General features: G+C 45.9%; 2 protein-coding genes across 2 annotated transcripts in view; one reads left to right on the forward strand and one right to left on the reverse strand.

Moving 5' to 3' along the window:
- LOC139395872 (multiple C2 and transmembrane domain-containing protein 2-like) overlaps positions 1-1,390 on the forward strand; it is a 10,461-nt gene extending 9,071 nt beyond the window's left edge. Inside the window, exon 5 of the mRNA XM_071143184.1 lies at positions 1-1,390. This exon is cut by the window's left edge and continues 428 nt beyond it. The gene's annotated coding sequence lies outside the window, so the exon portion shown is untranslated.
- A 38,353-nt stretch (positions 1,391-39,743) lies between these two features.
- LOC139395871 (COUP transcription factor 2-like) lies at positions 39,744-44,534 on the reverse strand. The gene is made up of 3 exons (XM_071143182.1): positions 43,522-44,534; positions 42,215-42,742; positions 39,744-40,488 (listed from the first exon to the last, which is right to left on the reverse strand). Exons 1-3 carry the CDS (start codon positions 43,985-43,987, stop codon positions 40,214-40,216), a joined length of 1,269 nt encoding a protein of 422 aa, XP_070999283.1. The 5' UTR covers positions 43,988-44,534; the 3' UTR covers positions 39,744-40,213.
- Positions 44,535-72,089: the final 27,555 nt, after the last annotated feature.

Raw genomic sequence — 72,089 nt, forward strand, 5'->3', positions numbered from 1 at the left:
AACAGTTTGTAGAAGAAAATCAGTCAATTTAAATTAATTCTTTCAGCCCTAATCAATGGATTTCTCATGACTGGGCCGGGATGCAGGTGGGTGGATTATCTTGGCAAAGGAGAAATGCTCACTAACAGAGGAATGTAAAGATTTTTGTACGTACGGAACAATTCTGGGATTTTTTATTTCAACTCATGAAATATGGGACCAACACTTTACATGTTGCGTTTGTATGTGTTCAGTGTCTATTAGCAGTCAGACATGGATATTGTATCACCAGCAGGCTAAAGATCACCAGCGTGGTTTCCACCTACTCTACATCAACATGGCTTCAACACTGACTTTCGTTCAACACTTTTTATAATATTGTTCACTTATTTTTGTTTTATTGAAAGATACTATTTAATCAAAAACAGTTTTATCCTGATTTGTTCTTCTCCACTTTTCTGACTTTTTAAAATGTAGTTCTGTTTTAAGTATCTACAATTGTAGTTTTGTATTTTTAGGAGAGATGTCTGAATGAATCAAAATCTGCTCTAACTCGTCAATAGAATCTAATGTCTGAATGAATCAAAATCTGCTTTAACTCGTCAATAGAATCTAATGTCTGAATGAATCCAAATCTGCTTTAACTCGTCAATAGAATCTAATGTCTGAATGAATCAAAATCTACTTTAACTCGTCAATAGAATCTAATGTCTGAATGAATCAAAATCTACTTTAACTCGTCAATAGAATCTAATGTCTGAATGAATCCAAATCTGCTTTAACTCGTCAATAGAATCTAATGTCTGAATGAATCAATATCTACTTTAACTCCTCAATAGAATCTAATGTCTGAATGAATCAATATCTGCTTTAACTCGTCAATAGAATCTAATGTCTGAATGAATCAAAATCTACTTTAACTCGTCAATAGAAATCTGTCATTCTGATTCTACCGTTATTTTTTATTGTAAATCCAGATCAGGTTGAAATGTGTTTTTACAGATTTCTATATCAGCAGTATCATGTAAACATTCAAGACCCTCAACATTTCTCATATCCTCATTCCCATCATATTCAGTATCATGTAAACATTCAAGACCCTCAACATTTCTCATATCCTCATTCCCATCATATTCAGTATAGAGGGTGGAAAGCTTTAACACTATATGTATTATTTGATGTATTACATGTTATATATATACAATGTCTACCTTTCACACTGAATGTGTAATATTGTGTGTCTTGACTGTTGGATTGAGATGTTTCCACCCTCTACATTCCTGATGGTCCTGAACATGCTCCTGTTGCTGGTGAAAGCTGTGGGACCAATATGTCCATTTTTAAACACCTGATATCATGTATTGGTGTTGTTTCTGAAGAGTTTATCTCACCATACAATAAACACAGCATGATTTACCTCAATGGATACTTTTACAGTTTGTCTGACTATGTTTGTTTGTCTGTCTGTCTGTCTGTCTGTCTGTCTGTCTGTCTGTCTGTCTGTCTGTCTGTCTGTCTGTCTGTCTATCTATCTACATGCCTGCCTGTCACCCAGCTATCTGCTACCTAGCTACCACACAACCCAAGCTACCAGGCTATCTGCTACCTAGCTACCACACAACCCAACCACCAAGCTACCAGGCTATCTGCTACCTAGCTACCACACAACCCAACCACCAAGCTACCAGGCTATCTGATACCTAGCTACCACACAACCCAACCACCAAGCTACCAGGCTATCTGCTACCTAGCTACCACACAGCCCAGCTACCAAGCATTCACTCATGTTCTACCTAGCTACCACACAGCCCAACTACCAAACTACCAGGCTATCTGCTACTTAGCTACCACACAACCCAACCACCAAGCTACCAAGCATTCACTCATGTCCTATCTAGCTACCACACAACCCAGCTACCAAGCTACCAGGCATTCAGTCATATTCTAGCATTTTTTAAAGATAAATATTACAGTACCCCACCACCCTACAATACAACAGTACCCACCACCCTACAACACAACAGTACCCACCACCCTACAATACAACAGTACCCCACCACCCTACAACACAACAGTACCCACCACCCTACAATACAACAGTACCCACCACCCTACAACACAACAGTACCCCACCACCCTACAACACAACAGTACCCCACCACCCTACAACACAACAGTACCCCACCACCCTACAATACAACAGTACCCCACCACCCTACAATACAACAGTACCCCACCACCCTACAACACAACAGTACCCTACAATACAACAGTACCCCACCACCCTACAACACAACAGTACCCACCACCCTACAACACAACAATACCCACCACCCTACAACACAACAGTACCCCACCACCCTAAAACACAACAGTACCCACCACCCTACAATACAACAGTACCCACCACCCTACAACACAACAGTACCCCACCACCCTAAAACACAACAGTACCCCACCACCCTACAAAACAACAGTACCCACCACCCTACAACACAACAGTACCCCCCACCCTACAATACAACAGTACCCCACCACCCTACAACACAACAGTACCCCACCACCCTACAATACAACAGTACCCACCACCCTACAACACAACAGTACCCACCACCCTACAACACAACAATACCCCACCACCCTACAACACAACAGTACCCACCACCCTACAACACAACAGTACCCCACCACCCTACAACACAATAGTACCCCACCACCCTACAACACAACAGTACCCTACAATACAACAGTACCCCACCACCCCACCCCACCACCCTACAATACAACAGTACCCCACCACCCTACAATACAACAGTACCCCACCACCCTACAACACAACAGTACCCTACAATACAACAGTACCCCACCACCCCACCACCCTACAACACAACAGTACCCCACCACCCTACAATACAACAGTACCCCACCACCCTACAACACAACAGTACCCCACCACCCTACAACACAACAGTACCCCACCACCCTACAACACAACAGTACCCACCACCCTAAAACACAACAGTACCCCACCACCCTACAACACAACAGTACCCACCACCCTACAACACAACAGTACCCCACCACCCTACAACACAACAGTACCCCACCACCCTACAACACAACAGTACCCACCACCCTACAACACAACAGTACCCCACCACCCTACAACACAACAGTACCCCACCACCCTACAATACAACAGTACTCCACCACTCTACAACACAACAGTACTCTACAACACAACAGTACCCCACCACCCTACAACACAACAGTACCCACCACTCTACAACACAACAGTACCCACCACCCTACAACACAACAGTACCCCACCACCCTAAAACACAACAGTACCCACCACCCTACAACACAACAGTACCCACCACCCTACAACACAACAGTACCCCACCACCCTACAACACAACAGTACCCCACCACCCTACAACACAACAGTACCCCACCACCCTACAATACAACAGTACTCCACCACCCTACAATACAACAGTACTCCACCACCCTACAACACAACAGTACCCACCTCCCTACAACACAACAGTACCCCACCACCCTAAAACACAACAGTACCCACCACCCTACAACACAACAGTACCCCACCACCCTAAAACACAACAGTACCCACCACCCTAAAACACAACAGTACCCCACCACCCTACAACACAACAGTACCCCACCACCCTAAAACACAACAGTACCCACCACCCTACAACACAACAGTACCCCACCACCCTACAACACAACAGTACCCCACCACCCTACAACACAACAGTACCCCACCACCCTAAAACACAACAGTACCCCACCACCCTACAACACAACAGTACTCTACAACACAACAGTACCCCACCACCCTACAACACAACAGTACCCACCACCCTACAACACAACAGTACCCCACCACCCTAAAACACAACAGTACCCACCACCCTACAACACAACAGTACCCCACCACCCTACAACACAACAGTACCCCACCACCCTACAACACAACAGTACTCTACAACACAACAGTACCCCACCACCCTACAACACAACAGTACCCCACCACCCTACAACACAACAGTACCCACCACCCTACAACACAACAGTACCCCACCACCCTACAATACAACAGTACCCCCCCACCCTACAACACAACAGTACCCCACCACCCTACAACACAACAGTACCCCACCACCCTACAACACAACAGTACCCCACCACCCTACAACACAACAGTACCCCACCACCCTACAACACAACAGTACCCACCACCCTACAACACAACAGTACTCTACAACCCAACAGTACCCCACCACCCTACAACACAACAGTACCCACCACCCTACAACACAACAGTACCCACCACCCTACAACACAACAGTACCCCACCACCCTACAATACAACAGTACCCCACCACCCTACAACACAACAGTACCCACCACTCTACAACACAACAGTACCCCACCACCCTACAATACAACAGTACCCCACCACCCTACAATACAACAGTACCCCACCACCCTAAAACACAACAGTACCCCACCACCCTACAACACAACAGTACCCACCACCCTACAATACAACATTACCCACCACCCTACAACACAACAGTACCCCACCACCCTACAACACAACAGTACCCACCATCCTACAACACAACAGTACCCCACCACCCTACAACACAATAGTACCCCACCACCCTACAACACAACAGTACCCTACAATACAACAGTACCCCACCACCCTACAATACAACAGTACCCCCCCCACCCTACAACACAACAGTACCCACCACCCTACAACACAACAGTACCCACCACCCTACAACACAACAGTACCCCACCACCCTACAATACAACAGTACCCCACCACCCTAAAACACAACAGTACCCACCACCCTACAATACAACAGTACCCCACCACCCTAAAACACAAAAGTACCCCACCACCCTACAATACAACAGTAACCCACCACCCTACAACACAACAGTACCCCACCACCCTACAACACAACAGTACCCCACCACCCTAAAACACAACAGTACCCCACCACCCTCCAACACAACAGTACCCACCACCCTACAACACAACAGTACCCCACCACCCTAAAACACAACAGTACCCCAGCACCCTACAACACAACAGTACTCTACAACACAACAGTACCCCACCACCCTACAACACAACAGTACACACCACCCTACAACACAACAGTACCCCACCACCCTAAAACACAACAGTACCCCACCACCCTACAACACAACAGTACCCCACCACCCTACAACACAACAGTACTCTACAACACAACAGTACCCCACCACCCTACAACACAACAGTACCCACCACCCTACAACACAACAGTACCCACCACCCTACAACACAACAGTACCCACCACCCTACAACACAACAGTACCCCACCACCCTACAATACAACAGTACCCCACCACCCTACAACACAACAGTACCCATCACCCAACAACACAACAGTACCCCACCACCCTACAACACAACAGTACCCCACCGCCCTAAAACACAACAGTACCCCACCACCCTACAACACAACAGTACCCCACCATCCTACAACACAACAGTACCCCACCACCCTACAACACAATAGTACCCCACCACCCTACAACACAACAGTACCCTACAATACAACAGTACCCCACCACCCTACAATACAACAGTACCCCCCCACCCTACAACACAACAGTACCCACCACCCTACAACACAACAGTACCCCACCACCCTACAATACAACAGTACCCCACCACCCTACAACACAACAGTACCCCACCACCCTAAAACACAACAGTACCCCACCACCCTACAACACAACAGTACCCCACCACCCTACAACACAACAGTACCCCACCACCCTAAAACACAACAGTACCCCACCACCCTAAAACACAACAGTACCCCACCACCCTACAACACAACAGTACCCCACCACCCTACAACACAACAGTACTCTACAACACAACAGTACCCCATCACCCTACAACACAACAGTACCCACCACCCTACAACACAACAGTACCCACCACCCTACAACACAACAGTACCCCACCACCCTACAATACAACAGTACCCCACCACCCTACAACACAACAGTACCCACCACCCTACAATACAACATTACCCACCACCCTACAACACAACAGTACCCCACCACCCTACAACACAACAGTACCCTACAATACAACAGTACCCCACCACCCTACAATACAACAGTACCCCCCCACCCTACAACACAACAGTACCCACCACCCTACAACACAACAGTACCCACCACCCTACAACACAACAGTACCCCACCACCCTACAATACAACAGTACCCCACCACCCTAAAACACAACAGTACCCACCACCCTACAATACAACAGTACCCCACCACCCTAAAACACAAAAGTACCCCACCACCCTACAATACAACAGTAACCCACCACCCTACAACACAACAGTACCCCACCACCCTACAACACAACAGTACCCCACCACCCTCCAACACAACAGTACCCCACCACCCTAAAACACAACAGTACCCCAGCACCCTACAACACAACAGTGCTCTACAACACAACAGTACCCCACCACCCTACAACACAACAGTACACACCACCCTACAACACAACAGTACCCCACCACCCTAAAACACAACAGTACCCCACCACCCTACAACACAACAGTACCCCACCACCCTACAACACAACAGTACCACCCTCTACAACACAACAGTACCCCACCACCCTACAACACAACAGTACCCACCACCCTACAACACAACAGTACCCACCACCCTACAACACAACAGTACCCACCACCCTACAACACAACAGTACCCCACCACCCTACAATACAACAGTACCCCACCACCCTACAATACAACAGTACCCCACCACCCTACAACACAACAGTACCCACCACCCTACAACACAACAGTACCCACCACCCTACAACACAACAGTACCCCACCACCCTACAACACAACAGTACCCACCATCCTACAACACAACAGTACCCCACCACCCTACAACACAATAGTACCCCACCACCCTACAACCCAACAGTACCCTACAACACAATAGTACCCCACCACCCTACAACACAACAGTACCCTACAATACAACAGTACCCCCCACCCTACAACACAACAGTACCCACCACCCTACAACACAACAGTACCCCACCACCCTACAACACAACAGTACCCCACCACCCTACAATACAACAGTACCCCACCACCCTAAAACACAACAGTACCCACCACCCTACAATACAACAGTACCCCGCCACCCTAAAACACAACAGTACCCCACCACCCTACAATACAACAGTACCCCACCACCCTACAACACAACAGTACCCCACCACCCTACAACACAACAGTACCCCACCACCCTAAAACACAACAGTACCCCCCCACCCTACAACACAACAGTACCCACCACCCTACAACACAACAGTACCCCACCACCCTACAATACAACAGTACCCCACCACCCTACAATACAACAGTACCCCACCACCCTAAAACACAACAGTACCCCACCACCCTACAACACAACAGTACCCCACCACCCTACAACACAACAGTACCCCACCACCCTAAAACACAACAGTACCCCACCACCCTACAACACAACAGTACCCCACCACCCTACAACACAACAGTACTCTACAACACAACAGTACCCCATCACCCTACAACACAACAGTACCCACCACCCTACAACACAACAGTACCCACCACCCTACAACACAACAGTACCCCACCACCCTACAATACAACAGTACCCCACCACCCTACAACACAACAGTACCCACCACCCTACAATACAACATTACCCACCACCCTACAACACAACAGTACCCCACCACCCTACAACACAACAGTACCCACCATCCTACAACACAACAGTACCCCACCACCCTACAACACAATAGTACCCCACCACCCTACAACACAACAGTACCCTACAATACAACAGTACCCCCCCACCCTACAACACAACAGTACCCACCACCCTACAACACAACAGTACCCCACCACCCTACAACACAACAGTACCCCACCACCCTACAATACAACAGTACCCCACCACCCTAAAACACAACAGTACCCACCACCCTACAATACAACAGTACCCCACCACCCTAAAACACAACAGTACCCCACCACCCTACAATACAACAGTACCCCACCACCCTACAACACAACAGTACCCCACCACCCTACAACACAACAGTACCCCACCACCCTAAAACACAACAGTACCCCACCACCCTACAACACAACAGTACCCCACCACCCTACAACACAACAGTACCCCACCACCCTAAAACACAACAGTACCCCACCACCCTACGACACAACAGTACTCTACAACACAACAGTACCCCACCACCCTACAACACAACAGTACCCACCACCCTACAACACAACAGTACCCCACCACCCTACAATACAACAGTACCCCACCACCCTACAACACAACAGTACCCACCACCCTACAACACAACAGTACCCACCACCCTACAACACAACAGTACCCCACCACCCTACAACACAACAGTACCCACCATCCTACAACACAACAGTACCCCACCACCCTACAACACAATAGTACCCCACCACCCTACAACCCAACAGTACCCTACAACACAATAGTACCCCACCACCCTACAACACAACAGTACCCTACAATACAACAGTACCCCCCCACCCTACAACACAACAGTACCCACCACCCTACAACACAACAGTACCCCACCACCCTACAACACAACAGTACCCCACCACCCTACAATACAACAGTACCCCACCACCCTAAAACACAACAGTACCCACCACCCTACAATACAACAGTACCCCACCACCCTAAAACACAACAGTACCCCACCACCCTACAATACAACAGTACCCCACCACCCTACAACACAACAGTACCCCACCACCCTACAACACAACAGTACCCCACCACCCTAAAACACAACAGTACCCCACCACCCTACAACACAACAGTACCCCACCACCCTACAACACAACAGTACCCCACCACCCTAAAACACAACAGTACCCCACCACCCTACGACACAACAGTACTCTACAACACAACAGTACCCCACCACCCTACAACACAACAGTACCCACCACCCTACAACACAACAGTACCCCACCACCCTACAATACAACAGTACCCCACCACCCTACAACACAACAGTACCCATCACCCTACAACACAACAGTACCCCACCACCCTAAAACACAACAGTACCCCACCACCCTACAACACAACAGTACCCACCACCCTACAACACAACAGTACCCACCACCCTACAACACAACAGTACCCCACCACCCTACAACACAACAGTACCCACCATCCTACAACACAACAGTACCCCACCACCCTACAACACAATAGTACCCCACCACCCTACAACCCAACAGTACCCTACAATACAAAAGTACCCCACCACCCTACAATACAACAGTACCCCCCCACCCAACAACACAACAGTACCCACCACCCCACAACACAACAGTACCCCCCCACCCTACAACACAACAGTACCCCACCACCCTACAATACAACAGTACCCCACCACCCTAAAACACAACAGTACCCACCACCCTACAATACAACAGTACCCCACCACCCTAAAACACAACAGTACCCACCACCCTACAATACAACAGTACCCCACCACCCTAAAACACAACAGTACCCCACCACCCTACAATACAACAGTACCCACCACCCTACAACACAACAGTACCCCACCACCCTACAACACAACAGTACCCCACCACCCTACAATACAACAGTACCCCACCACCCTAAAACACAACAGTACCCACCACCCTACAAAACAACAGTACCCCACCACCCTAAAACACAACAGTACCCCACCACCCTACAATACAACAGTACCCCACCACCCTACAACACAACAGTACCCCACCACCCTACAACACAACAGTACCCCACCACCCTACAACACCACAGTACCCCACCACCCTACAACACAACAGTACCCCACCACCCTAAAACACAACAGTACCCCACCACCCTATAACACAAAAGTACAACACAACAGTACCCCACCACCCTAAAACACAACAGTACTCTACAACACAACAGTACCCACCACCCTACAACACAACAATACCCCACCACCCTACAACACAACAGTACTCTACAAAACAACATTACCCACCACCCTACAACACAACAGTACCCTACAACACAACAGTACCCACCACCCTACAACACAACAGTACCCCACCACCCTACAATACAACAGTACCCCACCACCCTACAACACAACAGTACCCATCACCCAACAACACAACAGTACCCCACCACCCTACAACACAACAGTACCCCACCGCCCTAAAACACAACAGTACCCCACCACCCTACAACACAACAGTACCCCACCATCCTACAACACAACAGTACCCCACCACCCTACAACACAATAGTACCCCACCACCCTACAACACAACAGTACCCTACAATACAACAGTACCCCACCACCCTACAATACAACAGTACCCCCCCACCCTACAACACAACAGTACCCACCACCCTACAACACAACAGTACCCCACCACCCTACAATACAACAGTACCCCACCAGCCTACAATACAACAGTACCCCACCACCCTAAAACACAACAGTACCCCACCACCCTACAACACAACAGTACCCCACCACCCTACAACACAACAGTACCCCACCACCCTAAAACACAACAGTACCCCACCACCCTACAACACAACAGTACCCCACCACCCTACAACACAACAGTACTCTACAACACAACAGTACCCCATCACCCTACAACACAACAGTACCCACCACCCTACAACACAACAGTACCCACCACCCTACAACACAACAGTACCCCACCACCCTACAATACAACAGTACCCCACCACCCTACAACACAACAGTACCCACCACCCTACAATACAACATTACCCACCACCCTACAACACAACAGTACCCCACCACCCTACAACACAACAGTACCCACCATCCTACAACACAACAGTACCCCACCACCCTACAACACAATAGTACCCCACCACCCTACAACACAACAGTACCCTACAATACAACAGTACCCCCCCACCCTACAACACAACAGTACCCACCACCCTACAACACAACAGTACCCCACCACCCTACAACACAACAGTACCCCACCACCCTACAATACAACAGTACCCCACCACCCTAAAACACAACAGTACCCACCACCCTACAATACAACAGTACCCCACCACCCTAAAACACAACAGTACCCCACCACCCTACAATACAACAGTACCCCACCACCCTACAACACAACAGTACCCCACCACCCTACAACACAACAGTACCCCACCACCCTAAAACACAACAGTACCCCACCACCCTACAACACAACAGTACCCCACCACCCTACAACACAACAGTACCCCACCACCCTAAAACACAACAGTACCCCACCACCCTACGACACAACAGTACTCTACAACACAACAGTACCCCACCACCCTACAACACAACAGTACCCACCATCCTACAACACAACAGTACCCCACCACCCTACAACACAAAAGTACCCCACCACCCTACAACCCAACAGTACCCTACAATACAAAAGTACCCCACCACCCTACAAAACAACAGTACCCCCCCACCCAACAACACAACAGTACCCACCACCCTACAACACAACAGTACCCCCCCACCCTACAACACAACAGTACCCCACCACCCTACAATACAACAGTACCCCACCACCCTAAAACACAACAGTACCCACCACCCTACAATACAACAGTACCCCACCACCCTAAAACACAACAGTACCCACCACCCTACAATACAACAGTACCCCACCACCCTAAAACACAACAGTACCCCACCACCCTACAATACAACAGTACCCACCACCCTACAACACAACAGTACCCCACCACCCTACAATACAACAGTACCCCACCACCCTAAAACACAACAGTACCCACCACCCTACAATACAACAGTACCCCACCACCCTAAAACACAACAGTACCCCACCACCCTACAATACAACAGTACCCCACCACCCTACAACACAACAGTACCCCACCACCCTACAACACAACAGTACCCCACCACCCTACAACACAACAGTACCCCACCACCCTACAACACAACAGTACCCCACCACCCTAAAACACAACAGTACCCCACCACCCTATAACACAAAAGTACAACACAACAGTACCCCACCACCCTAAAACACAACAGTACTCTACAACACAACAGTACCCACCACCCTACAACACAACAATACCCCACCACCCTACAACACAACAGTACTCTACAAAACAACATTACCCACCACCCTACAACACAACAGTACCCTACAACACAACAGTACCCACCACCCTACAACACAACAGTACCCCACCACCCTACAATACAACAGTACCCCACCACCCTACAACACAACAGTACCCATCACCCAACAACACAACAGTACCCCACCACCCTACAACACAACAGTACCCCACCGCCCTAAAACACAACAGTACCCCACCACCCTACAACACAACAGTACCCCACCATCCTACAACACAACAGTACCCCACCACCCTACAACACAATAGTACCCCACCACCCTACAACACAACAGTACCCTACAATACAACAGTACCCCACCACCCTACAATACAACAGTACCCCCCCACCCTACAACACAACAGTACCCACCACCCTACAACACAACAGTACCCCACCACCCTACAATACAACAGTACCCCACCAGCCTACAATACAACAGTACCCCACCACCCTAAAACACAACAGTACCCCACCACCCTACAACACAACAGTACCCCACCACCCTACAACACAACAGTACCCCACCACCCTAAAACACAACAGTACCCCACCACCCTACAACACAACAGTACCCCACCACCCTACAACACAACAGTACTCTACAACACAACAGTACCCCATCACCCTACAACACAACAGTACCCACCACCCTACAACACAACAGTACCCACCACCCTACAACACAACAGTACCCCACCACCCTACAATACAACAGTACCCCACCACCCTACAACACAACAGTACCCACCACCCTACAATACAACATTACCCACCACCCTACAACACAACAGTACCCCACCACCCTACAACACAACAGTACCCACCATCCTACAACACAACAGTACCCCACCACCCTACAACACAATAGTACCCCACCACCCTACAACACAACAGTACCCTACAATACAACAGTACCCCCCCACCCTACAACACAACAGTACCCACCACCCTACAACACAACAGTACCCCACCACCCTACAACACAACAGTACCCCACCACCCTACAATACAACAGTACCCCACCACCCTAAAACACAACAGTACCCACCACCCTACAATACAACAGTACCCCACCACCCTAAAACACAACAGTACCCCACCACCCTACAAGACAACAGTACCCCACCACCCAACAACACAACAGTACCCCACCACCCAACAACACAACAGTACCCCACCACCCTAAAACACAACAGTACCCCACCACCCTACAACACAACAGTACCCCACCACCCTACAACACAACAGTACCCCACCACCCTAAAACACAACAGTACCCCACCACCCTACGACACAACAGTACTCTACAACACAACAGTACCCCACCACCCTACAACACAACAGTACCCACCACCCTACAACACAACAGTACCCCACCACCCTACAATACAACAGTACCCCACCACCCTACAACACAACAGTACCCACCACCCTACAACACAACAGTACCCACCACCCTACAACACAACAGTACCCCACCACCCTACAACACAACAGTACCCTCCATCCTACAGCACAACAGTACCCCACCACCCTACAACACAATAGTACCCCACCACCCTACAACCCAACAGTACCCTACAACACAATAGTACCCCACCACCCTACAACACAACAGTACCCTACAATACAACAGTACCCCCCCACCCTACAACACAACAGTACCCACCACCCTACAACACAACAGTACCCCACCACTCTACAACACAACAGTACCCCACCACCCTACAATACAACAGTACCCCACCACCCTAAAACACAACAGTACCCACCACCCTACAATACAACAGTACCCCACCACCCTAAAACACAACAGTACCCCACCACCCTACAACACAACAGTACCCCACCACCCTAAAACACAACAGTACCCCACCACCCTACAACACAACAGTACCCCACCACCCTACAACACAACAGTACCCCACCACCCTAAAACACAACAGTACCCCACCACCCTACGACACAACAGTACTCTACAACACAACAGTACCCCACCACCCTACAACACAACAGTACCCACCACCCTACAACACAACAGTACCCCACCACCCTACAATACAACAGTACCCCACCACCCTACAAAACAACAGTACCCATCACCCTACAACACAACAGTACCCCACCACCCTAAAACACAACAGTACCCCACCACCCTACAAAACAACAGTACCCACCACCCTACAACACAACAGTACCCACCACCCTACAACACAACAGTACCCCACCACCCTACAACACAACAGTACCCACCATCCTACAACACAACAGTACCCCACCACCCTACAACACAATAGTACCCCACCACCCTACAACCCAACAGTACCCTACAATACAAAAGTACCCCACCACCCTACAATACAACAGTACCCCCCCACCCTACAACACAACAGTACCCACCACCCTACAACACAACAGTACCCCCCCACCCTACAACACAACAGTACCCCACCACCCTACAATACAACAGTACCCCACCACCCTAAAACACAACAGTACCCACCACCCTACAATACAACAGTACCCCACCACCCTAAAACACAACAGTACCCCACCACCCTACAATACAACAGTACCCCACCACCCTACAATACAACAGTACCCACCACCCTACAACACAACAGTACCCCACCACCCTACAACACAACAGTACCCCACCACCCTACAATACAACAGTACCCCACCACCCTAAAACACAACAGTACCCACCACCCTACAATACAACAGTACCCCACCACCCTAAAACACAACAGTACCCCACCACCCTACAATACAACAGTACCCCACCACCCTACAACACAACAGTACCCCACCACCCTACAACACAACAGTACCCCACCACCCTACAACACAACAGTACCCCACCACCCTACAACACAACAGTACCCCACCACCCTAAAACACAACAGTACCCCACCACCCTACAACACAAAAGTACAACACAACAGTACCCCACCACCCTAAAACACAACAGTACTCTACAACACAACAGTACCCACCACCCTACAACACAACAATACCCCACCACCCTACAACACAACAGTACTCTACAAAACAACATTACCCACCACCCTACAACACAACAGTACTCTACAACACAACAGTACCCACCACCCTACAACACAACAATACCCCACCACCCTACAACACAACAGTACCCACCACCCTAAAACACAACAGTACCCCACCACCCTACAACACAACAGTACACCACCACCCTACAACACAACAGTACCCCACCACCCTAAAACACAACAGTACCCCACCATCCTACAACACAACAGTACCCCACCACCCTACAACACAATAGTACCCCACCACCCTACAACACAACAGTACCCTACAATACAACAGTACCCCTCCACTCTACAATACAACAGTACCCCCCACCCTACAACACAACAGTACCCACCACCCTACAACACAACAGTACCCCACCACCCTACAACACAACAGTACCCCACCACCCTACAATAAAACAGTACCCCACCACCCTAAAACACAACAGTACCCACCACCCTACAATACAACAGTACCCCACCACCCTAAAACACAACATTACCCCACCACCCTACAATACAACAGTACCCCACCACCCTACAACACAACAGTACCCCACCACCCTACAACACAACAGTACCCCACCACCCTAAAACACAACAGTACCCCACCACCCTACAACACAACAGTACCCCACCACCCTGCAACACAACAGTACCCCATCACCCTGCAACACAACAGTACGCCACCACCCTACAACACAACAGTACTCTACAACACAACAGTACCCCACCACCCTACAACACAACAGTACCCACCACCCTACAACACAACAGTACCCCACCACCCTACAATACAACAGTACCCCACCACCCTACAACACAACAGTATCCCACCACCCTACAACACAACAGTACCCACCACCCTACAATACAACAGTACCCACCACCCTACAATACAACAGTACCCACCACCCTACAATACAACAGTACCCACCACCCTACAATACAACAGTACCCACCACCCTAAAACACAACAGTACCCCACCACCCTACAATACAACAGTACCCCACCACCCTACAACACAACAGTACCCACCACCCTACAATACAACAGTACCCACCACCCTAAAACACAACAGTACCCACCACCCTAAAACACAACAGTACCCACCACTCTACAATACAACTACCCCACCACCCTACAACACAACAGTACCCACCACCCTACAATACAACAGTACCCACCACCCTACAACACAACAGTACCCCACCACCCTACAACACAACAGTACCCCACCATCCTACAACACAACAGTACCCCACCACCCTACAACACAATAGTACCCCACCACCCTACAACACAACAGTACCCTACAATACAACAGTACCCCACCACCCTACAATACAACAGTACCCCCCCACCCTACAACACAACAGTACCCACCACCCTACAACACAACAGTACCCCACCACCCTACAATACAACAGTACCCCACCACCCTACAATACAACAGTACCCCACCACCCTAAAACACAACAGTACCCCACCACCCTACAACACAACAGTACCCCACCACCCTACAACACAACAGTACCCCACCACCCTAAAACACAACAGTACCCCACCACCCTACAACACAACAGTACCCCACCACCCTACAACACAACAGTACTCTACAACACAACAGTACCCCATCACCCTACAACACAACAGTACCCACCACCCTACAACACAACAGTACCCACCACCCTACAACACAACAGTACCCCACCACCCTACAATACAACAGTACCCCACCACCCTACAACACAACAGTACCCACCACCCTACAATACAACATTACCCACCACCCTTCAACACAACAGTACCCCACCACCCTACAACACAACAGTACCCACCATCCTACAACACAACAGTACCCCACCACCCTACAACACAATAGTACCCCACCACCCTACAACACAACAGTACCCTACAATACAACAGTACCCCCCCACCCTACAACACAACAGTACCCACCACCCTACAATACAACAGTACCCCACCACCCTACAACACAACAGTACCCATCACCCTACAACACAACAGTACCCCACCACCCTAAAACACAACAGTAACCCACCACCCTAAAACACAACAGTACCCCACCACCCTACAACACAACAGTACCCACCACCCTACAACACAACAGTACCCCACCACCCTACAACACAACAGTACCCACCATCCTACAACACAACTGTACCCCACCACCCTACAACACAATAGTACCCCACCACCCTACAACCCAACAGTACCCTACAACACAATAGTACCCCACCACCCTACAACACAACAGTACCCTACAATACAACAGTACCCCCCACCCTACAACACAACAGTACCCACCACCCTACAACACAACAGTACCCCACCACCCTACAACACAACAGTACCCCACCACCCTACAATACAACAGTACCCCACCACCCTAAAACACAACAGTACCCACCACCCTACAATACAACAGTACCCCACCACCCTAAAACACAACAGTACCCCACCACCCTACAATACAACAGTACCCCACCACCCTACAACACAACAGTACCCCACCACCCTACAACACAACAGTACCCCACCACCCTAAAACACAACAGTACCCCACCACCCTACAACACAACAGTACCCCACCACCCTACAACACAACAGTACCCCACCACCCTAAAACACAACAGTACCCCACCACCCTACGACACAACAGTACTCTACAACACAACAGTACCCCACCACCCTACAACACAACAGTACCCACCACCCTACAACACAACAGTACCCCACCACCCTACAATACAACAGTACCCCACCACCCTACAACACAACAGTACCCATCACTTTACAACACAACAGTACCCCACCACCCTAAAACACAACAGTACCCCACCACCCTACAACACAACAGTACCCACCACCCTACAACCCAACAGTACCCACCACCCTACAACACAACAGTACCCCACCACCCTACAACACAACAGTACCCACCATCCTACAACACAACAGTACCCCACCACCCTACAACACAATAGTACCCCACCACCCTACAACCCAACAGTACCCTACAATACAAAAGTACCCCACCACCCTACAATACAACAGTACCCCCCCACCCTACAACACAACAGTACCCACCACCCTACAACACAACAGTACCCCACCACCCTACAACACAACAGTACCCCACCACCCTACAATACAACAGTACCCCACCACCCTAAAACACAACAGTACCCACCACCCTAATACAACAGTACCCCACCACCCTAAAACACAACAGTACCCCACCACCCTACAATACAACAGTACCCACCACCCTACAACACAACAGTACCCCACCACCCTACAACACAACAGTACCCCACCACCCTACAATACAACAGTACCCCACCACCCTAAAACACAACAGTACCCACCACCCTACAATACAACAGTACCCCACCACCCTAAAACACAACAGTACCCCACCACTCTACAATACAACAGTACCCCACCACCATACAACACAACAGTACCCCACCACCCTACAACACAACAGTACCCCACCACCCTACAACACAACAGTACCCCACCACCCTACAACACAACAGTACCCCACCACCCTAAAACACAACAGTACCCCACCACCCTACAACACAAAAGTACCCCACCACCCTACAACACAACAGTACCCCACCACCCTAAAACACAACAGTACTCTACAACACAACAGTACCCACCACCCTACAACACAACAATACCCCACCACCCTACAACACAACAGTACTCTACAAAACAACATTACCCACCACCCTACAACACAACAGTACTCTACAACACAACAGTACCCACCACCCTACAACACAACAATACCCCACCACCCTACAACACAACAGTACCCACCACCCTAAAACACAACAGTACCCCACCACCCTACAACACAACAGTACACCACCACCCTACAACACAACAGTACCCCACCACCCTAAAACACAACAGTACCCCACCATCCTACAACACAACAGTACCCCACCACCCTACAACACAATAGTATCCCACCACCCTACAACACAACAGTACCCTACAATACAACAGTACCCCTCCACTCTACAATACAACAGTACCCCCCCACCCTACAACACAACAGTACCCACCACCCTACAACACAACAGTACCCCACCACCCTACAACACAACAGTACCCCACCACCCTACAATAAAACAGTACCCCACCACCCTAAAACACAACAGTACCCACCACCCTACAATACAACAGTACCCCACCACCCTAAAACACAACATTACCCCACCACCCTACAATACAACAGTACCCCACCACCCTACAACACAACAGTACCCCACCACCCTACAACACAACAGTACCCCACCACCCTAAAACACAACAGTACCCCACCACCCTACAACACAACAGTACCCCACCACCCTACAATACAACAGTACCCCACCACCCTACAACACAACAGTACCCCACCACCCTACAATACAACAGTACCCCACCACCCTACAATACAACAGTACCCCACCACCCTACAACACAACAGTACCCACCACCCTACAATACAACAGTACCCACCACCCTACAACACAACAGTACCCACCACCCTAAAACACAACAGTACCCCACCACCCTACAACACAACAGTACCCCACCACCCTACAACACAACAGTACCCACCACCCTACAATACAACAGTACCCACCACCCTAAAACACAACAGTACCCACCACCCTAAAACACAACAGTACCCACCACTCTACAATACAACTACCCCACCACCCTACAACACAACAGTACCCACCACCCTACAATACAACAGTACCCACCACCCTACAACACAACAGTACCCCACCACCCTACAACACAACAGTACCCACCACCCTAAAACACAACAGTACCCACCACCCTACAACACAACAGTACTCCACCACCCTACAACACAACAGTACCCCCCCACCCTACAATACAACAGTACCCCACCACCCTACAACACAACAGTACCCCCCCACCCTACAATACAACAGTACCCCTCCACTCTACAATACAACAGTACCCCCCCACCCTACAACACAACAGTACCCCACCACCCTACAACACAACAGTTCTCACCACCCTAAAACACAACAGTACCCCACCACCCTACAACATAACAGTACCCCACCACCCTACAACACAACAGTACCCCACCACCCTACAACACAACAGTACCCTACAATACAACAGTACCCCACCACCCTACAACACAACAGTACCCCCCCCCCACCCTACAACACAACAGTACCCCCCCCCCCCACCCTACAACACAACAGTACCCCACCACCCTACAACACAACAGTACCCCACCACCCTACAATACAACAGTACCCTACAATACAACAGTACCCCACCACCCTACAACACAACAGTACCCACCACCCTACAACACAACAGTACCCCACCACCCTACAACACAACAGTACCCCACCACCCTACAACACAACAGTACCCACCACCCTACAATACAACAGTACCCCACCACCCTACAACACAACAGTACCCACCACCCAACAACACAACAGTACCCCACCACCCTACAACACAACAGTACCCCACCACCCTACAATACAACAGTACTCTAGGGTGGTGGGTACCACCCTACAACACAACAGTACCCACCACCCTACAATACAACAGTACCCCACCACCCTGCAACACAACAGTACCCCACCACCCTGCAACACAACAGTACCCCACCACCCTACAACACAACAGTACTCTACAACACAACAGTACCCCACCAACCTACAACACAACAGTACCCACCACCCTACATCACAACAGTACCCCACCACCCTACAATACAACAGTACCCCACCACCCTACAACACAACAGTACCCACCACCCTACAATACAACATTACCCACCACCCTACAACACAACAGTACCCCACCACCCTACAACACAACAGTACCCACCACCCTACAACACAACAGTACCCCACCACCCTACAATACAACAGTACCCACCACCCTACAACACAACAGTACCCTACAATACAACAGTACCCCACCACCCTACAACACAACAGTACCCACCACCCTACAACACAACAGTACCCCACCACCCTTCAACACAACAGTACCCCACCACCCTACAACACAACATTACCCACCACCCTACAACACAACAGTACCCACCACCCTACAACACAACAGTACCCACCACCCTACAACACAACAGTACCCCACCACCCTACAACACAACAGTACCCACCACCCTAAAACACAACAGTACCCCACCACCCTACAACATAACAGTACCCCACCACCCTACAACACAACAGTACCCCACCACCCTACAACACAACAGTACCCCACCACCCTACAACACAACAGTACCCTACAATACAACAGTACCCCACCACCCTACAATACAACAGTACCCCCCCCCCACCCTACAACACAACAGTACCCCACCACCCTACAACACAACAGTACCCACCACCCTAAAACACAACAGTACCCCATCACCCTACAACATAACAGTACCCACCACCCTACAACACAACAGTACCCACCACCCTACAACACAACAGTACCCCACCACCCTACAACACAACAGTACCCCACCACCCTACAGTACCCCACCACCCTACAATACAACAGTACCCCACCACCCTACAACACAACAGTACCCACCACCCTACAACACAACAGTACCCCACCACCCTACAACACAACAGTACCCCACCACCCTACAACACAACAGTACCCACCACTCTACAACACAACAGTACCCCACCACCCTACAACACAACAGTACTCACCACCCTACAACACAACAGTACCCACCACCCTACAACACAACAGTACCCACCACCCTACAGGACATCATAAGGCAGTACACCACCTTCACCACCCACCATCACTGTAATAACACCCACCCTCACAGCAGAACCAGCCAATCTCACAGCAGGGCAACAAATATATAGATATTTACATGTATTTATTTATTTAACCTATATTTAACTAGGATCATGTCACCTTTACCTTACCTGTCACCCTAGACCCACTCCATTTTGCTTACCGCCCCAATAGATCCACAGACGATGCAATCGCCATCACACTGCCCTATCCCATCTGGACAAGAGGAATACCAATGTAAGAATTCTGTTCATTGACTACAGCTCAGCATTCAACACCATAGTACCCTCCAAGCTCATCATTAAACTTGAGGCCCTGGGTCTGAGCCCCGCCCTGTGCAACTGAGTCCTGGACTTCCTGACGTGCCGCCCCCCAGGTGGTGAAGGTAGGAAACAACACCTCCACTTCGATGATCCTCAACGCTGGGGCCGCACAAGCCCCCATTCTGTACGCCCTGTTCACCCATGATTGTGTGGCCAAGCAGGCTTCCAACTCAATCATCAAGTTTGCAGACAACACAACAGTAGTAGGCTTGATTACCAACAATGACGAGACAGCCTCGCAGCTCTGGGAGTGTGGTGTCAGGAAAATATCTCTCACTCAACGTCAACAAAACAAAGGAGATGATCATGGACTTCAGGAAACAGCAGAGGAAGCACCCCCATATCTACATCGACGGGACCGCAGTGGAGAAGGTGGAAAGCTTAAAGTTCCTCGGTGTACACATCGCTGACAAACTGAAATGGTCCACCCACACAGACAGTGTGGTGAAGAAGGCGCAACAGCCCGCAACGGTAGGGCTCTCCAGAGGGTGGTGCAGTCTGCTCAACGCATCACCAAGGGCAAACTACCTGCCCTCCAGGACACATACAGCACCCGATGTCACAGGAAGGCCATAAAGATCATCAAGGACAACAACCACCCGAGCCACTGCCTTTTCACCACGTTATCATCCAGATGGCGAGGTCAGTACAGGTGCATCAAAGCTGGAACCGAGAGACTTAAAAACAGCTTCTATCTCAAGGCCATCAGACTGTTAAATAGCCTTCACTAGCACATTAGAGGCTGCTGCCTATATACATAGACTTGAAAACACTGGTCACTTTAATAAATGGAACACGAGTCACTTTAATAATATTTACATATCTTGCATTACTCATCTTATATGTATATACTGTATTCTATACTATTCTACTGTATCTTAGTCTATGACATTTGCAGTCTCAATTTGGTTTTTGTCCTATTATGTGAATTATTGGTTGGTGAGTGGACCCCAGACCTCACAACCATAAAGGGCAATGGGTTCTATAACTGATTCAAGTATTGTTAGCCAGATCCTAATTTTTAGGTCAAATTTTATGTTCCTTTTGTTGGCATAGAAGGCCCTTCTTGCCTCTCAGTTGGTTCACAGCTTTGTGGAATCTCTCTCTCTCTCAGGGCTTGGCATTGTGCCATCTTCTTCATCTGGAGATATTCAAGCTACATGTCTGAAAGGAGAAGAAGAGCGAGCCCCTCCTATTGTGTGGGTCCTAGAGAGGGCCTTGAACCCTGCCATTCTTCTCTTTCTCTCTGTCAGCTGACTGTGAGGACAGGGGACCCCAGAATAAGAATAACGACCCTCCCCATTCAAGTGGCCAGGGTTATAGGCTCTAAGCCCATTCTAGAGTGACTATTTGTAAGACCAGCGCTTCCCCGCTCCTTATCCTCTTCAACGTCTTTCACACCAATGAAAAGCTCCCTCCTGCTTCTGGTCTTTTCTCTGATGGGCTCTTTCTTCTGTCATCCCTACGATCCCCTCCTCAGGAGTGACAGACGCTAACCTTCCTCCATCTGCCCAAAATAATGACCACCACAGGCTTTATGGAGACACTGGGGAAGGAGACCTGGAGAGAAGTGGAGACAGAGAGCAAGGGAGAGGGAGAGGAAGCTTTGCTTTATGGAGACGTGGTGGGGACGAGGGGTCAGGGGAGGGAGGGAGAGAGGGAGAGAGAGAGAGGGGGGGAGGGAGGGAGGGAGAGAGGGGGAGGGGAGAGAGAGGGAGGGGGAGAGAGAGAGAGAGAGAGAGGGAGAGAGAGACCCCCAGATCAGATGTGCTGTCTGTCTGTTTTCCCAGTCTATAGACATCTCTCTCCTCTATGTCTGTCTATACACTCACCTCCATTGTCCTCACAGCTCACACCAATTTTCATGGCCTTGCCTCAATGAGGCCCCCAGTAAGAGCTTTACAGCCTGCAACCGTAAGGCCGATCCATTCTAAACGTAAGGCTCTTGAGTTATGACTTTTCAACCTCTGCCCATATCGTGGAATCAAAACTCAAAATATTTATTTAATGGAAGCTTCTCTAATGTCAATTATGTAAAGTGTGGTGTACCACAGGGAAGCTTTATAGGCCCTCTTTTCTATTTTTACCAATGACCTGACACTGGCATTAAACAAAGCATGTGTCCATGTACGCTGATGATTCAACCATATAAGCATCAGCAACCACAGCAAATGAAGTTAAAGAGTTGCCGTCTGTTTTGGAATGGGTGACCAGTAATAAACTGGCCCTGAATATCTCTAAAAGTAAGAGCATTGTATTTGGTACAAATCATTCCCTAAATTATAGACCTCAGCTGAATCTGGTATTGAATGGTGTGGCTGTTGAGCAAGTTGAGGAGACTAAATTACTTGGTGTTGCCTTAGATTGTAAACTGTTATGCTCAAAACATATTGATTAAATGGTTGTGAAGATGGCGAGAGGTCTGTCCATAATAAAGAGATGCTCTGTTTTTTTTGGCCAGTTGTGGGGTCGAGTGCTGAAGGAAAGACCTAGTTAAGCTGCAGCGACCCCAGAACAGACCGGCACGTCTTGCTCTTCGTTGTAATCTGACTTGTGCTCTGATATCTGCTTCACTGATTTCTGCTCTCGCAAAAGCCTGGGTTTTCTGCATGTTAACACTAGAAGCTTATTACCTAAAATGTATCATTTGAAAGTGTGGGTTCACAGCCCCGATCCAGATTTGTTGGTCACTACTGAGACGTGCCTAAGGAAGAGTGTTTTGAATACTGATGTTAACCGTTCTGGTTATAATCTGTTTCGGCAAGACCTTCCAAAGGTGGTGGAGTGGCAATCTTTACCAAGGAACACCTTCAGTGCTCGGTTGTCTCCACCAAGTCTGTCCCCAAACAATTTGATTTGCTGGTTTTAAGCATTAAACTTACATTTTGTTGACTGTTGCTGGGTGTTATCGTCCACCATCAGCACCGGCCTGTACCCTAAATGCACCAAGTCTGATTTTGGCCTGCTAGGTGACCTAAACTCGGACATGCTTAAACCACCTGACCAAGTCCTAAAGCAATGGGACTTCCTAAATCTTTCTCAGATTATCACCAATCCCACAAGATATGACTTTTAAGGTCCTGGAGTGGCCTAGCCAGTCTCCAGATCTCAACCCCATAGAAAATCTTTGGAGGGAGTTGAAGGTCTGTGTTGCCCAGCAACAGCCCCAAAACATCACTGCTCTAGAGGAGATCTGCATGGAGGAATGGGCCAAAATACCAGCAACAGTGTGTGAAAACCTTGTGAAGACTAACAGAAAACGTTTGACCTCTGTCATTGCCAACAAAGGGTATATAACAAAGTATTGAGATAAACTTTTGTTATTGACCAAATACTTATTTTCCACCATCATTTGTAAATAAATTCATTAAAAATCCTACAATGTGATTTTCTGGATTTTTTTTCTCATTTTGTCTGTCATAGTTGAAGTGTACCTATGATGAAAATTACAGGCCTCTCTCATCTTTCTAAGTGGGAGAACTTGCACAATTGGTGGCTGACTAAATACTTTTTTGCCCCACTGTACATGTACAAATTACCTCTAACCTGTATCCCTGCACATTGACTCAGTACCAGTGCCCCCTGTGTAAAGCTACCAGATTGCGCCTCGTCAACACAACCCAACGCCACCCCAGCCAGAGAGCGCCTCGTCAACACAACCCAATGCCACCCCAGCCAGATAGTTGGTGCTATCATTCCACTCCTTTTAAGCAATAAAACAGAGTCACACACTCCATATGTACAACCTCCCAGTCACTCCATATGATCATTCCACTCCTTGTCAAACATACGACACGAAGCACAAGGACTGGAATGTTACGACACGGAGTACAAGGACTGTAATGTTACGACACGGAGCACAAGGACTGGAATGTTACGACACGGAGCACAAGGAGTGGAATGTTACGACACGGAGCACAATGAGTGGAATGTTACGACACGGAGCACAAGGAGTGGAATGTTACGACACGGAGCACAAGGAGTGGAATGTTACGACACGGAGCACAAGGAGTGGAATGTTACGACACGGAGCACAAGGAGTGGAATGTTACGACACGGAGCACAATGAGTGGAATGTTACGACACGGAGCACAAGGAGTGGAATGTTACGACACGGAGCACAAGGAGTGGAATGTTACGACACGGAGCACAAGGACTGGAATGTTACGACACGGAGCACAAGGACTGGAATGTTACGACACGGAGCACAAGGACTGGAATGTTACGACACGGAGCACAAGGAGTGGAATGTTACGACACGGAGCACAAGGAGTGGAATGTTATGACACGGAGCACAAGGAGTGGAATGTCACGACACGGAGCACAAGGAGTGGAATGTTACGACACGGAGCACAAGGACTGGAATGTTACGACACGGAGTACAAGGAGTGGAATGTTACGACACGGTGCACAAGGACTAGAATGTTACGACACGGAGCACAAGGACAGACTGGAATGTTACGACACGGAGCACAAGGAGTGGAATGTTACGACACGGAGCACAAGGACAGACTGGAATGTTACGACACGGAGCACAAGGACTGGAATGTTACGACACGGAGCACAAGGAGTGGAATGTTACGACACGGAGCACAAGGCGTGGAATGTTACGACACGGAGCACAAGGACTGGAATGCTAAGACACGGAGCACAAGGAGTGGAATTTTAGCACAAACCAGGTCTGGATTTTAGGCTAATTCCAGCCCTGTTTCCAATCTCGGAACTAAAGGCTACTGGAAAGGTTTGGATTATAAACATCTACTTCTATACTACACTATATCAGACAACAGAACATCAGACTGTTTTGTTTAGTATCTGCAGGTGAATCAGACCTGTCTGTTTAGCTGTGTTCCCTGGGATTAGTCTGACTTCATCACAATGCCTTTAATCTAGCTTCTGATTGGTAGGCAGGCTGGTGGAACAGGCCAATGAGACAGTGTGGTGTACTGTAGGCTGTGGCAGCCCCGCCCATTGTGCGTCCCTTGTCGTCGGATTGTGTGTCGGGGTGGCACGGCCCAGCCTGGCAGCAGTAGACAAGGTGATGGCCGTCCCCTTGAGATTCCACCTGTTACTGCCAAAGTCGCTCTAATCGACAAGCCTCGTTAAGGATGAACTCTCTCTCACCTCGCTGTCAAATCTTCATCTTCTCATTCGCCTGACAGATACACACACACCCCGTCACGTCTCCATGACCTCCATTCCATCTGTTCCTAGCTCCTCCCCCTGATGGAACATGTCTAACAGCTCCTGGCCCTCCTATAGCTCCTCCCACCAGCCTCTACATCTACTGTCCTCCTATAGCTCCTCCCCCTGATGGAACATGTCTAACAGCTCCTGGCCCTCTCTCTTCATCTACTGTCCTCCTATAGCCCCTCCCCCTGATGGAACATGTCCAACAGCTTCTGGCCCTCTTCCTCTACTGTCCTCCTATAGCTCCTCCCGCCAGCCCCTTCATCTACTGTCCTCCTATAGCTCCTCCCACCAGCCTCTTCATCTACTGTCCTCCTATAGCTCCTCCCGCCAGCCCCTTCATCTACTGTCCTCCTATAGCTCCTCCCACCAGCCTCATCTACTGTCCTCCTATAGCTCCTCCCACCAGCCTCTACATCTACTGTCCTCCTATAGCTCCTCCCCCTAATGGAACATGCCTAACAGCTCCTGGCCCTCTTCCTCTACTGTCCTCCTATAGCTCCTCCCACTAGCCTCTACATCTACTGTCCTCCTATAGCTCCTCCCACCAGCCTCTTCCTCTACAGCTCCTCCCACCTGCCTCCTCTACATATACTCTCCTCCTATAGCCTATCCCACCAGCCTATCCCACCACATCTACTGTCCTCCTATAGCCCCTCCCACCAGCCTCCTCGTCATGAAGACCTTGTTTGTCTCTGTCATCTGAATCACACATCTTTATAAAGGATGTCTACTTCCTGTTCAGTCTAGAGAGACGTAGAGGATGTAGATAAGTCTTTATTGGGTAATTAGTAGCCCAAGGAGGGAAATTATTGGTCTGTTATTCAGCTAGACATTTGATGCATCCCAAAATAGCACCCTATTCCCTATATAGTGTACTACTTTAGACCACAACCCTATGGCACCCTGTTCCCTATATAGTGCACTAATGTAGACCAGAGCCCTATGGTACACTATTCCCTATATAGTGCCCTACTGTTGACCAGAGCCCTATGGTACACTATTCCCTATATAGTGCCCTACTGTTGACCAGAGCCCTATGGTACACTATTCCCTATATAGTGCACTACTTTAGACCAGAGCCCTATGGTACACTATTTCCTATATAGTGCCCTACTGTTGACCAGAGCCCTATGGTACACTATTCCCTATATAGTGTACTACTGTTGACCAGAGCCCTATGGTACACTATTCCCTATATAGTGCACTACTTTAGACCAGAGCCCTATGGTACACTATTCCCTATATAGTGCACTACTGTTGACCAGAGCCCTATGGTACACTATTCCCTATATAGTGCACTACTGTTGACCAGAGCCCTATGGTACACTATTCCCTATATAGTGCACTACTGTTGACCAGAGCCCTATGGTACACTATTCCCTATATAGTGCACTACTTTAGACCAGAGCCCTATGGTACACTATTCCCTATATAGTGCACTACTGTTGACCAGAGCCCTATGGTACACTATTCCCTATATAGTGCACTACTTTAGACCAGGGCCCTATGGAACCGTATTCCCTATATAGTGCACTACTTTAGACCAGAGCCCTATGGTACACTATTCCCTATATAGTGCACTACTGTTGACCAGAGCCCTATGGTACACTATTCCCTATATAGTGCACTACTGTTGACCAGAGCCCTATGGTACACTATTCCCTATATAGTGCACTACTGTTGACCAGAGCCCTATGGTACACTATTCCCTATATAGTGCACTACTGTTGACCAGAGCCCTATGGTACACTATTCCCTATATAGTGCACTACTGTTGACCAGAGCCCTATGGTACACTGTTCCCTATATAGTGCACTACTGTTGACCAGAGCCCTATGCCACAAAATGGTGAATAGGGTACCATTTGAGATGCAGTTCAAGAGGGATCCTCCAGGAGAGGTCATGGCCAACCTTTTCAGAGAAGTTCCTCTGCATCTGTCTCCTAGCAACATCAGAACAGTCCTTCAGTTGATTGGTTCCTGGATGATGTTGTTGTTGCTAACAGTTCCAGTAGATATAACTGTAGCCTCCAAAACCCAGGCTTCTCACAGTAGTGGAGTGAATGAGATGGGGTTTTGGAAGGCTTGGCCACGCAATACTTCTATTACAGTAGATTTACAGTAGATGTAGTACATCCCATCTGTCTGTAATGTGTATCCATGATATCAATCCCCTTCTGAGCCTGTCGGACGGACAGACAGTCGCCATCTTGATAATGGCAGAGGTCAGAGGATGGAGCCAGTCAGTCTCCCGATCGACTCGCCAGGCCTGGACGGAGGGAGTGGCGGGGAGCGGTGTGATGTCACCAACACATACCAGGGGGCAGGGGATTAAAAGGGCAGTCTGGGGACAAGCTGAGGGAACACAAAACACTTGGTATGTGTCCAAAAATTGCAACCTATTCCCTATAGGGCACTGGCCTTAAATAGTGCACTATGTAGGGAATAGGGCCCCATTTGGAACGTATTCCTTGTCCTCTTATAGTGTTTATAGGTGGTTAATCATGTTCACCATCACTACTTCCTCTATTCTACTAGTATGTTTATAGGTGGTTAATCATGTTCACCATCACTACTTCCTCTATTCTACCAGTATGTTTATAGGTGGTTAATCATGTTCACCATCACTACTTCCTCTATTCTACCAGTATGTTTATAGGTGGTTAATCATGTTCACCATCACTACTTCCTCTAGTCTACCGGTGTGTGTGCTATCTAATTGGCACCTTGTAAGTGGTTGTTGTGCTGTGTGATTGTTGCAGCTTTATCCGATTGGACATGTATCACATTCCCTATGTTCAATAGGAAAGCGATATTAGCAGGCGCGCGTTGTCTTCATTGCGCGTGCACACACGAATTTCCAAGCATATGTCCTTGTACTAAAACTCATTATTCTTACTCGTTTTGTAAGAAACAAGCCTGAAACCTTGACCAAAGACTACTGACACCCAGTGGAAGCCATAGGAATTTCATACTGGGAGTTTAATTATTTCCCTATACTTTCCATTGTGAGAGCATAGGCTCTCAAAAACAAATTCTGGTTGGTTTTTCTTTGGATTTACTCCTACCATATCTGTGTTATATTCTCCTACATTATTATAACATTTCTACAAACTTCAGAGTGTTGTCTTTCCAATGGTACCAATTATATGCATATCCTGGCTTCAGGGCCTGAGCAACAGGCAGTTTACTTTGGGTGCGTCAGTCAGGCGGAAATTGAGAAAAAGGGGCCCTTAACTTCAGGCTAGGTCTTGTAAGGTTGTATTCAGCATTTAACTGTGAGGTCTACCTACACCTGTTGTATTCAGCATTTAACTGTGAGGTCTACCTACACCTGTTGTATTCAGCATTTCACTGTGAGGTCTACTACACCTGTTGTATTCAGCATTTAACTGTGAGGTCTACACCTGTTGTATTTAGCATGTCACAGTGAGGTCTACCTACACCTGTTGTATTTAGCATGTCACAGTGAGGTCTACCTACACCTGTTGTATTCAGCATTTCACTGTGAGGTCTACCTACACCTGTTGTATTCAGCATTTCACTGTGAGGTCTACTACACCTGTTGTATTCAGCATTTAACTGTGAGGTCTACCTACACCTGTTGTATTCAGCATTTCACTGTGAGGTCTACCTACACCTGTTGTATTCAGCATTTCACTGTGAGGTCGACTACACCTGTTGTATTCAGCATTTAACTGTGAGGTCTACCTACACCTGTTGTATTCAGCATTTCACTGTGAGGTCTACCTACACCTGTTGTATTCAGCATTTCACTGTGAGGTCTACCTACACCTGTTGTATTCAGCATTTCACTGTGAGGTCTACCTACACCTGTTGTATTCAGCATTTCACTGTGAGGTCTACTACACCTGTTGTATTCAGCATTTCACTGTGAGGTCTACACCTGTTGTATTCAGCATTTCACTGTGAGGTCTACACCTGTTGTATTCAGCATGTCACAGTGTGGTCTACACCTGTTGTATTCAGCATGTCACAGTGTGGTCTACACCTGTTGTATTCAGCATGTCACAGTGAGGTCTACACCTGTTGTATTCAGCATTTCACTGTGAGGTCTACACCTGTTGTATTCAGCATTTCACTGTGAGGTCTACACCTGTTGTATTCAGCATTTCACTGTGAGGTCTACCTACACCTGTTGTATTCAGCATGTCACAGTGAGGTCTACACCTGTTGTATTCAGCATTTAACTATGAGGTCTACTACACCTGTTGTATTCAGCATTTCACTGTGAGGTCTACACCTGTTGTATTCAGCATGTCCCAGTGAGGTCTACACCTGTTGTATTCAGCATATGTGACAAATACAATTTAATTTGATGACCGCTGGTGGAGAAACTAGTCAGCTGTCATACTTTAGTGAATGTTATACATCAGATCCCTTCTATTAAGCAAACTAGACACCATTTTGTAGTTATTTTAATTTATGGACAGATGGGCACACTCCAACACTCAGACATCATTTACAAACACAGTATTTGTGTTGAGTGAGTCCGCCAGATCAGAGGCAGTATTTGTGTTTAATGAGTCCCCCAGATCAGAGGCAGTATTTGTGTTTAGTGAGTCTCCCAGATCAGAGGCAGTATTTGTGTTTAGTGAGTCCTCCAGATCAGAGGCAGTATTTGTGTTTAGTGAGTCCGACAGAACAGAGGCAGTATTTGTGTTTAGTGAGTCCGCCAGATCAGAGGCAGTATTTGTGTTTAATGAGTCCTCCAGATCAGAGGCATTATCTGTGTTTAGTGAGTCCCCCAGATCAGAGGCAGTATTTGTGTTTAGTGAGTCTCCCAGATCAGAGGCAGTATTTGTGTTTAGTGAGTCCGCCAGATCAGAGGCAGTAGGGATGGATGGTGAATTGGACCATATTTCTTTCCTGCCTGAGCCCTCTAAATGTAACAGTACATGGCAGGGAAAATGGAGTTAAAAGGACAGATTGTCTTTAGGAATAATGTGAAAGTTGTCACAAATATTAATAAAGTCGAGTACAGATACCTTAAGACATGACTTAAGTACGTGCAAGTATTTTTACTTAAGTAGGCTACTTTTCACCACTGAGAATTACATGATATTTCTATGGTATGGTTAGTTATTATATAGATATATCCTAAAACAATGCCCTACAGTCCCTCTGAATCTCCATAGGTGGTGTGATGAATGGTCAGATCCTTATGGTTCCTGTATATATCCATCTTAGTGGTGTGATGTATGGTCATATCCTTATGGTTCCTGTATATATCCATCTTAGTGATGTATGGTCATATCCTTATGGTTCCTGTATATATCCATCTTAGTGGTGTGATGTATGGTCATATCCTTATCCATCTTAGTGGTGTGATGAATGGTCATATCCTTATGGTTCCTGTATATATCCATCTTAGTGGTGTGATGTATGGTCATATCCTTATGGTTCCTGTATATATCCATCTTAGTGATGTATGGTCATATCCTTATGGTTCCTGTATATATCCATCTTAGTGATGTGATGTATGGTCATATCCTTATGGTTCCTGTATATATCCATCTTAGTGGTGTGATGTATGGTCATATCCTTATGGTTCCTGTATATATCCATCTTAGTGGTGTGATGAATGGTCATATCCTTATGGTTCCTGTATATATCCATCTTAGTGGTGTGATGTATGGTCATATCCTTACGGTTCCTGTATATATCCATCTTAGTGATGTATGGTCATATCCTTATGGTTCCTGTATATATCCATCTTAGTGGTGTGATGAATGGTCATATCCTTATAGTTCCTGTATATATCCATCTTATGGTATGTATGGTCATATCCGTATATATCCATCTTAGTGATGTGATGTATGTTCCTGTATATATCCATCTTAGTGATGTATGGTCATATCCTTATGGTTCCTGTCAGTGGTGTGATGAATGGTCATATCCTTATGGTTCCTGTATATATCCATCTTAGGGGTGTGATGAATGGTCATATCCTTATGGTTCCTGTATATATCCATCTTAGTGATGTATGGTCATATCCTTATGGTTCCTGTATATATCCATCTTAGTGGTGTGATCCTTATGGTTCCTGAGAATTACATGATATTTCTATGATGTATGGTTATGGTTCCTGTATATTATATATCTGTATATATCCATCTTAGGTGGTGTGATGAATGGTCATCCTTATACGGTTCCTGTATATATATCCATATCCTTACGGTGAGTGATGTATGTCATATCCTTATGGTTCCTGTATATATCCATCTTAGTGGTGTGATGTATGGTCATCCTTATGGTTCCTGTATATATCCATCTTAGTGATGTATGGTCATATCCTTATGGTGTATATATCCATCTTAGTGATGTATGGTCATATCCTTATGGTTCCTGTATATATCCATCTTAGTGGTGTGATGTATGGTCATATCCTTATGGTTCCTGTATATATCCATCTTAGTGGTGTGATGTATGGTCATATCCTTATGGTTCCTGTATATATCCATCTTAGTGATGTATGGTCACATCCTTATGGTTCCTGTATATATCCATCTTAGTGGTGTGATGTATGGTCACATCCTTATAGTTCCTGTACATATCCATCTACGTGGCTACTTCTCATTCTCTTCATTGACTGCCATCTATATGTAGCGCTTTTCAATGTTATTTACTTTGAATATTCTTCAAGCATTTGACTCTATTCACATTGTATTTTGATTCGCCAACGACAGTCCTCACAGAACGGTTTCAACTAGAGAGCTACCGCAACATTTTCTGGGTCAGAAGATATCAAAATAGGTCTGATTTAATTGTTCGTCTGCAATATATAAAACAAATACTGGGTTGAATTTGCGTGAATTTGTATTTGCGAAAAATCGATCATGTTTGTATAGAATAAAAGATGTTGAATTTGGATTGAAAAATGTCAATTAAACAGAATTGAAATAATCACACCATCTATGTAATGTTACCGTAAAATTCAAATAAAAACTTTAACCCATAAACAAGTTGTGGAGTTTAGAAGGTGAACAGATGACATTAAATGACGCAGTTACAGCCTGACAACTATTACTGTAATTACATATAGTTAAACAATACTAGTGACTCAATTTAATAATGACAATTTCCTTCCTTTATAATTCAATAATTGTCTCAAGACAGAAAATCCTACTATACACCTAGGTCACTATCTTTATTGATTATATATTCTTCTAGTATACACCTAGGTCACTATCTTTATTGATTATCTATTCTTCTAGTATACACCTAGGTCACTATCTTTATTGATTATCTATTCTTCTAGTATACACCTAGGTCACTAGCTTTGTGATAGGTCTGTTCCTCAAAAGGGAGAACAATAAACATTTTCCTTGGGATGTAACAATTGAAATTTGAATAAATCCTAACTCAATACATTTTGAGGATGAGGCTATAGAAATTCAGCGGGTAAACTGCTAAAGTGTTCCATCTCTTTAAACGCGTATTCACTCCGTCTATTATATTCATAGTCCTCCAACTCCAATCAGATAAACGACAGTCAATATAACTACAATTGGAATTTCTGAATTATACTCCTATAAATATTATAGGCCTGAAGTTTTGAACCTGCTACGCCGCATTCCTGGAATTGGCCGTTTGATAACTAAAGTTCAAAGGTCATGAAGAAAATAGACTTCAAAAGAGGATTTCGAGTTGAGGTATGGGGTGATGTGGGTATTAGCTAACATATTATCATCTATTTGACACATTTATCTAAACTGTTTTAACTGTTTTCTTTACATTTTCTTTAGAAGAAAGTAAGCCTATGACATCAACAGTTTGGGTCAACACCTGAAAATGAAAGCAATTTATAACACAAAAAGAAAAACTTCATTCTGAGAATAACATTGCAGATCACTTAAATATTTGTATTAAATACAAATGGCGTATGTTTATTTTTTATTTTATAAACGATCAACTATAATCAAATCCCGCAAAATGAAAGTTTACATTACATCGAATCGAAAGGATTTTGGCCTCAGTGGCGGTGTTAGTGCCGTGACGGTAACCTATAGTTAGCCTCATATATAAAAGCGTACAATTCCGTATGTTATTGGGCAAATAAAGTGTCTCAAGTTAATACGGCTATTTATTTTACAAGGTCTTTGCTCTTGCTGCTTTTTAAGGCATCTCATGTGTGGTCTGTCTAAAGTTTAGTGCATTACTAAAATGGCAGCATGACAGTAGCCTCGGACTAATGAGTATAATTATTATTCTTTCTATTTAAAACTCTAAACACAAACATTAGATAGGCCTACAAGGGTGAATAGGCCTGTTCATTAAAATAAATAAATGAATTATCTTTGAGGTAATATTTTCCTTAAATTTAGACTTGGTTTCCTCTACCGTAATCGCTCCTCTTTCACCCCAGCTGCCAAACTAACCGTGATTTAGATGACCATCCTACCCATGCTAGATTACGGAGACGTCATTTACAGATTGGCAAATAAGGGTGCTCTCGAGCGGCTAGATGTTCTTTACCATCCGGCCATCAGATTTGACACGAATGCTCCTTATAGGACACATCACTGCACTCTATACTCCTCTGTAAACGGGTCATCTCTGAATACCCGTCGCAAGACCCACTGGTTGATGCTTATTTATAAAACCCCCTTAGACCTCACTCCACCCTATCTGAGATATCTACTGCAGCCCTCATCCTCCACATACAACCCCCGTTCTGCCAGTCACATTCTGTTAAAGGTCCCCAAAGCACAAACACCCCTGGGTCACTCGTCTTTTCAGTTCGCAGCAGCTAGAGACTGGAACGAGCTGCAACAAACACTCAAACTGGACAGTTTTATCTCAATCTCTTCATTCAAAGACTCAATCATGGAAACTATTACTGACAGTTGTGGCTGCTTTGTGTGTTGTATTGTTGTATCTACCTTCTTGTCCTTTGTGCTGTTGTCTGTGCTTAATAATGATTGTACCATGTTTTGTGCTGCTACCATGTTGTGCTGCTGCCATGCTGTGTTGTCCTGTGTTGCTGCCTTGTTATGTTGTTGTCTTAGGTCTCTTATGTAGTATTGCGTTGTCTCTCTTGTGTTGATGTGTGTTTTGTCCTGTATTTATTTATGTTATTTATTCTTATTTTTAATCCCAGCCCCCGTCCCCGCAGGAGGTGGTAGGCCATCATTGTAAATAAGAATTTGTTCTTAACTGACTTGCCTAGTTAAATAAAGGTTAAATAAAAATAAAATAATAATTCAATGTTGGGACTCATTTAATGTTTTTAGGCTTACAATATCTGATTAGTGAATAGGCGATTATAACATAGATGTAGGCCAGGTCAAATAGTAGACTTTTAAACGAACAATTAAAAGTAAATTGTCATTTATAAATCAATATTACATTATGTAGACCTTCAGAAGCTGAACGTTTGTTCAAATAGTGGTGGAAGACTGTCAATGGTATGCCCAAACAGAAAGCTTTCGCCTACCTATAACATATACTACGTATAGGCCTGTGAATGGTGGTAGGCTAAATATTGAGGTATTATTATTATATTGCGGTCCTGCGGGTTTAACGTCGTGTGATACCGCTCTGAGGGGGCGCTCATTAGGTTGCTGTCCGTGCGCTAATAGACGACCCTGCGGGAGCCAATCGTAATCGGCCGCCTGCTCTCACGCCCTGTTGAATAGAGTTTACCTGGCAACGCAACGATTTATAATGGAGATATTTAATAGACCGTGTTAGGCCTATAAACCTGGGCCAAATGTAGACCTAGTTCAGTGTAGATGTTGAAATAAACAGGGTGTACATGAGAAATATTTGTCAATAAGCCTTCAAATAGGCCAAAAACAAGAGAATTCCACCACTCGTCAGCCTCCATCTGGTTAAGTAATGTTTTGTGAACAAAGTTAGACCTAGTACTAATAAGTTGTCTGTACATTTGAAAGGAAGCTATTATTATTTAGTATTTTTCAGTCATGAAAATACATCTGGGCTATTTTTATCCAAAGCGATATATGTTGTAAGACCCATTGACTGCATGATTGCGTTTTGAATACAGTAGCTCTTTATGGTTGGTTGGCTTCTGAAATATCGTAACGTGAAATGGCAGAAACTCCAGTGGATGTTGACACCAGTATGGCGCCAGTCTAAGAAAGAGATTACTGTGATTTAGAACGACAAGTTGGAAGGAACAACTACTGATCACACCAATATCACATTCCACGACAACACACACACACACACACACACACACACACACACACACACACACACACACACACACACACACACACACACTCATACACACACACACACACACACTCACACACACACACACACACACACACACACACACACACACACACACACACACACACACACACACACACACAGACAGTAACTAGAGACATTTTAATGAGAAATAGCTTTTATTAATAAATCATGATTTATAATTTAATATGGTATGGCAATACTTTGCCACAGTACATCAGAGTGTTGTTTTAAAATCAACAAACATAATTTGTATCAATAAAACATTCACACAGCACATCAGCTGCAGTCATTTGCACAGCCACTGAAAGTATTGAAGGTTACCAATACCCTGCAGTGATGCAGTATATGGCTGAGGAAGTCATTCCCAACCACACTGCTCATTACATCTGATGAATGACCCAGTATTGAGTTGTTCATGTGGAAACCCTAAAAGGTGTATCTGGCAATCACCACATGAAAGTTACCAGATATATCCTGATACTTACAAAGATGACTTAACTCATTTGAACTGTAACCTATCTGTCAGTGGGATGGTGGTAACATGAATATAGTTCTGTCAGGGGGATGGTGGTAACATGAATATAGTTCTGTCAGGGGGATGGTGGTAACATGAATATAGTTCTGTCAGGGGGATGGTGGTAACATGAATATAGTTCTGTCAGGGGGATGGTGGTAACATGGGATGGTGGTAACATGAATATAGTTCTGTCAGGGGGATGGTGGTAACATGAATATAGTTCTGTCAGGGGGATGGTGGTAACATGAATATAGTTCTGTCAGGGGGGTGGTGGTAACATGAATATAGTTCTGTCAGGGGGGTGGTGGTAACATGAATATAGTTCTGTCAGGGGGATGGTGGTAACATGAATATAGTTCTGTCAGGGGGATGGTGGTAACATGAATATAGTTCTGTCAGGGGGGTGGTGGTAACATGAATATAGTTCTGTCAGGGGGGTGGTGGTAACATGAATATAGTTCTGTCAGGGGGGTGGTGGTAACATGAATATAGTTCTGTCAGGGGGATGGTGGTAACATGAATATAGTTCTGTCAGGGGGATGGTGGTAACATGAACTGGCGATATGGTACACTATACCATCCAGAACGGAGTCAATAAGGACCATGGGATCGTGACCCAGAACATGTTTTTTTACATTTTCACATTTAATTGGGTTGGGATTTGAGTCCTGGTATCATATGAACACATAAGACATGGGAAATGTGTAGAATTGCAGGAAATTAGCTTTTCAACTGCTAAGGGCTGTGAACAGTTGGACGGTTTGGGTTGTGAGGGTCTGTTACACTGATGAATGACAATATCCATCCAGACCTTTGCCATCTAGGACATCTGTGTGCTCAGATCATCTCTAATAGTATTAGAGTACCCCTGGACTACTGTGTTTATTGAAATATTCAAATAAACTATTCATGTTTTAGTTCCGTGTTTGGAGCACATTATACAAAAAGACATGTATGGACAAAAGACAAAGTCGGAAAAAAACTACAACAATTCCCTTGTCATTTTCTTATCCAGGGTCAAATGGAAAACATTTGTAAAAAATAAAAATCATTAACATGCACAATAAATATGCATACAGGGTCAAATAAATACTCTATTTTGTTTCCCAAATCATGATTTGTGAGGAGGATCCCTGTCATTTAATTAGTCTCTTTTCATGCTTTAGAACAGTGGTTCCCAACTAGGACCCCTGGGGGTACTTGGCCTAACCTCAGGGGTTACTGGAGAAGACTCATGAGACCATAGGCCTGCTAGTAAAATGCACCTGAGTGGGTACTCCAGGGGACTCCGGGGGGACTCCAGGGGACTCCAGGGGACTCTGGGGCTACTCCGGGGGGACTCCAGGGTTACTCCAGGGGACTCCGGGGGGACTCCAGGGGACTCCGGGGGGACTCCAGGGAACTCCAGGGGTACTCCAGGGGACTCCGGGGGGACTCCAGGGGTACTCCAGGGGACTCCAGGGGACTCCGGGCAGAGTAACATCTAGTTGCTGGTACAGTTACAGATAAAGGTTGTGAACCACTGCTTTAGAATGTTGCCTGTTCCTCTGACAGTTCCACCCATAGAACATTCTAGTTCTATGATTCCATTCCTGGTGTGTTCTGGAATGTTCTTATTCTACTGCATCGACATGTAAGGCCAATTAAAACTGCTTCCGGAAAGCAACATATCCCTAATGAGAGTTTCTATTGGTGTTTTTCCGACCAACCGGATGAAGAATAACTGTTCTATAACGGACGAGGAGACGGTGCGTAGAGAGGGCAGACGGAGTAGTAGCTTCCCAAACCGGTTCGGTTGGTTAGGGTACTGGCTCCTGATGTACTCTTCCAGGGCGCACTGGGACTTCTCCTGAAGATCGTCCACGTGAGTCACGTCTGACAGACCGCACGCATCTATAAAAACAGAGAATTAAAATCAGAAATCATTATCAATAATATAGGCTTATCTTCTTCGTGTACAATGCAATATTGGCTAATATTAGATCATCAATTAATTACAAATAACACAATGGCAGAGTTTACACAGGCAGCCCAATTCCGTTCTCGTTTTTGCTCTTTTGATTAATCAAATCAGCTCTTTGACCAATAATTGAGCAAAATATCAGAATTGGGCTGTTTGTGTAAATCCAGCCAATATGGCATAGACATTTAACGCCTATGGCAATTTTTCGAAATCAATATTAATATAGGCTATTGTTTATACAGTATGTTGTATGCCTATATAGGCCCACTCCAATTTATGAAATCAATTTAACTGCTTTAAAAACAAGACAAAGCAAATTATGCCGTATTTGCTTAACTCAAAATGGCGCTACAGGGGTGTATCAATAGAACATGGCCCTCTCTTTGAATTGAAACGGGTCAATAATAACATGACAAACAGGCCTATATAACGTTCAGCCCTGTCTGCTAAATTAAACGGGTCAATAATAACATGACAAACAGGCCTATATAACGTTCAGCCCTGTCTGCTAAATTAAACGGGTCTATAATAACATGACAGTCATATATAACGTACAGCCCTGTCTGCTAAATTAAACGGGTCTATAATAACATGACAAACAGTCCTATATAACGTACAGCCCTGTCTGCTAAATTAAACGGGTCTATAATAACATGACAGTCCTATATAACGTACCAGGTAGAACCCTCTGTGGAAAGGGTTCTACCTGGAACCAAAGAGGTTCTACCTGGAACAAAATACTGTTATTCAAAGGGTTCTCCTATGGGGACAGCCGAAGAACCCGTTTAGGTTCTAGATAGCACCCTTTGTTCTAAGTGTAGCAGCGCTACAATACAGGAGTGAGTAAAGGGTTATGTCCTAGTTCTACAACACGTGCACAGAACACTGCTCACGGCCTGGCTCTGCGGTGACTAGTCTAATACTGTTTGTTTTACAGTCAAGGCATCCATCGACTTGAGTTGACAAAATACATGATTTGGTTTCTTTTTTTATAGGACATAAAAAAATAATTGTTCATCTCGCCACCATAAGGCTTTTTAGACTCAGGCCTAGTTGTTTAAATATATTATGGCATTTAAGAAATTCTGCAAAACGAAATTAAATATAGGTTTTCTTTATTATGGAATATTTCATTTTCTGTCGGTAAAGGTTACGTTGTGTGGCTGATGATAGGTGAATCATTTACATGTCTGTAGGTCATACACCTAACAAAAATAGCCTGTCAAATAATTTGATAATAATCATTATTATTCGTTTGAAAATAAATCGAATGAATTAAATCAAACGCCAATAATATTATTAATCATATAATTCACAGGGGTCTATATCATAATCATGCTGAATTAATTATTGTAAAAACAAATGGATAAAATCATCATATATTTATATAATTCACGAACGTTGTTGAGTCCAATTGCCTCAATGTTATTGCAGGTATTTATAGTAGCCCTATTACGTTTTCACATTCGGCATTCAACTCATAGGATTGGTTGAAAATTGAATTTGAGGGGTAATTGACATATTTCATTTGTGGTGATTTGGGGAACACAACTACAGCTGTTCCTGTTGCCGATGAGGGTGATGCTTGTCTATGTTTAGGTTTGTATTGATACCAGTCATAGTAAACAGCAGTGAAGCATAGCGTTGTGTGTTTACCTGACGTAAAGAGAACTATAGCCTTAATGCAGCTGTACTCGGCAGAGTCAACATGCAGAACCTTCAGCTTCTCCACCTGCTCCTGGAAGATCCGGATATGGTCCATGAAAGACACGACTCTCTCCGCCGACATGGGGGCGGCATGCAGCCCTGCCGCGGCCAGGAGAGGAGCCACATGCACCGGCATTGAGCACTGGGCCGCGTTCAGCACGAACAACTCGCTCCAAGTGAGCCGGAGCAGGGCGACCTGGTCGGTGATCTGGAGGTCGGGGAAGAAGGGGATGTTTCGGGCCCACTCCACCGCCGAGAACAGCATCCGGGCGGCCAGCTCACAGATGTTCTCGATCCCCACGAGGTTGTTGGACTGCATACACTGCGTGCTGTATCTGGATGTGGGGTAGGGCTCGGCTCGCATGAGCAGGGAGATGTATCCAGAAAGGTAGGAGTGGCATTGGAGAGGGTCTCCGTTGGTTATGGAGAACTGACCGTGGTACGGTTGAGTAGGCAGCATCCTCCCTCTCTGAACCGCTGTGATACAACGAGACAGAGACAGTATTAATGTTTGGTAGATAACGGTGCGTTGGCCTACAAGGTGACATATCAGTATTAATGTCTGGTAGGTAACGGTGCGTTGGCCTACAAGGGGACATATCAATATTAATATCTGGTAGATAACGGTGCGTTGGCCTACAAGGTGACATATCAATATTAATATCTGGTAGATAACGGTGCGTTGGCCTACAAGGTGACATATAAATATTAATATCTGGTAGATAACGGTGCGTTGGCCTACAAGGTGACATATCAATATTAATATCTGGTAGATAACGGTGCATTGGCCTACAAGGTGACATATCAATATTAATGTCTGGTAGGTAACGGTACGTTGGCCTACAAGGTGACAGATACTATTGGTAAGTATATTGCATAACGGTGTGTCAGTCTGAATAAATGCCTACCAATCCTGATGGAACAAAAAGGGTTCTATCGCTTGCTTCATACAAGGTTCTATATTCTATATAACTCTTTTTTTTCTAAGCGTGTAAAAACACAACACCCATTTCCTTTATTCCTCTGAGACAATAAGCTCATGGACACTATTATTAGGAGGTCAATAATGGAGATATAACAGTGTTATATTATCGTATAGCCTATCTGAACTACACGTATGAATATGTTGTTATAATGTAGTGAGTATATGAACCTTATCTTTAGAGAATCTGTTTTGGTTTTAAATCATTGGCTTCTAGTGACTACAGCTACAGACTATAGTGACCTAAAGAGAGATGAGAAACAAGCTTGTTTACCTTCTCTCCGCATTCCCACTTTGACACATTTCTTGAGGCGACAGTACTGGCATTGATTCCTGTGGTGTTGATCAATGGGACAGTTCCTGCTAGCGCGGCAGGTGTAGCCGAGGTTCCGTCTGACGCTCCGTTTGAAGAAGCTCTTACACCCCTCACATGTGAACTGACCATAGTGCTTCCCGCTGGATTTATCCCCGCACACCACACACTCGATCTGCTGAGGCTGTTGTTTGTCCATGGAGTTAGTCGACGTTTGGCTAGTGATTGATTGAGATGTATTGCTTGAATGAGCGCCTTGGGGTGTCTGACGTGTTGATGGGATATCCAGAGAGGATGTGGGATTGAGGTGTCCCGTTAGGTCGGTAGAGAGGGATAACGGTTCGCCTTGAGAGACCGAGGAAGAGATTCCGCCTTGAGAGTCGCGGGCGACATCTTCCTCGCCGTTTCTCCACGTTACCATTGCCATATCTATCCGTCAATGTTTCCAAAACTTTCCGTTTCGTTGTTACCCCAGTGTGCTGCCCGCGGGTGTCGACAAGTAAAGGCACAAATATATAAATACTAAATTATTGCACCATTGTATTCAGTAATTAAGATGCTTAAAGCATAACAGTATGTAAAGTGCCGGCGGTTGATGAACGCGTGAGAAATCTGACTGAATATAGTTAACCACTCAGCAAATTAAAGTAACATTTCTAAATAGCATAAAACACTCTGTGATGCACCATCGGAAAAACACATTCAAACACACACTAAAACACACATTAAAACACACTTGCATCCAGTCAAAATCCACACTGTAGTCAAAGCATTCCCTTTTTCAAAATGTGAGTCATTCTCTATTCCCTCTATCCAACCCAGTAAAACTGTGCTCACTAATCAGATATCCCGTGTTGTATGGCGGTGACGCAGCAACTAGAACTGGGTTAATGAAAACAGCTGCACCGTGGCTCGTGCTATTCCAATAAATTACAAATTATCGTAAAAAGAAAGACAACGGCGAGAGAAAGCGGATTTTGATGATGGCTGGACGTGTCCTGTAGAATGGGATAATGTGCTTGGACAAAACGGGTGTGCCTCTGACGTCTCCATTGAGCGGGTCAGCCATATAAGGAGCGAGGAAGTCCTTTGCTCCGTGCGCGAATGGAGTAGACCTAGTACAAGGTGGAAACTAGGCCTATTGGTTTACCGGAATGATGCTTTGGTAGAGTTCTGATTGGTTTTGGAGAGATCGGGGTTCAGAGAGATGAACTAGCATGCCGCACATTCATTGGTGTATTTCTGATAACGCAGCTCTATATCTCCCTGTGTGTCTGTATATATAGCCTACCACTGGGGATTAAATGGCTCTATACGAATGGATACATTGGATGTATGTGATTTATTCGTTGTTTATTGTTATGATATTACATTTAGACAGCATACTGGTTGTAGTACATGTCGTTTCCTCTATTAGGTTGTAACATTGATGAATGGAAACGCTTTTAAGCACCAATAAGAGCACATAATGAGATATCGCAGTAATCTGATGCCCCCTAGCGGCAGAGCGGGTTTGTTGGTCGGTAATCTGTTTCCCCCCTTGTAATTCTTAAAAACGGCAAACTATTTACGAGCAAATGTGAGTTATCCAGGGCTATCTTCTAAGGTTGGGATTCCAACTCTATGAGGGGAAATAGCACAGTGGCAAACACCATACATCTCTCTCGTAACTTGAGATTTTAGTGTACTCATATGAGTATATATTTTTCAGTTCCATATTCATCTTTTCAGCTCACAAAGTTGACTGATGACCTATATATTACCCCAAGGCTGTCACTGCTCGTTCTTCAGCAGCCCAGCCTACTGTACTAAAAAAGCATCCACCAAGATGTGAATGGTGTTTCTCTGTTGTGACTTACTGTAGTAGCGAAATACTATTGGTGTTAACTGTAGTCAACTACACACAGTAATTACATGTCCCAGACCAATCAGGGGCTCTACTTGCTGAGAGAGCATCAAGCAGATGTCCCAGACCAATCAGGGGCTCTACTTGCTGAGAGAGCACCAGGCAGATGCCCCAGACCAATCAGGGGCTCTACTTGCTGAGAGAGCACCAAGCAGATGTCCCAGACCAATCAAGAGCTCTACTTGCTGAGAGAGCACCAAGCAGATGTCCCAGACCAATCAAGGGCTCTACTTGCTGAGAGAGCACCAAGCAGATGTCTCAGACTAATCAGTGGCTCTACTTGTTGAGAGAGCACAAAGCAGATGTCCCAGACCAATCAGGAGCTCTACTTGCTGAGAGAGCACCAAGCAGATGTCCCAGACCAATCTGGGGCTCTACTTGTTGAGAGAGCACCAAGCAGATGTCCCAGACCAATCAGAGGCTCTACTTGTTGAGAGAGCACCAGGCAGATGTCCCAGACCAATCAGAGGCTCTACTTGTTGAGAGAGCACCAAGCAGATGTCCCAGACCAATCTGGGGCTCTGCTTGTTGAGAGAGCACCAAGCAGATGTCCCAGACCAATCAGGGGCTCTACTTGCTGCTGAGAGATCACCAGGCAGATGTCCCAGACCAATAAGGGGCTCTACTTGCTGCTGAGAGATCACTAGGCAGATGTCCCAGACCAATCAAAGGGAGGTTTAACATCAAATGTTCCATTGGTATGGAGATTACTATCTTGTCGGCAGCAGCAGCTTAAACCTCTCCATCTCTCTATTTTCAATTCAATTGAAAGGACTTTATTGGCTTGGGAAAAATATGTTGGCATTGCCAAAGCAAATGGAATAGACAATAAACTAGGGAAATAAACATTCAGAACTGAACAGTAAACATTACACTCACAAGTTAAAAGTTGAAAAAAAAGTTTGAAAGAATCTCCCTCTCTCTCTCTCTCCCCCATCTCTATCTCTCTATGTCTTCATCTCCCCATCTCTCTCCCTTCCTCCATTTTCTTGTTGTGTGGTGTTATCTATATATGTGAATCACTTTCCCTCTACAGTTGTTAACATGTTATGATCTGGCCTCCTGCTGGAAGTCTGCAGCATCAAGTCCAGCAACACATCATGGCAGCTAATCCTTCCACCCCTCAGCAGCACCATATGGTCATCAGATAAATCCACTGAGTGCTCAAGAACAGGACAGACAGACAGACAGACAGACAGACAGACAGACAGACAGACAGACAGACAGACAGACACTGACACTGACACTGACACTGACAGGACTGTACTGTAGGGAAGGACTGTACTGTAGGACTGTACTGTAGGGAAGGACTATACTGTAGGACTGTACTGTAGGGAAGGACTATACTGTAGGGAATGACTGTACTGTAGGGAAGGACTGTACTTTAGGGAAGGACTGTACTGTAGGGAAGGACTGTACTGTAGGGAAGGACTGTACTGTAGGGAAGGACTATACTGTAGGACTGTACTGTAGGGAAGGACTATACTGTAGGACTGTACTGTAGGGAAGGACTATACTGTAGGGAATGACTATACTGTAGGGAAGGACTATACTGTAGGGAAGGACTGTACTGTAGGGAAGGACTATACTGTAGGGAAGGACTGTACTGTAGGGAAGGACTGTACTGTTGGGAAGGTCTGTACTGTAGGGTAGGACTGTACTGTAGGGAAGGACTGTACTGTAGGGAAGGACCCTTAACAAAGAGTTGCAGTCTGTTTTGAAATGGGTGGCCAGTACTTAACTGGTCCTAAACATCTCTAAAACTAAGAGCATTGTATTTGATACAAATCATTCCGTAAGTTCTAGACCTCAGCTGAATCTGGTAATGAATGGTGTGGCTGTTGAGCAGACTAAATTACTTGGGTGTTGCCTTAGATTGTAAACTGTTATGGTCAAAACATATAGATTCAATGGTTGTAAAGATGGGGAGAAGTCTGTCAGATTTTTTGATACCACCCTCTGCAAAGCAAGTCCTGCAGGCTCTAGTTTTGTCTTATCTTGATTATTGTCCAGTCGTGTGGTCCAGTCCTGCAAGGAAAGACCTAGTTAATCTGTTGCTGGCCCAGAACAGAGCGGCATGTCTTGCTCTTCATTGTAATCAGAGGACTAATATTAATACTATGCATGCCAGTCTCTCTTGGCTAAGAGTTGAGGAAATACTGACCAAAACATAAATGTGTTGGAAATCCCAAATGTTGTCATATTCAACTTACACACAGCTCTGACACACACACTGACCCCACCAGACATGCCACCAGGGGCCTTTCCAGTCCCGGGTCCAGAACAAATTCAAGGAAACGTACAGTACTACACAGAGCCACAGAGCCATGCATGGAACTCCCTTCTTATATAACACAAGTGAAGAGCAAACCTGGTTTCAACAACAATTAAAGAAAAACCTCACGACACAACGCCTCTCCCCCATGTGACCTACTTGTTGTGTGTATGTACTGACATGTATGTGTAACTGATAGATGCACACACATTACATGTCATGTTTTTAAATGTATGTCAATTGTAAGGTCTTTGTTGCGCGCGCACTGAAGGTGAGTGAGGAGTCAAACGCAGGAGAGCAGAAATGTCAGTGTAGCGTGTAACTTTTAATCAGGGCCAAAAAACCCAGTCCAGTACAAATTCCCCAAAACCAATGGGAACAAACAGTTCACCCGTAAGGCGTAAAACCACAACGTACCTTACTAAAATCACTACACGCGAAAATACACTGAGGAAAGCCTCCACAAGCAGAAAAATAATCCCGCACAAACCTAAGCAGGGAAACAGGGTAAATATACACACAGAAATCAAAGCAAATGAAAACCAGGTGTAACAGAACCAAAGACAAAACAAACTGAAAAGGAAACCTGGATCGGTGATGGCTAGCAGGCCGGTGACGCCGACAGCCGAGCACCGCCCCAACAGGGAGAGGAGCCACCTTCGGTGGAAGTCGTGACAGTCTTTTGTCTGTAATGTCCTTTTTTGTTATGTCGGACAGACAGACAGACAGGCAGACAGAGCTACGGACAGGCTACAGACAGACAGAGCTATGGACAGGCTACAGACAGACATGCTGCAGACAGAGATGGACAGACAGAGACAGACAGACCGACTGCAGACAGATAAATAGGCTGCAGACAGACAGACAGGCCTCAGACAGACCGACTGCAGACAGATAAATAGGCTGCAGACAGACAGGCAGACAGGCCTCAGACAGACCGACTGCAGACAGATAAATAGGCTGCAGACAGACAGACAGACAGGCCTCAGACAGACCGACTGCAGACAGATAAATATGCTGCAGACAGACAGGCATACAGGCAGAGACAGACAGACAGGCCTCAGACAGACCGACTGCAGACAGATAAATAGGCTGCAGACAGAGACAGACAGACAGGCCACAGACAGACTGACTGCAGACAGATTATCTGCAGACAGACAGACAGACAGACAGACCTCGGACAGACCGACTGCAGACAGGTAGACATGCTGCAGACAGAGATGGAAAGACAGAGACAGACAGACAGACAGGCCTCAGACAGACCGACTGCAGACAGATAAATAGGCTGCAGACAGACAGGCAGACAGGCAGACAGACAGAGACAGACAGACAGGCCACAGACAGACCGACTGCAGACAGACAGACAGACAGACAGACCGGCAGACAGACAGACCGGCTACAGACAGAGAGAGACAGGCTGCAGACAGGCATCACAGACAGACTGCAGAGAGACAGACAGGCCTCAGACAGACCGACTGCAGACAGATAAATAGGCTGCAGACAGACAGGCAGACAGGCAGACAGACAGAGACAGACAGTCAGGCCACAGACAGACAGACAGACAGACAGACAGACAGATTGGAGCTAATAGTAAATCCAGTTAGCCAAATTAAGCAGGGCAAATCCTTGGCAACAATAGTCAAGCTTAGTGCCCTTCAGCTACAGCTTCAACCATTCCAAGAATTACTCCCTACAGCCCTTACTATTGGCCGGAGTTACCAAAACAGAATCATTCCCTACTGCCCTTACTATTGGCCGGAGTTTACCAAAACAGAATCACTCCCTACAGCCCTTAATATTGACCGGAGTTTACCAAAACAGAATCACTCCCTACTGCCCTTACTATTGACCGGAGTTTATCAAAACAGAATCACTCCCTACTGCCCTTAATATTGACCGGAGTTTACCAAAACAGAATCACTCCCTACTGCCCTTACTATTGACCGGAGTTTATCAAAACAGAATCACTCCCTACTGCCCTTAATATTGGCCGGAGTTTACCAAAACAGATTCACTCCCTACTGCCCTTACTATTGACCGGAGTTTACCAAAACAGAATCACTCCCTACTGCCCTTAATATTGACCGGAGTTTACCAAAACAGAATCACTCCCTACTGCCCTTAATATTGACCGGAGTTTACCAAAACAGAATCACTCCCTACTGACAGACAGACAGACAGACAGACAGACAGACAGACAGACCGGCAGACAGACAGACCGGCTACAGACAGAGAGAGACAGGCTGCAGACAGGCATCACAGACAGACTGCAGAGAGACAGACAGGCCTCAGACAGACAGACTGCAGACAGACTGCCGACATACAGCCAGACAGACTGCAGACATACAGACAGACAGACAGGCTGCAGACAGACAGACAGACAGACAGACAGACAGACAGACAGACAGACAGACAGACAGAGAGAGACAGAGTTAGTCTGTATGAGATCAGAGCATCAATAGGAAGGTGATCTGATGATCCTCAACCTTGGCTGCCATTGGAGCTAATAGTAAATCCAGTTAGCCAAATTAAGCAGGGCAAATCCTTGGCAACAATAGTCAAGCTTAGTGCCCTTCAGCTACAGCTTCAACCATTCCAAGAATTACTCCCTACAGCCCTTACTATTGGCCGGAGTTACCAAAACAGATTCATTCCCTACTGCCCTTACTATTGGCCGGAGTTTACCAAAACAGAATCACTCCCTACAGCCCTTAATATTGGCCGGAGTTTACCAAAACAGAATCATTCCCTACTGCTCTTACTGTTGACCGAAACAGAATCACTCCCTACAGCCCTTAATATTGGCCGGAGTTTACCAAAACAGAATCACTCCCTACTGCCCTTACTATTGGCCGGAGTTTACCAAAACAGAATCCCTCCCTACAGCCCTTAATATTGGCCGGAGTTTACCAAAACAGAATCACTCCCTACAGCCCTTAATATTGGCCGGAGTTTACCAAAACAGAATCACTCCCTACTGCCCTTAATATTGGCCGGAGTTGACCAAAACAGAATCACTCCCTACTGCCCTTACGATTGACCGGAGTTTACCGAAACAGAATCACTCCCTACAGCCCTTAATATTGGCCGGAGTTTACCAAAACAGAATCACTCCCTACTGCCCTTAATATTGGCCGGAGTTGACCAAAACAGAATCACTCCCTACTGCCCTTACGATTGACCGGAGTTTACCGAAACAGAATCACTCCCTACAGCCCTTAATATTGACCGGAGTTTACCAAAACAGAATCACTCCCTACTGCCCTTACTATTGACCGGAGTTTACCAAAACAGAATCACTCCCTACTGCCCTAACTATTGACTGGAGTTTATCAAAACAGAATCACTCCCTACTGCCCTTAATATTGGCCGGAGTTTACCAAAACAGATTCACTCCCTACTGCCCTTACTATTGACCGGAGTTTACCAAAACAGAATCACTCCCTACTGCCCTTAATATTGACCGGAGTTTACCAAAACAGAATCACTCCCTACTGCCCTTAATATTGACCGGAGTTTACCAAAACAGAATCACTCCCTACTGCCCTTAATATTTCTGTCTTTACACTATTTTCCACTTCAATTTAAGTGTCTGTTTTTCGAAGTTATTTTCTGTATTGCACAAGTTTTCGAACATGACACAGCTGTAAGAGTAGCCTTTACTGCATGAGTAAATGACTGGAGATGGGACAATATCATGTCCCACAACCCCAAGGCTCTCTCTTTCCAGTGGAAAATGTGTAACTGCATTTTAGTTACACGGCAAGATACAAAACACACTAAACAGACGCATTGTGGCAGAGTTTAATAAGACATATTTACAAACTAACATAGACATATACAATAATACTACTACTACTAGTATTAATATAACTACAACTATTACTACTAGTAGAAAACATGTAGTATTTGTCTCCACTGGCTACTACTACTAGAAAACATGTAGTATTTGTCTCCACTGGCTACTACTACTAGAAAACATGTAGTATTTGTCTCCACTGGCGACTACTAGTAGAAAACATGCAGTATTTGTCTGATGGCTACTACTACTAGTAGAAAACATGCAGTATTTGTCTGATGGCTACTACTACTAGTAGAAAACATGCAGTATTTGTCTGATGGCTACTACTACTACTAGAAAACATGCAGTATTTGTCTGATGGCTACTACTACTACTAGAAAACATGCAGTATTTGTCTGATGGCTACTACTACTAGTAGAAAACATGCAGTATTTGTCTGATGGCTACTACTACTAGTAGAAAACATGCAGTATTTGTCTGATGGCTACTACTACTAGTAGAAAACATGCAGTATTTGTCTGATGGCTACTACTACTACTAGAAAACATGCAGTATTTGTCTGATGGCTACTACTACTAGTAGAAAACATGCAGTATTTGTCTGATGGCTACTACTACTACTAGAAAACATGCAGTATTTGTCTGATGGCTACTACTACTAGTAGAAAACATGCAGTATTTGTCTGATGGCTACTACTACTAGTAGAAAACATGCAGTATTTGTCTGATGGCTACTACTACTACTAGTAGAAAACATGCAGTATTTGTCTGATGGCATGGTGAACTCTCTCCAAGCAGGGCCAACACACCCTCATTAGACCCAGTACAAAGTCCTATTTAACCTTTAACCCTAAAGCCACAGAGTCATCATCCCTATGAAGGATTACCCCACATACACACTCATTACCGGACTGACAGTAATACACACAGCAGATCTCTCTCACACACACACACACGCACACACACACACACACACACACACACACACACACACACACAGCAGATTAAGGGTGTTTTGTGGAAAGCTTTCAGGATAAAGTAACACAAGAAGGGTTTCAAATCTACCAGTAATTTACCAAAGTTACCGTAATATTCAGTCATTTTGGTAATTAACAGGTAATCTATGGTAACTTTGGTAATTCATGTATTGTATCCATATTGTCCATGAGTTTTTAGTAGATAGTCTATATGGTGAAAGAGAAAATTAATTGTTGTGTTTTGCATGCATGAATGTGATAATGCAGGGTGTTGAAAGGTGCTAAAACAAACAAACAAAAGGCCACCAAGAACCACAACACAATCTACAAAGGTGTCTGCATGGAGAGAGTCTCTTCCATGAATGTGGAAGAGGTCTATTTATCCTGGGACACACCTGGCCCAGGTGTTTCCCATGTAGCTGACGACCCTCCCAACTCCGCCCACCGGCATCCTAATAAGGAGACAAGAACAAAGAGAGAATACGGCAGACAGAGTGGGAGGGGCGTCACAGTGTGTGTGTGTGTGTGTGTGTGTGTGTGTGTGTGTGTGTGTGTGAGATCTGCTACGGCAGACAGAGTGGGAGGGGCGTCACATGAACAAAAGCATCTGATCAACAATGGCCTTTTATTTTCAGTTAACTCTGCAACTCTTCCAACTATTGGCTTTTTTTCACAACTGCCAACAGTTTGGCGGCAAAACATTTACAACAAAGACATGTTGACATAGTAAGATAAATGAAAGTGTGTAAAATACATAACGGATATTTCATTTTTAAACCCTCATATTAAACACCAGTGGTATTGATATTTAGGATCATGTTTTACAGCCTTGTCATCATGTTAGATATAGAGCCTTCAGAAAGTATTCACACAGCTTTACTTTTTACACATGTTGTTGTGTTACAAATTTTAAATCAAATTGATTTAATTGAGAGAGAAAAAATGGTCAACGATCTACACAAAATATTCTGTTGGGTCAAAGTAGAATAAAAATTCTAACATTTGTGAAATAAATATGAAAAATAAAACAGTATTATATCTTGATTTAATAAGTATTTAACCCCCTGAGTCAATACATGTTAGAATCACCTTCGGCAGCGATTACAGCTGTGAGTTTAAGAGCATTGGGTTAGGGTTAGGGTCAGGGTTAGAGCATTGGAAAGGGTTAGGGTTAGAGTATTGGGTTAGGGTTAGGGTTAGAGCATTGGGTTAGGGTTAGAACATTGGAAAGGGTTAGGGTTAGAGTATTGGGTTAGGGTTAGGGTTAGAGCATTGGGTTAGGGTTAGAGCATTGGGTTAGGGTTAGAACATTGGGTTAGGGTTAGAGCATTGGAAAGGGTTAGGGTTAGAGTATTGGGTTAGGGTTAGGGTTAGAGCATTGGGTTAGGGTTAGAACATTGGGTTAGGGTTAGAGTATTGGGTTAGGGTTAGGGTTAGAGTATTGGGTTAGGGTTAGAGCATTGGGTTAGGGTTAGAGCATTGGGTTAGGGTTAGAGCATTGGGTTAGGGTTAGAGCATTGGGTTAGGGTTAGAGCATTGGGTTAGGGTTAGAGCATTGGGTTAGGGTTAGAGCATTGGGTTAGGGTTAGAGTATTGGGTTAGGGTTAGAGTTAGAGCATTGGGTTAGGATTAGAGTTAGAGCATTGGGTTAGGGTTAGAGTATTGGGTTAGGGTTAGAGTTAGAGCATTGGGTTAGGATTAGAACATTGGGTTAGGGTTAGAGCATTGGGTTAGAGCATTGGGTTAGGATTAGAACATTGGGTTAGGGTTAGAGCATTGGGTTAAGGTTAGAGCATTGGGTTAGGTTTAGGGCATTGGGTTAGAGTTAGAGCATTGTGTTAGGATTACAACATTGGGTTATGATTAGAACATTGGCTTAGGGTTAGAGCATTGGGTTAGGGTTAGAGTATTGGGTTAGGGTTAGGGTTAGAGCATTAGGTTAGGGTTAGGGTTAGAGTATTGGGTTAGGGTTAGAGTTAGAGCATTGGGTTAGGATTAGAGCATTGGGTTAGGGTTAGAGCATTGGGTTAGGGTTAGAGCATTGGGTTAGGATTAGAGTATTGGGTTAGGGTTAGAGCATTGGGTTAGGGTTAGAGCATTGGGTTAGGGTTAGGGTTAGAGCATTTGGTTAGAGCATTGGGTTAGGATTGGAGCATTGGGTTAGGGTTAGGGTTAGAGCATTGGGTTAGGATTAGAGCATTGGGTTAGGGTTAGAGCATTGGGTTAGGATTAGAGCATTGGGTTAGGGTTAGGGTTAGAGCATTGGGTTAGAGCATTGGGTTAGGATTAGAAAATTGGGTTATTATTAGAGCATTGGGTTAGGGTTAGGGTTAGAGCATTGGGTTAGAGCATTGGGTTAGGATTAGAACATTGGGTTAGGGTTAGAGCATTGGGTTAGGGTTAGAGCATTGGGTTAGGGTTAGAGCATTGGGTTAGAGCATTGGGTTAGGGTTAGGGTTAGCGCATTGGGTTAGAGTTAGAGCATTGGGTTACGGTTAGGCTTAGAGCATTGGGTTAGGGTTAGAGCATTGGGTTATGGTTAGAGTTAGGGTTAGAGTATTGGGTTAGGGTTAGAGCATTGGGTTAGGGTTAGAGCAGTGGGTTAGGGTTAGAGCATTGGGTTAGGGTTAGAGTTAGAGCATTGGGTTAGGGTTAGGGTTAGAGCATTGGGTTAGGGTTAGAGTTAGAGCATTGGGTTAGGGTTAGGGTTAGAGCATTGGGTTAGGGTTAGAGCATTGGGTTAGGTTTAGAGTTAGGGTTAGAGTATTGGGTTAGGGTTATAGCATTGGGTTAGGGTTAGAGTATTGGGTTAGGGTTAGGATTAGAGCATTGGGTTAGGGTTAGAACATTGGGTTAGGGTTAGAGCATTGGGTTAGGGTCAGAGCATTGGGTTAGGGTTAGGGTTAGGGTTGGAGTATTGGGTTAGAGCATTGGGTTAGGGTTAGAGTATTGGGTTAGGGTTAGCGCATTGGGTTAATGTTAGAGCATTGGGTTAGGGTTAGAGTATTGGGTTAGGGTTAGAGTAAAAGCATTTGGTTAGGATTAGAGCATTGGGTTAGGGTTAGAGCATTGGGTTAGAGTTAGAGCATTGGGTTAGGGTTAGAGCATTGGGTTAGGGTTAGAGCATTGGGTTAGGGTTAGAGCATTGGGTTAGGATTAGAGCATTGGGTTAGGATTAGAGAATTGGTTTAGGGTTAGAGTTAGAGCATTGAGTTAGGGTTAGAGGATTGGGTTAGGATTAGAGCATTGGGTTAGGGTTAGAGTTAGAGCGTTGGGTTAGGATTAGAGCATTGGGTTAGGGTTAGAGCATTGGGTTAGAGCATTGGGTTAGGATTAGAGCATTGGGTTAGGGTTAGGGTTAGAGCATTGGGTTAGAGCATTGGGTTAGGATTAGAGCATTGGGTTAGGATTAGAGCATTTGGTTAGGGTTAGGGTTAGGGTTAGAGCATTGGTTTACGGTTAGAGTTAGAGCATTGGGTTAGGGTTAGAGCATTGGGTTAGGGTTAGAGCATTGGGTTAGGGTTAGAGTATTGGGTTAGGGTTAGAGTTAGGGTTAGAGTATTGGGTTAGGGTTAGAGTGTTGGGTTAGGGTTAGGGTTAGAGCATTGGGTTAGGGTTAGAACATTGGATTTGAGCATTGGATTAGAGCATTGGGTTAGGATTAGAACATTGGGTTAGGGTTAGAGCATTGGGTTAGGGTTAGAGCATTGAGTTAGGGTTAGAGTATTGGGTTAGGGTTAGAGTATTGGGTTAGAGCATTGGGTTAGGGTTAGGGTTAGAGTATTGGGTTAGGGTTAGGGTTAGAGCATTGGGTTAGGGTTAGAGCATTCGGTTAGGGTTAGATTTAGAGCATTGGGTTAGGATTAGAGCATTGGGTTAGGGTTAGAGCATTGGGTTAGAGTTAGCGCATTGGGTTAGGGTTAGGGTTGGAGCACTGGGTTAGGTTTAGAGCATTGGGTTAGGATTAGAGCATTGGGTTAGGGTTAGATTATTGGGTTAGGGTTAGAGCATTGGGTTAGGGTTAGGGTTGGAGCATTGGGTTAGAGCATTGGGTTAGGATTAGAGCATTGGGTTAGGATTAGAGCATTGGGTTAGGGTTAGAGCATTGGGTTAGGATTAGAGCATTGAGTTAGAGCATTGGGTTAGGATTAGAACATTGGGTTAGGATTAGAGCATTGGGTTAGGGTTAGGGTTAGAGCATTGGGTTAGAGCATTGGGTTAGGGTTAGAGCATTGGGTTAGGATTCGAACATTGGGTTAGGGTTAGAGCATTGGTTTAGGGTTAGAGCATTGGGTTAGAGCATTGGGTTAGAGCATTGGGTTAGAGCATTGGGCTAGGGTTAGGGTTAGAGCATTGGGTTAGGGTTAGAGTTAGAGCATTGGGTTAGGGTTAGGGTTAGAGCATTGGGTTAGGGTTAGAGCATTGGGTTAGGGTTAGAGTATTGGGTTAGGGTTAGAGTTAGAGCATTGGGTTAGGGTTAGGGTTAGAGCATTGGGTTAGGGTTAGAGTTAGAGCATTGGGTTAGGGTTAGGACATTCGGTTAGAGTTAGAGCATTGGGTTAGGGTTAGGGTTAGAGCATTGGGTTAGGGTTAGAGTATTGGGTTAGGGTTAGAGTTAGAGCATTGGGTTAGGATTAGAGTTAGAGCATTGGGTTAGGGTTAGAGTATTGGGTTAGGGTTAGAGTTAGAGCATTGGGTTAGGATTAGAGCATTGGGTTAGGGTTAGAGCAATGGGTTAGAGCATTGGGTTAGGATTAGAACATTGGGTTAGGGTTAGAGCATTGGGTTAAGGTTAGAGCATTGGGTTAGGGTTAGGGCATTGGGTTAGAGTTAGAGCATTGTGTTAGGATTAGAACATTGGGTTATGATTAGAACATTGGCTTAGGGTTAGAGCATTGGGTTAGGGTTAGAGTATTGGGTTAGGGTTAGGGTTAGAGCATTAGGTTAGGGTTAGGGTTAGAGTATTGGGTTAGGGTTAGAGCATTGGGTCAGGGTTAGAGCATTGGGTTAGGGTTAGAGTATTGGGTTAGGGTTAGGGTTAGAGCATTGGGTTAGGGTTAGAGCATTGGGTTAGAGTTAGCGCATTGGGTTAGGGTTAGAGTATTGGGTTAGGGTTAGAGTTAGAGCATTGGGTTAGGATTAGAGCATTGGGTTAGGGTTAGAGCATTGGGTTAGGGTTAGAGCATTGGGTTAGGATTAGAGTATTGGGTTAGTGTTAGAGCATTGGGTTAGGGTTAGAGCATTGGGTTAGGGTTAGGGTTAGGGTTAGAGCATTGGGTTAGGGTTAGAGCATTGGGTTAGAGCATTGGGTTAGGGTTAGAGTTAGAGCATTGGGTTAGGATTAGAGCATTGGGTTAGGGTTAGAGCATTGGGTTAGGGTTAGAGCATTGGGTTAGGATTTATTGGGTTAGTGTTAGAGCATTGGGTTAGGGTTAGAGCATTGGGTTAGGGTTAGGGTTAGCATTTGGTTAGAGCATTGGGTTAGGATTGGAGCATTGGGTTAGGGTTAGGGTTAGAGCATTGGGTTAGGATTAGAGCATTGGGTTAGGGTTAGAGCATTGGGTTAGGATTAGAGCATTGGGTTAGGGTTAGGGTTAGAGCATTGGGTTAGAGCATTGGGTTAGGATTAGAAAATTGGGTTATTATTAGGCATTGGGTTAGGGTTAGGGTTAGAGCATTGGGTTAGAGCATTGGGTTAGGATTAGAACATTGGGTTAGGGTTAGAGCATTGGGTTAGGGTTAGAGCATTGGGTTAGGGATTGGGTTAGAGCATTGGGTTAGGGTTAGGGTTAGAGCATTGGGTTATTGGGTTACGGTTAGGCTTAGAGCATTGGGTTAGGGTTAGAGCATTGGGTTAGGGTTAGGGTTAGAGTATTGGGTTAGGGTTAGAGCATTGGGTTAGGGTTAGAGCATTGGGTTAGGATTAGAGCATTGGGTTAGGGTTAGGGTTAGAGCATTGGGTTAGGGGATTAGAGCATTGGGTTAGGGTTAGGGGGTTAGGGAGCAGTTAGGGTTAGGTTAGGGTTAGAGCATTGGGTTAGGGTTAGAGTATTGGGTTAGGGTTAGGGTTAGAGCATTGGGTTAGGGTTATTGGGTTATTAGAGCATTGGGTTAGGGTTAGAGCAGGGTTAGGGTTAGGGTTGGAGTATTGGGTTAGAGCATTGGGTTAGGGTTTATTGGGTTAGTTAGCATTGGGTTAGTGTTAGAGCATTGGGTTAGGGTTAGAGTATTGGGTTAGGGTTTAAAAGCATTTGGTTAGGATTAGAGCATTGGGTTAGGGTTAGAGCATTGGGTTAGAGTTAGAGCATTGGGTTAGGGTTAGAGCATTGGGTTAGGGTTAGAGCATTGGGTTAGGGTTAGAGCATTGGGTTAGGATTAGAGCATTGGGTTAGGATTAGAGCATTGGGTTAGGGTTAGAGTTAGAGCATTGAGTTAGGGTTAGAGGATTGGGTTAGGATTAGAGCATTGGGTTAGGGTTAGAGTTAGAGCGTTGGGTTAGGATTAGAGCATTGGGTTAGGGTTAGAGCATTAAGTTAGAGCATTGGGTTAGGATTAGAGCATTGGGTTAGGGTTAGGGTTAGAGCATTGGGTTAGAGCATTGGGTTAGGATTAGAAAATTGGGTTATTATTAGAGCATTGGGTTAGGGTTAGGGTTAGAGCATTGGGTTAGAGCATTGGGTTAGGATTAGAACATTGGGTTAGGGTTAGAGCATTGGGTTAGGGTTAGAGCATTGGGTTAGGGTTAGAGCATTGGGTTAGAGCATTGGGTTAGGGTTAGGGTTAGCGCATTGGGTTAGAGTTAGAGCATTGGGTTACGGTTAGGCTTAGAGCATTGGGTTAGGGTTAGAGCATTGGGTTATGGTTAGAGTTAGGGTTAGAGTATTGGGTTAGGGTTAGAGCATTGGGTTAGGGTTAGAGCAGTGGGTTAGGGTTAGAGCATTGGGTTAGGGTTAGAGTTAGAGCATTGGGTTAGGGTTAGGGTTAGAGCATTGGGGTTAGAGCATTGGGTTAGGGTTAGGGTTAGAGCATTGGGTTAGGGTTAGAGCATTGGGTTAGGTTTAGAGTTAGGGTTAGAGTATTGGGTTAGGGTTAGAGCATTGGGTTAGGGTTAGAGTATTGGGTTAGGGTTAGGATTAGAGCATTGGGTTAGGGTTAGAACATTGGGTTAGGGTTAGAGCATTGGGTTAGGGTCAGAGCATTGGGTTAGGGTTAGGGGGTATTGGGTTAGAGCATTGGGTTAGGGTTAGAGTATTGGGTTAGGGTTAGCGCATTGGGTTAATGTTAGAGCATTGGGTTAGGGTTAGAGTATTGGGTTAGGGTTAGAGTAAAAGCATTTGGTTAGGATTAGAGCATTGGGTTAGGGTTAGAGCATTGGGTTAGAGTTAGAGCATTGGGTTAGGGTTAGAGCATTGGGTTAGGGTTAGAGCATTGGGTTAGGGTTAGAGCATTGGGTTAGGATTAGAGCATTGGGTTAGGATTAGAGCATTGGTTTAGGGTTAGAGTTAGAGCATTGAGTTAGGGTTAGAGGATTGGGTTAGGATTAGAGCATTGGGTTAGGGTTAGAGTTAGAGCGTTGGGTTAGGATTAGAGCATTGGGTTAGGGTTAGAGCATTGGGTTAGGATTAGAGCATTGGGTTAGGGTTAGGGTTAGAGCATTGGGTTAGAGCATTGGGTTAGGATTAGAGCATTGGGTTAGGATTAGAGCATTTGGTTAGGGTTAGGGTTAGGGTTAGAGCATTGGTTTACGGTTAGAGTTAGAGCATTGGGTTAGGGTTAGAGCATTGGGTTAGGGTTAGAGCATTGGGTTAGGGTTAGAGTATTGGGTTAGGGTTAGAGTTAGGGTTAGAGTATTGGGTTAGGGTTAGAGTGTTGGGTTAGGGTTAGGGTTAGAGCATTGGGTTAGGGTTAGAACATTGGATTTGAGCATTGGATTAGAGCATTGGGTTAGGATTAGAACATTGGGTTAGGGTTAGAGCATTGGGTTAGGGTTAGAGCATTGGGTTAGGATTAGAGCATTGGGTTAGGGTTAGAGCATTGGGTTAGGGTTAGAGCATTGGGTTAGGGTTAGGGTTGGAGCATTGGGTTAGAGCATTGGGTTAGGATTAGAGCATTGGGTTAGGATTAGAGCATTGGGTTAGGGTTAGAGCATTGGGTTAGGATTAGAGCATTGAGTTAGAGCATTGGGTTAGGATTAGAACATTGGGTTAGGATTAGAGCATTGGGTTAGGGTTAGGGTTAGAGCATTGGGTTAGAGCATTGGGTTAGGGTTAGAGCATTGGGTTAGGATTCGAACATTGGGTTAGGGTTAGAGCATTGGTTTAGGGTTAGAGCATTGGGTTAGAGCATTGGGTTAGAGCATTGGGTTAGAGCATTGGGCTAGGGTTAGGGTTAGAGCATTGGGTTAGGGTTAGAGTTAGAGCATTGGGTTAGGGTTAGGGTTAGAGCATTGGGTTAGGGTTAGAGCATTGGGTTAGGGTTAGAGTATTGGGTTAGGGTTAGAGTTAGAGCATTGGGTTAGGGTTAGGGTTAGAGCATTGGGTTAGGGTTAGAGTTAGAGCATTGGGTTAGGGTTAGGACATTCGGTTAGAGTTAGAGCATTGGGTTAGGGTTAGGGTTAGAGCATTGGGTTAGGGTTAGAGTATTGGGTTAGGGTTAGAGTTAGAGCACTGGGTTAGGATTAGAGTTAGAGCATTGGGTTAGGGTTAGAGTATTGGGTTAGGGTTAGAGTTAGAGCATTGGGTTAGGATTAGAGCATTGGGTTAGGGTTAGAGCAATGGGTTAGAGCATTGGGTTAGGATTAGAACATTGGGTTAGGGTTATTGGGTTAAGGTTAGAGCATTGGGTTAGGGTTAGGGCATTGGGTTAGAGTTAGAGCATTGTGTTAGGATTAGAACATTGGGTTATGATTAGAACATTGGCTTAGGGTTAGAGCATTGGGTTAGGGTTAGAGTATTGGGTTAGGGTTAGGGTTAGAGCATTAGGTTAGGGTTAGGGTTAGAGTATTGGGTTAGGGTTAGAGCATTGGGTCAGGGTTAGAGCATTGGGTTAGGGTTAGAGTATTGGGTTAGGGTTAGGGTTAGAGCATTGGGTTAGGGTTAGAGCATTGGGTTAGAGTTAGCGCATTGGGTTAGGGTTAGAGTATTGGGTTAGGGTTAGAGTTAGAGCATTGGGTTAGGATTAGAGCATTGGGTTAGGGTTAGAGCATTGGGTTAGGGTTAGAGCATTGGGTTAGGATTAGAGTATTGGGTTAGTGTTAGAGCATTGGGTTAGGGTTAGAGCATTGGGTTAGGGTTAGGGTTAGAGCATTTGGTTAGAGCATTGGGTTAGGATTGGAGCATTGGGTTAGGGTTAGGGTTAGAGCATTGGGTTAGGATTAGAGCATTGGGTTAGGGTTAGAGCATTGGGTTAGGATTAGAGCATTGGGTTAGGGTTAGGGTTAGAGCATTGGGTTAGAGCATTGGGTTAGGATTAGAAAATTGGGTTATTATTAGAGCATTGGGTTAGGGTTAGGGTTAGAGCATTGGGTTAGAGCATTGGGTTAGGATTAGAACATTGGGTTAGGGTTAGAGCATTGGGTTAGGGTTAGAGCATTGGGTTAGGGTTAGAGCATTGGGTTAGAGCATTGGGTTAGGGTTAGGGTTAGAGCATTGGGTTAGAGTTAGAGCATTGGGTTACGGTTAGGCTTAGAGCATTGGGTTAGGGTTAGAGCATTGGGTTATGGTTAGAGTTAGGGTTAGAGTATTGGGTTAGGGTTAGAGCATTGGGTTAGGGTTAGAGCATTGGGTTAGGGTTAGAGCATTGGGTTAGGGTTAGAGTTAGAGCATTGGGTTAGGGTTAGGGTTAGAGCATTGGGTTAGGGTTAGAGTTAGAGCATTGGGTTAGGGTTAGGGTTAGAGCATTGGGTTAGGGTTAGAGCATTGGGTTAGGTTTAGAGTTAGGGTTAGAGTATTGGGTTAGGGTTAGAGCATTGGGTTAGGGTTAGAGTATTGGGTTAGGGTTAGGGTTAGAGCATTGGGTTAGGGTTAGAACATTGGGTTAGGGTTAGAGCATTGGGTTAGGGTCAGAGCATTGGGTTAGGGTTAGGGTTAGGGTTGGAGTATTGGGTTAGAGCATTGGGTTAGGGTTAGAGTATTGGGTTAGGGTTAGCGCATTGGGTTAGTGTTAGAGCATTGGGTTAGGGTTAGAGTATTGGGTTAGGGTTAGAGTAAAAGCATTTGGTTAGGATTAGAGCATTGGGTTAGGGTTAGAGCATTGGGTTAGAGTTAGAGCATTGGGTTAGGGTTAGAGCATTGGGTTAGGGTTAGAGCATTGGGTTAGGGTTAGAGCATTGGGTTAGGATTAGAGCATTGGGTTAGGATTAGAGCATTGGGTTAGGGTTAGAGTTAGAGCATTGAGTTAGGGTTAGAGGATTGGGTTAGGATTAGAGCATTGGGTTAGGGTTAGAGTTAGAGCGTTGGGTTAGGATTAGAGCATTGGGTTAGGGTTAGAGCATTAAGTTAGAGCATTGGGTTAGGATTAGAGCATTGGGTTAGGGTTAGGGTTAGAGCATTGGGTTAGAGCATTGGGTTAGGATTAGAGCATTGGGTTAGGATTAGAGCATTTGGTTAGGGTTAGGGTTAGAGTATTGGGTTAGGGTTAGAGTATTGGGTTAGGGTTAGAGTATTGGGTTAGGGTTAGAGTATTGGGTTAGGGTTAGAGTTAGGGTTAGAGTATTGGGTTAGGGTTAGAGTGTTGGGTTAGGGTTAGAACATTGGATTTGAGCATTGGGTTAGGATTAGAACATTGGGTTAGGGTTAGAGCATTGGGTTAGGGTTAGAGCATTGGGTTAGGGTTAGAGCATTGAGTTAGGGTTAGAGTATTGGGTTAGGGTTAGAGTATTGGGTTAGAGCATTGGGTTAGGGTTAGGGTTAGAGCATTGGGTTAGGGTTAGAGCATTGGGTTAGGGTTAGATTTAGAGCATTGGGTTAGGATTAGAGCATTGGGTTAGGGTTAGAGCATTGGGTTACAGTTAGCGCATTGGGTTAGGGTTAGGGTTGGAGCATTGGGTTAGGTTTAGAGCATTGGGTTAGGATTAGAGCATTGGGTTAGGGTTAGATTATTGGGTTAGAGTTAGAGCATTGGGTTAGGATTAGAGCATTGGGTTAGGGTTAGAGCATTGGGTTAGGGTTAGAGCATTGGGTTAGGGTTAGGGTTGGAGCATTGGGTTAGAGCATTGGGTTAGGATTAGAGCATTGGGTTAGGATTAGAGCATTGGGTTAGGGTTAGAGCATTGGGTTAGGATTAGAGCATTGAGTTAGAGCATTGGGTTAGGATTAGAACATTGGGTTAGGATTAGAGCATTGGGTTAGGGTTAGGGTTAGAGCATTGGGTTAGAGCATTGGGTTAGAGCATTGGGTTAGGGTTAGAGCATTGGGTTAGGATTCGAACATTGGGTTAGGGTTAGAGCATTGGGTTAGGATTAGAGCATTGGGTTAGGGTTACAGCATTGGTTTAGGGTTAGAGCATTGGGTTAGAGCATTGGGTTAGAGCATTGGGTTAGAGCATTGGGCTAGGGTTAGAGTTAGAGCATTGGGTTAGGGTTAGGGTTAGAGCATTGGGTTAGGGTTAGAGCATTGGGTTAGGGTTAGAGTATTGGGTTAGGGTTAGAGTATTGGGTTAGGGTTAGATTTAGAGCATTGGGTTAGGATTAGAGCATTGGGTTAGGGTTAGAGCATTGGGTTACAGTTAGCGCATTGGGTTAGGGTTAGGGTTGGAGCATTGGGTTAGGTTTAGAGCATTGGGTTAGGATTAGAGCATTGGGTTAGGGTTAGATTATTGGGTTATAGTTAGAGCATTGGGTTAGGATTAGAGCATTGGGTTAGGGTTAGAGCATTGGGTTAGGGTTAGAGCATTGGGTTAGGGTTAGGGTTGGAGCATTGGGTTAGAGCATTGGGTTAGGATTAGAGCATTGGGTTAGGATTAGAGCATTGGGTTAGGGTTAGAGCATTGGGTTAGGATTAGAGCATTGAGTTAGAGCATTGGGTTAGGATTAGAACATTGGGTTAGGATTAGAGCATTGGGTTAGGGTTAGGGTTAGAGCATTGGGTTAGAGCATTGGGTTAGAGCATTGGGTTAGGGTTAGAGCATTGGGTTAGGATTCGAACATTGGGTTAGGGTTAGAGCATTGGGTTAGGATTAGAGCATTGGTTTAGGGTTACAGCATTGGTTTAGGGTTAGAGCATTGGGTTAGAGCATTGGGTTAGAGCATTGGGTTAGAGCATTGGGCTAGGGTTAGGGTTAGAGCATTGGGTTAGGGTTAGAGTTAGAGCATTGGGTTAGGGTTAGGGTTAGAGCATTGGGTTAGGGTTAGAGCATTGGGTTAGGGTTAGAGTATTGGGTTAGGGTTAGAGTTAGAGCATTGGGTTAGGGTTAGGGTTAGAGCATTGGGTTAGGGTTAGAGTTAGAGCATTGGGTTAGGGTTAGGACATTCGGTTAGAGTTAGAGCATTGGGTTAGGGTTAGAGCATTGGGTTAGGGTTAGAGCATTGGGTTAGGGTTAGAGTTAGAGCATTGGGTTAGGGTTAGAGCATTGGGTTAGAGTTAGAGCATTGGGTTAGGGTTATTGTTAGAGCATTGGGTTAGGGTTAGAGCATTGCACACTTGGATTGTATGATATTTCCACATTATTATTTTTTCGTAATTCTTCAAGCTCTGTCAAGTTGGTTCTTGATCATTGTTAGACAGACGTTTTCAAGTTTTGCCATAGATTTTCAAGTCCATTTATGTCAAAACTGGAACAAGACCACTCAGGAACATTCAATGTCGTCTTGGTAAGCAACTCCAATGTATATTTAGCCTTGTGTTTTAGGTTACTGTCATGCTGAAAGGTGAACTGTTGGAAAGCAAACTGAAACAGGTTTTTGTCTAGGATTTTTCCTGTGCTTAGCTCTATTCCGTTTCTTTTTATGATAAACAAAACCTCCCTTGCCGATGACAAGCATACCCATAACATGATGCAGCCACCGCCATGCTTGAAAATATGAAGAGTGGTACTCAGTGATGTGTTGTATTAGTATTTATTATGGATCCTCAGTAGTTCCTGCCAAGACAGCAGCTACTCTTCCTGGTGTCCAGCAAAATGTAGGCAGTTATACAATTTTAAAAACATTACAATACATTCACAGATTTCACAACACACTGTGTGCCCACAGGCCCCTACTCCACCACTACCACATATCTACAATACCCTTTATGGATGGGTGAGAGGCAGGATAACCTGAGCCCATTGCTCCTGGTGTAGGCCTCTGACAGATGGAGAAGCCTCACTCGATCCAGAGCAAGGATGGAAGGTTGTCGACTTCGAAATCGTAGGAGTAAGCACTGTGGCCGCAGACACAGGTACCTACAGCGATGAAGGTATAGGAAGATCAGGCTCCAGGACTGCGAAACTATTCGTAGTTTGTATCTGTTCCGGGTCTCTCTTTGGGAGTGTAGACTGCTTTGCGGGAGGCCACTGTCTTTGGCTTCCAAGGCTCGTTACATGCGACCATTGTTCATTGCCATGCTCCTCTTGCTGTGCACCTTCGACTTGTAGATACAGCTCCTGCCACATTGGAACTGTGATTGATCAGTTTGTCCTGAAACAAAGCCTAGTAGATACAGCTCCTGCCACGTTGGAACTGTGATTGATCAGTTTGTCCTGAAACAAAGCCTAGTAGATACAGCTCCTGCCACATTAGAACTGTGATTGATCAGTTTGTCCTGAAACAAAGGCTAGTAGATACAGCTCCTGCCACATTGGAACTGTGATTGATCAGTTTGTCCTGAAACAAAGCCTAGTAGATACAGCTCCTGCCACATTGGAACTGTGATTGATCAGTTTGTCCTGAAACAAAGCCTAGTAGATACAGCTCCTGCTGATTTTCATTTATTTCTCCAGACAAAGAGGGCTCCATTGGAAAACTCATCTGGGACTAACTTTTTTACATTGATGGCTAGCAGCTTAGCGGCTCTGTCAAGCTTCAACCTGTCTGTGAAGCAGGCTTCAACCTGTCTGTCAAGCAGGCTTCAACCTGTCTGTGAAGCAAGATTCAACCTGTCTGTGAAGCAGGCTTCAACCTGTCTGTGAAGCAGGATTCAACCGGTCTGTCAAGCAGGCTTCAACCTGTCTGTCAAGTAGGCTTCAACCTGTCTGTGAAGCAGGCTTCAACCTGTCTGTCAAGCAGGCTTCAACCGGTCTGTCAAGCAGGCTTCAACCTGTCTGTCAAGCAGGCTTCAACCGGTCTGTCAAGCAGGTTTCAACCTGTTTGTGAAGCAGGCTTCAACCTGTCTGTCAAGCTGGATTCCGGGACAAGAAATAGCAGGGTCCCAGCTGTTAAAAGCTAACCACATCAGGGAATCCACACAAAAACAAGTTTGGTAGTAACCTAGGAGGAGAGGTACAGGGTGACTATAGCAGTCAAAGTCATTGATGAAGCAGACACCTGGTCTGTGGGATTAATACTCAGTGACAACCAAGGCCCAGGGGATATACCCCTCATAGAAATGGGGCGGTAGCACCAACTTGGGGACGAAGAAGGAGTTGTAGAGTCAGATGGCGAACACCACACTGATGCAGAACCAGCCCATGGGGTCCACCAAGTGTTGCCAGCTTCATGGCTCCTGTGACTTTGGGACACAGAGGGACGACGTGTCATTTCCTCCCTATCAAGCTGGGGATATGAATTGATAAACGTATTACCTCTGTTTCTGAGCACACCGGTTAACTTCTAGTGTCACGGTCGTCATAAAGAGGAGACCAAGGCGCAGCGTGGTAAGCGAACATACTTATTTAATAGAAGAACAAACACTGAACAAAACTAACAAAACAAACAACCGTGAAGCAAGATGGCTAATGCAGAACAGGCAACTAAATATAGAATAACAACCCACAAAATAACCAAGGAATATGGCTACCTAAATATGGTTCCCAATCAGAGACAACGATAAACAGCTGCCTCTGATTGAGAACCAATCTAGGCAACCATAGACATATAAACACCTAGACTAGATAAAACCCCTAGACAATGAAAAAACTAAACAAACCACCCTTGTCAAACCCTGACCTAACCAAATAATAAAGAAAACAAAGGTAACTATGGTCAGGGCGTCAGGACTGCGGATCCTCACCATAGGCCCCGGGCTGGGGACCCTCGCCGGATGTTCTGGACTGGGTACCGTCGCTGGAGATCCCGGACTGGGGACCGTCGCTGGAGACCCCGGACTAGGGGCCGTCGCTGGAGACCCCGGGCTGGGCACCGTCGTTGGAGGTTCCGGACTGTGGCCCGTCGTTGGAGGTTCCGGACTGTGGCCCGTCGTTGGAGGTTCCGGACTGTGGCCCGTCGTTGGAGGTTTCGGACTGTGGCCCGTCGTTGGAGGTTTCGGACTGTGGCCCATCGTTGGAGGTTCCGGACTGGGTACTGTCGCCGGACGCTCTGGACTGGGTAATGTCACCGGACGCTCTGGACTGGGTACTGTGGTCGGACGCTCTGGACTGGGTACTGTGGTCGGACGCTCTGGACTGGGTACTGTGGTCGGACGCTCTGGACTGGGTACTGTGGCCGGACGCTCTGGACTGGGTACTGTCGCCGGACGCTCTGGACTGGGTACTGTGGCCGGACGCTCTGGACTGGGTACTGTCGCCGGACGCGCTGGGCTGGGTACTGTTGCAGGACGCTCTGGACTGCCGAGGCGCACTGTAGGCTTGGTGCATGGTTCCGGCACTAGTGGTACCGGGCTGGGGACACGCACATCAGGGTGAGTGCGATGAGCAGGAAGAGGGTGTACTGGACCCTGGAGGCGCACTGGAGGCCTGATGCGTAGTGCCGGTACTGGTGGTACCGGGGTGGTGACACGCACCTCAGGGCGAGTGCGGGGAGGAGGAACAGGGCGTACTGGACCCTGGAGGCGCACTGGAGGCCTGATGCGTAGTGCCGGTACTGGTGGTATCGGGCTGGTGACACGCACCTCAGGGCGAGTGCGGGGAGGAGGAACAGGGCGTACTGGACACTGGAGGCGCACTGGAGGAAGAGTGCGAGGAGTAGGAACAGGACACACCGGGTTGTGAAGGTACACTGGAGACCTGGTGTGTATAGCCGGCATCAATTGTTCCGAAACTTTAACACATGTTTCAGGATGAGTAAGAGGAACTGACACAGGTGGCATCGGACAGCTAACACGCTCCTCAGGGTGAATGCCGTGCATACTACGCCAAACCAACAGCTCTCTCTCTTCACTCTCCTCCAATTTAATCAACAACTCCTCGAAGGTCTCATAATCTCCCCTCCGTTCACTCTCCTCCAATCTGTCCAATAACTCCTCGACAATCTCTGACTCACCCCTCAACTTCGCCGACTGCTCCATGTGCCCCCCAAAAAAATATTTTTGGGTCCCCGACGTCATTGCTGTCCTCTCTTGCTCCTAGGCAACGACTCAGCCTGTGTCCAGGGTTCTGCTCCGTCCAAAATGTCCTCCCAGGTCCATTCCTCCTTAACACGCTGCTTGGTCCCTTTATGGTGGGTTGTTCTGTCACGGTCGTCATAAAGAGGAGACCAAGGCGCAGCGTGGTAAGCGAACATACTTATTTAATAGAAGAACAAACACTGAACAAAACTAACAAAACAAACAACCGTGAAGCAAGATGGCTAATGCAGAACAGGCAACTAAATATAGAATAACAACCCACAAAATAACCAAGGAATATGGCTGCCTAAATATGGTTCCCAATCAGAGACAACGATAAACAGCTGCCTCTGATTGAGAACCAATCTAGGCAACCATAGACATATAAACACCTAGACTAGAAAACCTCTACACATACAATAACCCCTAGACAATGAAAAAACGAAACAAACCACCCTTGTCACACCCTGACCTAACCAAATAATAAAGAAAACAAAGATAAGGTCAGGGCGTGACGTCTAGTGGCTACTTCCGGTGGATTTGCCACAAACATATTATGTATTAGTATTATGTATTAGTTCATTTCTTTGCCACATTTTTTTCAGATTGTCTTTAGTGCCTTGTTGCAAACAGGATGCATTTTTTTGTGGAAAACCTTCCAGGTCTTTGGGGTGGAATCTGTGTTTGAAATGCTCTGCTTGACTTGGGCTTTCAGATAATTGTATGTGTAGGGTACAGAGATGAGGTAGTCATTCAGAAATCAAGTCCACACAACTTATTATGTGACTTGTTAAGCTTATTTAGGCTTGCCATAACAACGGGCTTGAATACTTACTGATTCAAAACATTTCAGCTTTTCATTTTTCATTCATTTGTAAACATTTTGAAAAACATAATTCCACTTTGCCTTTATGGGGTACTGTGTGTAGGCCAGTGACTTTATGGGGTACTGTGTGTAGGCCAGTGACATTATGGGGTATTGTGTGTAGGCGAGTGACATTATGGGGTACTGTGTGTAGGCCAGTGACATTATGGGGTACTGTGTGTAGGCGAGTGACATTATGGGGTATTGTGTGTAGGCCAGTGACATTATGGGGTATTGTGTGTAGGCCAGTGACATTATGGGGTATTGTGTGTAGGCCAGTGACATTATGGGGTATTGTGTGTAGGCCAGTGACTTTATGGAGTATTGTGTGTAGGCCAGTGACATTATGGGGTATTGTGTGTAGGCCAGTGACATTATGGGGTATTGTGTGTAGGCCAGTGACATTATGGGGTATTGTGTGTAGGCCAGTGACATTATGGGGTATTGTGTGTAGGCCAGTGACTTTATGGAGTATTGTGTGTAGGCCAGTGACATTATGGGGTATTGTGTGTAGGCCAGTGACATTATGGGGTATTGTGTGTAGGCCAGTGACATTATGGGGTATTGTGTGTAGGCCAGTGACATTATCAATCAAATTTATTTTTTCAATCAAATTTATTTTATATAGCCCTTCGTACATCAGCTGATATCTCAAAGTGCTGTACAGAAACCCAGCCTAAAACCCCAAACAGCAAGCAATGCAGGTGAAGAAGCACAGTGGCTAGGAAAAACTCCCTAGAAAGGCCAAAACCTAGGAAGAAACCTAGAGAGGAACCAGGCTATGTGGGGTGGCCAGTCCTCTTCTGGCTGTGCCGGGTGGAGATTATAACAAAACATGGTCAAGATGTTCAAATGTTCATAAATGACCAGCATGGTCGAATAATAATAAGGCAGAATAGTTGAAACTGGAGCAGCAGCACAGTCAGGTGGACTGGGGACAGCAAGGAGTCATCATGTCAGGTATTCCTGGGGCATGGTCAGTTGAAACTGGAGCAGCAGCACAGCCAGGTGGACTGGGGACAGCAAGGAGTCATCATGTCAGGTAGTCCTGGGGCATGGTCCTAGGGCTCAGGTCCTCCGAGAGAGAGAAAGAGAGAAGGAGAGAATTAGAGAACGCACACTTAGATTCACACAGGACACCGAATAGGACAGGAGAAGTACTCCAGATATAACAAACTGACCCTAGCCCCCCGACACATAAACTACTGCAGCATAAATACTGGAGGCTGAGACAGGAGGGGTCAGGAGACACTGTGGCCCACTCCGAGGACACCCCCGGACAGGGCCAAACAGGAAGGATATAACCCCACCCACTTTGCCAAAGCACAGCCCCCACACCACTAGAGGGATATCTTCAACCACCAACTTACCATCCAGAGACAAGGCTGAGTATAGCCCACAAAGACCTCCGCCACGGCACAACTTAAGGGGGGGGGGGGGGGGGGGGGGGGGGGGGGGGCGCCAACTCAGACAGGATGACCACATCAGTGACTCAACCCACTCAGGTGACGCACCTCCTCCAGGGACGGCATGAGAGAGCCCCAGTAAAGCCAGTGACTCAGCCCCTGTAATAGGGTTAGAGGCAGAGAATCCCAGTGGAAAGAGGGGAACCGGCCAGGCAGAGACAGCAAGGGTGGTTCGTTGCTCCAGAGCCTTTCCGTTCACCCTCCCACTCCTGGGCCAGACTACACTCAATCATATGACCCACTGAAGAGATGAGTCTTCAGTAGAGACTTAAAGGTTGAGACCGAGTTTGCGTCTCTGACATGGGTAGGCAGACCGTTCCATAAAAATGGAGCTTTATAGGAGAAAGCCCTGCCTCCAGCTGTTTGCTTAAAAATTCTAGGGACAATTAGGAGGCCTGCGTCTTGTGACCGTAGCGTACGTGTAGGTATGTACGGCAGGACCAAATCAGAGAGATAGATAGGAGCAAGCCCATGTAATGCTTTGTAGGTTAGCAGTAAAACCTTGAAATCAGCCCTTGCTTTGACAGGAAGCCAGTGTAGAGAGGCTAGCACTGGAGTAATATGATAAAATTTTTTGGTTCTAGTCAGGATTCTAGCAGCCGTATTTAGCACTAACTGAAGTTTATTTAGTGCTTTATCCGGGTAGCCGGAAAGTAGAGCATTGCAGTAGTCTAACCTGGAAGTGACAAAAGCATGGATTAATTTTTCTGCATCATTTTTGGACAGAAAGTTCCTGATTTTTGCAATGTTACGTAGATGGAAAAAAGCTGTCCTTGAAATGGTCTTGATATGTTCTTCAAAAGAGAGATCAGGGTCCAGAG

This window comes from Oncorhynchus clarkii, unplaced genomic scaffold (assembly GCF_045791955.1).
Source record: "Oncorhynchus clarkii lewisi isolate Uvic-CL-2024 unplaced genomic scaffold, UVic_Ocla_1.0 unplaced_contig_12452_pilon_pilon, whole genome shotgun sequence".
Classification (NCBI taxonomy): Eukaryota; Metazoa; Chordata; class Actinopteri; order Salmoniformes; family Salmonidae; genus Oncorhynchus; species Oncorhynchus clarkii.

Excerpts from the sequence above, each read along its gene's own strand:
- LOC139395871 (XM_071143182.1), bottom strand. The coding sequence starts at position 43,987 with ATGGCAATGGTAACGTGGAGAAACGGCGAGGAAGATGTCGCCCGCGAC. Across the intron at positions 42,743-43,521 it reads AGTGGGAATGCGGAGAGAAG|CGGTTCAGAGAGGGAGGATG; the intron begins GTAAACAAGCTT and ends GTTGTATCACAG. Across the intron at positions 40,489-42,214 it reads TATAGTTCTCTTTACGTCAG|ATGCGTGCGGTCTGTCAGAC; the intron begins GTAAACACACAA and ends CTGTTTTTATAG.